Below are 57,518 nucleotides of genomic sequence, written 5' to 3'. Positions count from 1 at the left end.
ACGAGGAGGGGATCCGCTCCTGAGATCAACTGAATGGACCTGGAGGTACACTCCTGCCCAAGGTCAAAAGCCTTTGCCAGAGGATTTAGGCGTTGGGCAGAAGCGGAGCCTTCGATCAATTGCAGGCAGCGGGGATCAGCTCCTGCGATCGATCTCAGGGAGCTGGGGGTCTGCTCCTGCAATTGATCGCAGGGAGCTGGTAGTCCGCTCCTGCCAAAGGCTGAAAGCTTCCCCCAGCGGCTTTCGGCCTTGGGCAGGAGCGAAGCCTGCCATTGATTGCAGGGAGCTGAGGATCGACTCTTGCCCAAGGCCGAAACCTCCCCCGTAGGCTTTCCGCCTTTGGCAGGAGCAGAGCCTGTGATTGATCGCAGACAGCAGGGGTCCGCTCCTGCGATCAAACACAGAGAGCTGGGGGTCCGCTCCTGAACAAAGCCTAATGCCTCCTCAGAGAGGCTTTTACAATTTTGCAAGTCTAGTTGAATAAGGCTGTCTCCTGGCATAGACACAGCTGATCCTCACAGCCAATTGGACTGGAGGTCAAATCCTCCCAGTGTACCAACAGCAATAAAGGCAAAACAACACCAAGACTTTGCACTCAGCCCACAAAGGGGGGTATCAAGAGAGACCACCTAGGGAGATTGGGGAAGCTGAGCTATAGGGAGGCAGCCAAAAGGTGAAGACACCGAAGCAGGTCACGAATAGAAGGGATGAAGGAAAGTAAACTTATGGACAACACAGTGTTCAGAACCACATTTATAGGGTTATTTGGGAGTCTTCTGGAGGACCGGGATGGCGGCATGGGGCAGACGCCTGATTGTTGCCTGCCACAACAATTTTGAAGCTGTAGCTGGAAAGCAGAGCACATGCCGTCCAGAACAATGGCCGGAAGAATGGCTGAGAGGAAGTTGACCGATGGGAGTTGGGATCGGGAGGGCGAGGCCCCGCTGGGTCCCGGATCTGGGTCTGCTCGCCCTGCGACTGGTTGCCGCTGCAGACCCGGGTGCCGCCGCCGCAGCGACCTCGGACCGGCCCACCACCGCACACTGGGCGCAGTGGAGCTTCGCCGAGCCCGCCACCCGGCGAGTTCTGCAGTGGCCGCCCCGGAGCTTTGGGAAGGTGGCCAAGGGAATTGTTGAGAGGGAGTTGATCGATGGGAGTTGGGATCAAGAGGATGAAACCCTGCTGGGTACCGGGTCCAGGTGAGGCCACGCACCCCTGGGTTTGGGTGAGGCTACGCGCCCCTGGGTCCGGGTGAGGCTGGGTCCTGGGTTCGGGGGAGGCCGCGCGCCCCCTGAGTCCGGGTGAGGCCACGCGCCCCTGGATCTCTGTGTAGCTGGATCCCGGGTCCGGGTGAGGCCGTGTGCCCCTGGGTCCAGGTGAGGCTGGGTCCCGGGTCTGGGTGAGGCCACGTGCCCCTGGGTCCAGGTGAGGCCACGCACCCCTGAGTCCGGGTAAAGCCGTGCCCCTGGGTCCCGATGAGACCAAACCAGAGGGAGTCGGACCTGCATTACCACCATTTGTCCACCATCCAGAGCTGAAAAGTCAGTGCCGACAAGTGCACATAAGAAACTGGTGGACATTGAAATTGGGTCTCAAAAGAACTGTTGTCCAGAAGGAAGCTCACTACAGACTGATTCATTTTCCTGTCAGCATAAATATTATTGCTCGTCTCACATTCGGTTCTTATAAGTATATTTCTAGTAACACATGATCTCACTCATCTAGGGGAAATGATGAACAACATAGACTGATGAACAAGAACAGACCCAGAAACAAGGAGGCATCGATTGGACTGTCGGGCCCCAGAGGAAGGGTAGGGGAGGGTGGGAGTAGGGGGGAGAGATCAACCAAAGGACTTGTGTGCATGCCTACAAGCCTAACCAATGGTTAAGGACAACAGAGGGGTGGGGGCACCCATGGGGAGGGGTGGGGTATAGGAATGGGGGGATGAGGACAAATATGTGACACCTTAATCAATAAAGAAATTAGAATAAATAAATTAAAAAAAATGCCTCCGCCAGAGGCTTTCGGCCTTTGGCAGGAACGGAGCCTGCGATTGATGGCAGGGAGTTTGGGGTCCGTTTCTGCCCATGGCAGAAAATTCTCCTGGAAGCTGTTGGCCTTTGGCAGGAGCAGAGCCTGCGATCTACCTCAGGGAGCTGGGGTTCCGCTCCTGCAATCATTCGCAGGGAGCTGGAGGTCCACTATTGCCCAAGCCTGAAAGCTTCCCCCAGGGGCATTCGGCCTTGGGCACAAGCGAAGCCTGCAATTTATCGCAGCGAACTGGGGGTGCACTCTTGCCCAAGGCCGAAACTACCCCCATAGGCTTTCCAACTTTGGCAGGAGCAGAGCCTGTGCTCCATCACAGAGAGTGGGGTCTGCTTCTATGATTGATCGCAGGGAGCTGGGGGTCCGCTCCTGCCCAAGGCAGAAAGATTCCCCCATGGGCTTTCGGCCTTGGGCAGGAGCGAATCCTGCGATTGATTGCAGGGAGCTGGGGGTCAACTCTTGCCCAAGGCTGAAAAGTCCCACGTAGGCTTTCAACTTTTGGCAGGATCAGAGCTGTGATCGATCGCAGGGAGCTGAGGGTCCATACCTGCGATCAATTGCAGGGAGCTGGAGGTCCCATCCTGCAGAAGGCCGAAACCTTCCACTGGAGGCAGGAGCGCAACCTGCGATCGATTGCAGGGAACAGGGGTCTGATCCTGCGATTGATTGCAGGGAGCTGGGGATCGGCTCCTGCACAAGAGCAAAAGCCTCCGCCACAGGCTTTCGGCATAGGGCAGGAGTGGAGCCTGAGATCCATTGCAGGGTGCAGGGGTCTGCTCCTGCACAAGGCTGAATGCTTCCCCCAAATGCTTTTGACTTTGGACAGGAGCTTACCCTGCGACTGATGGCAGGAGCAGGGTCTGCTACAGCGATCGATCGCAGGGATCTGGGGGTCTGCTCCTGTGATCAATCGAAGGGAGCTGGTAGTCCGCTCCTGCCTAAGGCTGAAAGTCTCTGCCAGAGGCTTTCAGCCTTTGGCAAGAGAGGAGCATGCGATTGGTGGCATGGGGTTTGGGGTCAACTCTTGCCCATGGCCGAAAATTCGCGAAGAAGCTTTCGGCCATGGGCAAGAGCGGAGCATGTGATCGATCGCAGGGAGCAAGGTGTCCTCTCCGGCCCATGGCTGAATGCTTCCCCAAAGGCTTTTGGCCTTGGGCAGGAGTGGAGCCTGAAATTGATTGAGGAGCGGGGTTCTGCTCCTGCGATCGATCATAGGGAGCTGGGGGTCCACTCTTGCCTAAGGCCGAAACTTCCCCCGTAGGCTTTCCGCCTATGCAGGAGCAGAGCCTATGAGCAAATGCAGAGCGCATGGTCCACTCCTATGATCGATCGCAGGGATTTGGAGATCCGATCTTGCCTATGGCCAAATGTTTACCCAGGAGACTTTAGGCCTTTGGGAGGAACTGACCCCCATCTCCCTGGGATCGATCACAGGAGTGGACCCCCAGATCTCTGAAATCGATCGCTGGCTCCACTCCTGCCTCCCTCGGAGGCTTTTGGCCTTGGGAAGGAGTGGACACCCAGCTCCCTGGGAACGATCAGAGGAGCAGACCCCCAGCTCCCTGCGATCCTCAGCAGGTGGCTTTTAGTCTTGGGCAGGAGCGAACCCCTACCTCCCTGCAATCGATCACAGGAGCAGACCCCCAGATCCCTGGGAGCATTCCCAGGTGGCTTTTAGCCTGGGTAAGAGTGGACCCCAATATATCTGCCATCAATCACAGGAGAGAACACCTGCTCTCTTCCATCAAGTACAGGAGTGGAGTCTGAGATCGATCGCAGGGAGCGCAGTTCCATTCCTGTGATTGATAACAGGCAGCTGGGGGTCCGCTCCTACCCAAGCATGAAATCTTCCCCCGGGGGCTTTTGGCCTTGGGCAGGAGCAAAGACTGCGATTGATCGCTGGGTGCTGGGGGGTCCACTCTTGCCCAAGGACAAATCTTTCCCTTAAGCTTTGCGCCTTTGGGAGGACCAGAGACTGTGGTCAATCGCAGAGAGTGGGGGTCCGCTCCTATGATCGATCGCAGGGAGTTGGGGGTCCGATCTTGCGCATGGCCAAATATTTACCCAGGAGGCTTTCGGCCATGGGCAGGAGCAGACCTCCATCTCCCTGCGATTAATTATAGGAGCAGACCCTCAGCTCCCTGTGATCGATCGCAGGAGTAAACCCCCAGCTCCCTGCGATTGTGTCCAGGTGGCTTTCTGCCTTGGGAGGAGAGGACTCCATTCTGCCTGCGATCGATTGCAGGAGAAAACACCTGCTCTATTCGATCAATCGCATGAGCGGAGCCTGAAACGATCGCAGGGAGCGCAGGTCCATTCCTGTGACTGATCACAGGGAGTTGGGGGTCCACAACTGCCCACGGCTGAAAGCCTCCGGCGAACGCTTTAGGCCTTGAGGAGGAGCGGAGCCTGCCTTCGATTGTACGGAGTGGGGGGTCTACTCCTGTGATCGATTGCAGAGCGCTGGGGTCCTCTCCTGCAATCGATCGTAGGGAGATGGGAGTCCGCTCCTGCCCAAGGCCGCAAGCCTCTGTGAGAGCAGAGCCTGCAATCGATCACAGGAAGTGGGTGTCTGCTACTGCTATTGATCACTGGTAACTTGGGTTCCATTCCAGTCCAAGGCTGAAAGCCGCCTATGATCGATGGCAGGGAGGTTGGGATCCGCTCCTGCGATCCATAACATGGAGCTGGAGGTCTGCTCCAGCCCATGGTCGAAAGCCTTCGCCAGAGGATTTAGGCGTTGGACAGAAGCGGAGCCTTCAATGAATTGCAGGAAGCGGGGGTCTGCTCTTGCGATTAATCTCAGGGAGCTGGGGGACCGCTCCTGCCTAAGGGTTAAAGTCTCTGCCATAGGCTTGCAGCCTTTGGCACGAGCGGCGCCTGCGACTGATGGCAGGGAGTTTGGGGTCCGCTCCTGCCCATGGCCGAAAATTCCCCCAGAAGCTTTCGGCCTTTGGCTAAAGCGGAGCCTGTGATCAATCACAGGGAGCTCGGTGGCAGGGAGTTTGGGGTCCACTCCGGCCCATGGCTGAATGCTTCCCCAAAGGCTTTCGGCCTTTGGCAGGTGCGGAGCCTGCGACTGATGGCAGGGAGTTTGGGTACGCTCCTGGCCATGGCCAAAAATTCCCCCAGAAGCTTTCGGTCTTTGGCAAGAGCGGAGCCTGTGATCGATCGCGGGAGCTGGGTGTCTACTCTGGCCCATGGCTGATTGCTTCCCCAAAGGCTTTTGGCCTTGGGCAGGAGCGGAGCCTGCTTTTGATTGAGGAGCAGGAGTTCGCTCCTATGATCGATCGTAGGGAGCTGGGGGTCCACTCCTGTGATTGATCGCAGGGTGCTGGGGGTCTGCTCCTTCTCAGGCCACAAAGCTTCCCACAGGGCTTTCGGCCTTGGGTAGGAGTGAAGCCTGTTATTGACTGCAGGGAGCTGAGATCCACTCTTGCCCAAGACCCTAACTTCCACTGTAGGCTTTCCGCCTTTGCAGGAGCAGAGCCTGTGATCAAATGCAGAGAGCGGTGTTCCGCTCCTGTGATCGATCGCAGGGATTTGGGGATCCGATCTTGCCCATGGCCAAATGTTTCACCCAGTAGGCTTTCGGCCTTCGTCAGAAACTGACCCCCAGCTCCCTGGGATCGATCACAGGAGCAGACCCCGAGATCTCTAAAATCGATCGCTGGCTCCACTCCTGCCTCTCTCGGAGCCTTTTGGCCTTAGGAAGGAGTGGACCACCAGCTCCCTGGGATCAATCAGAGGAGCAGACCCCCAGCTCCCTGCGATCCTTAGCAGGTGGCTTTTAGTCTTGGGCAGGAGCGGACCCCAATCTATCTGCGATCGATCACAGGAGAGGACACCTGCTCTCTTCCATCAATTACAGGAGTGGAGTCTGAGATCGATCGCAGGGAGCGCAGTTCCATTCCTGTGATTGATAACAGGCAGCTGGGGGTCCGCTCCTGTCCAAGCATGAAATCTTCCCCCGGGGGCTATTGGCCTTGGGCAGCAGTGAAGACTGCCATTGATTACTGGGTGCTGGGGGTCCACTCTTGCCCAAGGACAAATTTTCCCCCATAGGCTCTCCGTATTTGGCAGGATCAGAGCCTGTGATCGATTGCACAGAGTGGGGGTCCGCTCCTATGATCGATCGCAGGGAGTTGGGGGTCCGATCTTGCTCATGGCCAAATGTTTACCCAGGAGGCTTTCGGCCTTGGGCAGGAGCGGACCACCAGCTCCCTGCGATTAATTATAGGAGCAGACCCTCAGCTCCCTGCGATCGATCATAGGAACAGACACCCAGCTCTCTGCGTTCTATCTTAGGAGCGGATAACTGCTCCCTGCAATCAATGGCATGCTCTGCTTTTGCCCAAGGTCGAATGCCTCTGGCGGAGGCTTTCAACCTTGGGCAGGAGCGGAACGCCGGCTCTCTGCAATCGATCGCAGGAGTAATCTCCCAGCTCACTGCGATCATGTCCAGGTGGCTTTCTGCCTTGGGAGGAGTGAACTTCATTCTCCCTGCGATCGATCGCAGGAGAAAACACCCGATCTCTGCGATTAATCCCATGAGCGGAGCCTGACATCGATCGCAGGGAGCGCAGGTCCATTCCTGTGATTGATCACAGGGAGTTGGGAGTCCACTCCTGCCCACAGCTGAAAGCCTCCGGCAAATGCTTTAGGCCTTGAGGAGGAGCAGAGCCTGCCTTTGATTGCAGGGAGGTGGGGTCTGCTGCTAAGATCGATCACAGAGCGCTGGGGGTACTCTCCTGCAATAGATCATATGGAGCTTGGAGTCCGTTCCTGCCCAAGGCCAAAAGCCTCCGCCGGAGGCAGGAGCGGAGCCTGTAATCTATTGCAGGGAGCGGGTGTCCCCTCCTGCTATTGATCACAGGTAGCTTGGGGTCCATTCCAGCCCAAGGATGAAAGCCGCCTGTGATCGATGGCAGGGAGGTTGGGATCCGGTCTTGCGATCGATAACATTGAGCTGGAGGTCTGCTCCTGCCCATGGTTGAAAGTCTTCGCCAGAGGATTTAGGCGTTGGGCAGAAGCGGAGCCTGCCATCAATTGCAGGCAGCGGGGGTCCGCTCCTGGGATCGATCCCAGGTAGCTGGGAGTATGCTCCTGCTTAAGGCTGAAAGGCTCTGCCAGAGGTTTTCGGCCTTTGGCAGGATCGGAGCCTGCGACTGATGGCAGGGAGTTTGGGGTCCGCTCCTGCCCATGGCCGAAAATTCCCCCAGAAGCTTTCAGCCTTTGGCAAGAGCGGATCCTGTGATCAATCACAGGGAGCTGGGTGTCCACTCTGGCCCATGCCTGAATGTTTCCCCAAAGGCTTTTGTCCTTGGGCAGGAGCAGGAGTACGCTCCTGCGATCGATTGTAGGGAGCTGGGGGTCCGCTCCTATGATGGATCGCAGGGTGCTGGGGGTCTGCTCCTGCTCACGGCACAAAGCTTCCCCGGGGGCTTTCGTCCTTGGGTAAGAGTGAAGTCTGAGATTGATCGCAGGGAGTTGGGGGTCCACTCTTACCCAAGGCCCAAACTTCCCCTGTAGGCTTTCCGCCTTTGCAGGAGCAGAGCCTGTGATCAAATGCAGAGAGCGGTGGTCCACTCCTATGATTGATCACAGAAATTTGGGGATTCGATTTTGCCCATGGCCAAATGTTTACCCAGGAGGCTTTCGGTCTTTGGCAGCAACTGACCCCCATCTCCCTGGGATCGAACACAGGAGCAGACCCCCAGATCTCTGAAATCGATCGCTGGCTCCACTCCTGCCTCTCTCGGAGCCTTTTGGCCTTAGGAAGGAGTGGACCCCCAGCTCCCTGGGATCGATCAGAGGAGCAGATCCCCAGCTCCCTGCCATGTATAGCAGGCAGCGGCAGGAGCGGACCCCTAAATCCCTGCAATCAATCGCAGGAGCAGACCCCCAGCTCCCTGCGATCATTCCCAGGTGGCTTTTGGCCTTGGGTAGGAGCGGACCCCAATCTATATGCGATCGATCACAGGCGAGGATACCTGCTCTCTTCCATCAATTACAGGAGTGGAGTCTGAGATCGATCGCAGGGAGCGCAGTTCCATTCCTGTGATTGACAACAGGAAGCTGGGGGTCCGCTCATGCCCAAGCTTGAAAACTTCCCCGGGGGGCTTTCGGCCTTGGGCAGGAGGGAAGACTGTGATTGATCGCTGGGTGCTGGGGGTCCACTCTTGCCCAAGGACAAATCTTCCCCCATAGGCTCTCCGTATTTGGCAGGATCAGAGCCTGTGATCGATTGCACAGAGTGGGGGTCCGCTCCTATGATCGATCGCAGGGAGTTGGGGGTCCGATCTTGCTCATGGCCAAATACTTACCCAGGAGGCTTTCGGCCTTGGGCAGGAGCGGACCACCAGCTCCCTGCGATTAATTATAGGAGCAGACCCTCAGCTCCCTGCGATCAATCACAGGAACAGACACCCAGCTCTCTGCGTTCTATCTTAGGAGCGGATAACTGCTCCCTGTAATCAATGGCATGCTCTGCTTTTGCCCAAGGTCGAATGCCTCTGGCGGAGGCTTTCAACCTTGGGCAGGAGCGGACCCCAGCTCTCTGCAATCGATCGCAAGTGTCAACCCCCAGCCTCTTGCGATCATGTCCCGGTAGCTTTTTGCCTTGGGAGGAGCGGACTCCATTCTCCCTGCGATCGATCGCAGGAGAAAACACCCGATCTCTGCGATCAATCCCAAGAGTGGAGCTTGAGATCAATCGCAAGGAGCGCAGGTCCATTCCTGTGACTGATCAGAGGGAGTTGGGGGTCCACAACTGCCCATAGCTGAAAGCCTCCGGCGAACGCTTTAGGCCTTGAGGAGGAGCGGAGCCTGCCTTCGATTGCACGGAGTGGGAGTCTACTCCTGCGATTGATCACAGAGCGCATGGGGTCCTCTCCTGCGACTGATCGTAGGGAGCTGGGAGTCCGTTCCTGCTCAAGGTCGAAAGCTTCCGACTGAGGCATGAGGTCAGCCTGCAATCGATCACAGGGAGTGTGTGTCCGCTCCTGCTATTGATCAATGGTAACTTGGGGTCCATTCCAGCCCAAGGCTAAAAGCCGCCTGTGATCGATGGCAGGGAGGTTGGATCCACTCCTGCGATCCGTAACATGGAGCTAGAGGTCTGCTCCTTCCCATGGTCGAAAGCCTTCGCCAGAGGATTTAGGCGTTGGACAGAAGCAGAACCTTCAATCAATTTATGGCAGCGGGGGTCTGCTCTTGCGATTGATCTCAGGGAGCTGGGGGTCTGCTCCTGCGATTGATCTCAGGTAGCTGGTAATCCGCTCCTGCTTAAGGGTTAAAGTCTCTGCCAAAAGCTTTCGGCCTTTGGCAGGAGCGGAACCTGCGATTGATGGCAGGGAGTTTGGGGTCCGCTCCTGCCCATGGCCAAAAATTCCCCCAGAAGCTTTTGGCCTTTGGCAAGAGTGGAGCCTGTGATGGATCACAGGGAGCTGGGTGTCCGCTCTGGCCAATGGTTGAATGCTTCCCCAAAGGCTTTTGGCGTTGGGCAGGCACGGAGCCAGCTATTGATTGAGGAGCTGGGGTCCACTCCTGCGATTGATTGTAGGGAGCTGGGGGTCCGCTCCTGCGATCGATCACAGGGAGCTGGGGGTCCGCTCTTGCCCAAGGCCGAAACTTCCCCCGTAGGCTTTCCGCCTTTGCAGGAGCAGAGCCTGTGATCAAATGCAGAGAGTGGTGGTCCACTCCTATGATCGATCACAGGATTTTGGGGTTCGGGTCTTGTCCATGGCCAAATGTTACTCAGGAGGCTTTCGGCCTTGGGCAGGAGCGGACCCCCAGCTCTCTGCAAACGATCACAGGAGTCAACCCCCAGCTCCCTACGATCGTGTCCAGGTGGCTTTCTGCCTTGAGAGGAGCGGACTCCATTCTCCCTTAGATCGATCGCAGGAGAAAACACCCGATCTCTGCGAACAATCGCATGAGCGGACCTGAGATTGATAGCAGGGAGCGCAGGCCCATTCCTGTGACTGATCACAGGGAGTTGGGGTCTACTCTGGCCCATGCCTGAATGCTTCCCCAAAGGCTTTTGGCCTTGGGAAGGAGCGGAGCCCGTGATTGATTGAAGGAGCAGGGATCTGCTCCTGTGATCGATCGCAGGGAGCTGGGGGTCTGCTCCTGCCTAAGGCTGAAAACTTCCCCTGGTGCTCTTGGCTTTGGGAGGAGCAAAGCCTGCAATTGATCACATGGAGCTGAGGGTCCACTCTTGCCCAAGGCCAAAACTTCCCCTGTAGGCTTTCCGCCTTTGCAAGAGCAATGCCTGTGATCAATCGCAGAGAGCTGCGGTCCACTCCTATGGTCGAATGCAGTTATTTGGGGGTCCGATCTTGCCCATAGCCAAATGTTTACCCAGGAGGCTATCAGCCTTGGGCAGGAGCGGACCCCCAGCTCCCTGCGATCAATTTTAGGAGCAGACCCCCAGGAAGCTACGATTGTTCCCAGTTGGATTTTGGTCTTGGGTAGGAGCGGACCCCAATCTCCCTGCGATCGATCACAGGAGAAGACACCTGCTCTCTGCCATCAATTTCAGGAGCGGAGTCAGTGATCGATCACACGGAGCGCAGGTAAATTCCTGTGATTAATAACAGGGAGCTGGGGGTCCGCTACTGCCCATGGATGAAAGCCTCTGGCTAATGCTTTAGGCCTTGGGTAGGAGCGGAGCCTGCCTTCAATTGCAGGGACTGGGGGTCCGCTCCTGCAATCGATCAGAGAGCACTGGGGGTCCTCTCCTGCGATTAATCATAGGGAAGTGGGCGTCCGCTACTGCCCAAGGCTGAAAGCCTCCGCCGGAGGCAGCAGCGGAGCCTGCAATCGATCGCAGGGAGCGGGTGTCTGCTCCTGCTATTGATTACAGGGAACTTGGGGTCCACTCCTGCCTAACGCTAAAAGCCGCCTGTGATCGATGGCAGGGAGGTGGGGATCCACTCTTGTGATCGATTGCATAGAGCTGGAGGTCCGCTCCTGCCCTAGTTCAAAAGTCTTTGCCAAAGGCTTTTGGCGTTGGGCAGAAGCGGAGCCTTCGATCAATTGCAGGCAGTGGCAGTCCGGTCCTGCGATCGATCTCAGGGAGCTTGGGGTCCGCTCCTATGATTGATCGCAGGGAGCTGGGGTTCTGCTCATGCCCAAGGTTGAAAGCTTCCCAAGGAGGCTTTCGGCCTTGGGTTACAGCAGAGCCTGCAATCCATCACAGGGAGCTGGTGGTCTGCTCCTACCCAAGGCCGTATCCTCCAGCAGACGCAAAAGTGTAGCCTGCAATCGATCGCAGGGAGCTTGGGATCTGCTTCTGTGATGGATCACTCCTGCCCAAGGCAGAAAGCTTCCCCTGGAGGATTTCAGCCTTGGGCAGGAGAGGATCCTGTGATGGATCGCAGAGAGCTGGGGTCCGCTCATGCGATTGATCGCAGGGAGCTGGCATCCGCTCCTGCACAAACCCAAAAGCTTCCCCAGAAGGCTTTCGGCCCTGGGCAGGAGCGGAGCCTGGGATAGATCGCAGAGAGTGGGGGTTCGCTCCTGGTATTGATTGCAAGGAGCTGGGGGTCCGCAAAATTAATGTATTATTAAGCCATTTAACCTATCACTGTGGAACTTAGAGCACTGTCCACAGTAAGTATGCAGTATATACTAAGATACTAAAAATTTACAATAAAATATCTTACTATTTCCTTACTTTTTAATATAGAGACTTGCTTTAAGCATCTAAACTTTACAAAAATTTTAATTACTTCAACTATTCCTGCCAACATTTTGATAACTAATGAAATATTAAATATGCTTACTTGCAACCCAGTAAAACCTGGAAAATATTTGAATCCAATCTTACTGACACTTTTAACTGTCATCCTAATGAATATTTTCTACTCACTTCCTTCAACTGTATTATCAACTCTAAACATGTTAAATTGAAAGGTTATGCTTGAAAAGCCTCAAGAAGAAACATCATGGAACTGGTCAAATTTTAAAAATTCTTCCTTGCTAATGTGCTATTAGAATTGGCCATTGTAACTGCAGAGGAAGGAGAGAAAATGCTGACATCACAGACTCATTTTAACTCAAAAAGGCAATCGTGAATCACATTCAGTCCTATAGGGAAAGCAAGATATAGATCACAAACAATGAAAATTTACTTTCTAGAAATTGTTTGTCTAATTTCTTTAAAAACAATTTCTAGACATGATAGCTAACGGCATGCGTTATAGGTAGAGTAAGTCACTTATTCAATATAAGCCCTTGGAACTATCTGCTAGCAAAGAGGTCCTGGAAAGTAATACAGAACAGCCACCCTTTGAATCCAACTTCTGTACCACCAGAAATCTCCACGTTACTAGTTCATTGTGGCAGTTTTAAGGCCAGTTACACAAGAATTTTCAAAGGCTAAAGAGCACAGAATATATGATTTTTATAATGAGAATAGTTGTTATTTAGTTTCTTTGAAAGAGAAACCTTCACCCTGGCCAGATGGCTCAGTGGATTGGAGTGTCTTCCCCGGCACCAAAGGGTCCAGGATTCGGTGACCAGTCAGGGCACGTACCCAGGTGCCAGGTTTGATCCCCAGTCTCAGACACTGGATGGGAGGCAACTGATAGATATTTCTCTCATATCCACATTTCTCTCCATTTCTTTCCTTCTCCCTTCCTTTCCCTCTAACATCAATTAAAAAGAAAGAGAAATCTACAAAGTAAGAAAAACTGAAATGAAAACTCATAATTAAAATTACTTTAAAGTAATTCATATAAAGTAACAATGTCCAAAAGGTTCAGGAGGAAAGGAAACAGCACATAATGAGAAAAAAAGTACCCATTTTGCTCTAGGAAGCAATAAAAATATTTAAGGAATTTTCTATTGTAAAAAAATCAATGTCCCACATTATTAAAGTAAACATTAAAGCATTTGAAACTATACTAGTAGTATACAGAAATAGGTACTTTAAACTTTTAAATGAGAGTACCAAAGCTCAAAAGAAAATGTCAAGGGGAAGGTTAACTAGAACTTTTTTAAAAGTTTAACAGACATTTCCTTTTTATCCAAAAATGAAAACAAAATTAAACAAATGTAATATCCTCTGATAATTAAAATAATTAAAAGGGAAATAAAAAATATTAAGGCTCATAAATTAAGTACAGGCTAAAAATGATCCTCATAAGGTTTGAAACCCTTCATTTTTTTTAAAAAAGAGGAAATACTAAACTTGCTGGAACAAGAAAAATTATATTTCAACAGTCGTTGTTTTGGTCAGTGAGAAACTCATTATGTCAATACCCTTAAATCCCCCTTAAAAGGAAATAACTTAGCTGGGATTGGAGCAGGAGCGGTAATTCTTCTCTAGTCCTTTCAGATGAGGGGCTCATCATGTCACAGCCCTCATTCCTCCTTAAGATAAGATGGCATTGGCATATTGCACATTAGTAAGGTTATCACAGCTGCCAGATTTTTTTATGGCCACCTTGCACAGGTTTTTGTTCTCACAATATTTGGAAATGGCCTAGGAGGAGAAATGAGATAGAGCACAGGGACATTCAAAATAAAAGAGTTGCAGCCTTCACAGAGAAAGCCACACATTCCTACTTCTTTACATGGATTATAGTTACTGCTTCTCCGGAGAGCTGTGGTCTACACTTCTATTTTATGTTCATTCACAAAGTTAAGTAGTTTAGGGACTCTGATTAGATTGACAGAGCAAAGGGGAACTTAGAATTTTTTAAATTTTGGGTTTTTTCCAAGATGTCAAAGGTGTGACAGTGTCCTAACAATAATACCATCTGTTGTCTGTACACTTGGTTCCTTAAATATAATAAACACTAGTGGCCCGGTGCACTAAATTTGTGCACGCGGGGGGGGGGGGGGGTTGTCCCTCATCCCAGCCTATAACTTCTCCAATCTGGGACTCCTTGGGGGAATGTCGGACTCTAAACCAGCAGTCAGACATCCCTCTCGCAATCTGGGACCACTGGCTCCTAACCACTCACCTGCCTGCCTGCCTGTTGCCCCTAACCACTCTGCCTGCCAGCCTGATCACCCCTAACTGTCCCCTGCTGGCCTGATAGCCCCCAATTGCCCCCCTGCTAGCCAGCTCACCCCAACTGCCCCCCCACCAGCCTTCTTGCCCCCAAATGTTCCCCCTGCCAGCCTGCTCACCCCCAACTGCCCCCAATGCTGGCCTGATAGCTCCCAACTTCCCCACTCTCCCCTCCCCCTGCCAGCCTGATTGCCCCTAACCGCCTCTGCCTCAGCCCCACCACCATAGCTTTGTCCGGAAGGTCTCCCGGGCTAATTAGCTAATTAGCATATTTTTTATTAGTATAGATACAGTTGGGAAAAGTCATTGTTTACTTAGCTATTTACATTCTATCCAATCTTTATTAGTTAGAATTTACTCTAAGCAAATTTTAATGAAGCAGGCAAGTTCTGAATTTTACTGAAATATAGGAAAGGTCTAGTGATTGAAGCACCATAAAGGTTCTATTTCAGTTGCACATTATGGTAGAAGTACATCTTATTCTAAAGGACCATTAAAGTACCATAGAAACTGTCCATTTCAGTTGTAATTTTGTGGTATACTCCCCAGAATTCATAATCCATAAATATTACTTTGTTGCACATACTTTACAATTGCCATTGAAAACCCATATACTTTCTACACCCAGTGTTTGAAGTATATATTCTATGATCTAAGTGTCACTCTCTGAGGTTAGTTTTGTCTAACAAACTAAAGGTACTGAACTGTGATCTATACAGAAAAGACATGAATTTGCAAACTGAGTTAGGAGTGATAAGTAGAATATGGTTGTAGATATGATTAGCGACACAATTTAAAGAAATTATTCATATATGGCTAGAAAATAGAATACAGATTCAAAAAAAATCATCAAAGTTTAAAATGGATTTAAATTATTCTGAATCATGGTCACAGAAAAGATAATTTTTATAATATGGGATTCTTATACACACCATAAAAAATACCGCTAATATGATGTGAAAGAGTTAATAAGTCTTATTCAATGTTCTAGTTAAAACAGCTTTTCATTTTCCTAATACTACATAATATGATTTACCCACAGATATTGGCTTTTGTGTCTGGCAGCAAACCCCACTTTGTGAATCCACAGCCTTACCTCTAGGTTCAGTGCTCTTTCTTTTTGAAGAGGAGCAAGTGCAATAGGCAGTCCATGGTCACTTGCTAAAGACCGAAGGTCAAAATAGTATTGGGCATAGACACTGGCAGAAACATAAAGATGAAACCGCAGTAGACATATGTACTGCCTTTCCAACTCATTTCTGGGGGAAAAGGAAAACACAAAACCACCAGAGGGCAATTTTAGTCAACTTGGTTCTCTTCAAAATTGTCATTCTAAGCTACTAGGTTGGCTCTGAGTTTAGTTTTGAAACAAATAAAGGCTACCCAGCTGGGCTAATACACTAATGTTCAAACAGGCAAACAAGGTTCAACAATTCGCGGTCCCTTTTGCCTCCCAGGACTTTGAGTTTGGGGCACAGGGAAGGAGGTTATGTCTCTTGTGCACAACTGCTGTTGGGTAGGGGCTCGATTATCAGAGTCCCGTTAGTGTAGCTATAGGTTGATTCTCCTTGCTCACTCACAGGGCCCCACTCTAGTGTTCAGATGGAAGGAATGATGTATGCTGTTTCTTAGCCCTGAAGAACTTGCAGACATTTCCATCAGGCTGATAACAGGAAAGGGATTAGTAAAGTAGAGATGTGACAACAAAAGGATTGGGCACATCACCGCAGCAACAAATGGGTCCATTCAGAGCCACTACTATTATCTCTGAGGGGAAAACTCTTGGAAAATTATCAGACACCAAAAAAGAAGTTGAGGAAGAGACAAATAAATGGAAACATATACAAAGCTCATGGTCAGGAAGCATTAACACCTTTAAAATGTCCATATTACCTCAAATAATCTATTTCAATGAAACTCCTATCAAGATGCCAATGCATCTTTTACAGAAGTAGAACAAATAATCCAAAGTTTTATACAGACCCACAAAAGACTCTAAACAGTCACAGCAGTTGAGAGAAAAACTAAACAGGTTGGAGGTATCACACTACCTGCTATCAAACTCTACTACAAGGCTATAGTAATCAAAAGAGCATGGTACTAACATAAAAACAAACATAGATCAATGGAACAAAATAGAAAATCCAGAAATAACCCCATACCTGTATGGTTAATTACTATTTGACAAGAGAGGAGACTTGATTCAATGGTATAAAGACAGTCTATTAAATAAATGATGTTGGGTAAATTGGACAGATACATTCAAAAAATGAAGTTAGACCACTTCTTACACCACATACAAAAATAGACTCAAAATGGATTATTAACTTAAATGTAAGAGTCAAAACCATAAAACTCATAGAAAAAAACATAGGCACTAAAATCTGGAATATTTCTTAGTGTTTTGCTGATAGATTACCCTGTGCAAGTGAAATAAAATAAAAAATAAAGAAATGGGACTACATCAAACTAATAATTTTAGTATAGCAAAAGAAAACATCAACAAAATAAAAAGACAATCCACTGACAGGAAAATGTATTTGACAATGATATATCTAATAAGGGGTTTAATATTCAAAATTTATAAAAAACATATATAACTCAATACCTTATAAAAATCATATACAGCCCAAAACCAAAAATACAAACAATTTAATTAAAAAATGGACAGAGGGCCTGAACAGACACTTCTCCAAAGAGAGCATACAGATGGCTGATATACATGAAAAGAAGCTTAACATCACTGATCATCAGTGAGATGCAAATTAAAACCACAATGAGATATACTCACACCTGTCAAAATGGCTATCATTAATAAATCAACAAACAGCAAGTGTTGATAAGGATGTGGAGAAAAGGGAAACCACTTTTGGTGGCAATGTATACTGGTACAGACACTGTGGAAAACAGTATGGAAGTTCCTCAAAAATTAAAAATGGAACTGCCTTATGACTCAGTGATTCTACCCTGAGTATATATCCGAAGAAAACCAAGACACTAATTTGAAAGAATATATGCACCCTATGTTCAGTGCAGTATTATTTACAATCCTCAAGCTGTAGAAGCAACTCAAATGCCCATTAACTGATGAGTGGATAAAATAGCAGTGGAATAGCATTACTCATCCATAAAAAAGAATAAAATCCTTCCATTTGCGAGAGAACAGATGGACCTAGAGGGTATTATGTTAGTGAAATAAGTCAGTCAGAGAAATATAAATAACATGTGATTTCACTAAAAAGCAATATAAATGAACAAAAACAGAAGCAGACTCATAGGTAAAGGGAACATTTTGATGGTTGTCAGAGGAGAAGAGGTTTGGGGGGCTGGGTGAAGAAGGTGAAGAAATTGAGAAGTACAGATTGGCAATTGCAATGCAGTTATGGGGATATAAATTATGCCATAGTAAGGAGAGTCAATAATACTGCAATAATTATGCATGGTGTCAGGTCAGTACTAAAAATATTGTGGAAAACACTTTGCAAAGCACCTGGTTTTTTAACCATTATGCTGTACACCTGAGATTAATATAAAATAACTATAGGCCTAGTGCACAGATTTGTGTTCTTTCGCAATCTGGGACCCCTCAGGTATGTTAGAGAGCCAGTTTTGACCCGATCCCCGCAGGCCAGGTGGAGGGACCCCACTGGTGCACGAATCTGTTCACTGGGCCTCTAGTATGAATATAAGAACTTTGGTTAATCTCTTCCCGTCCTCCCCTTGTTTCTGAGATTCATGAGTCTGTTCCATGTTTCCATGCCTATGGTTTTCGCTCCTGCATTAAGGGTCTTCCCCCTGGTGACGTGGTCAGTGCATGTCATAACTACTGGCTGGCAGCCGGTCCCTTAGGCTTTTACATATAGATATTGAATGTAAAGTCTTATTGAAAATAAATGAAATTTTAAAAGGGGTAAATAAAAGACCTAAACTGGTAGACAGCATTAAGGAAGCCATGAAAATATTTACATTACTGTTGTTTTTGGATGTGAGCTTCTACAAAGTTTGCTACCAGAGAAATATACCAAATTATCACACAGATTATTACAATAATAACACATGAAGGCATACTAATTAATGAGGAGGAGTATGAAATGTTTATAGCAAATGTGGATAGAAAAATATATGTAATTTTATGCCTAGTTCAGTCCTCTGCACAATGTAACCTTTCAAAATATTTATTTTGTAAATTTTATGGGGGCAAATAAGGTATTCGAAAATGGTTAGAAACTTCATCAAAACCTTGCAAACTCACAAGTCCTTGATTGTAATGCCCCTTAGCAATCGGGTGAAGTGAGTATTCCATATAGCCAGATCGTGCAGATACTTGTAGGCCTGAATAATCGCTTCCAAAACAATGCGTTTCCAGTTAAATGGGCAAAGGTCGATTTCAGCATAAATTAAAAGTCTTTCTATGTAAACCTGCAAAGTAGAACACTGGTCTTTGATTCTAGTTCAGTTTAAGTGCTGTGATAAGAACTTTCAGGAATGACAGATTTCATCAGTTTTTGACATGCCTTTTATTCTTAGGTTCTAGAGAGACTGCTTGGTCAGCAAAAGCCAGAGGCCAAGAAACAGTTGCAAATCAGATACTTTTATTGCCTACTTTCCAGGTGAATTTACAGCCTGCTCACCAAAGAGTCTCTGGTCCAACTCTTGGCCCCAGTCAGGACTCATGCGGGAGGCAATCAACAGATGTCTCTCTCTCATACTGATGATTCATTCTCTCTCTCTCTCTCTTTTTTTCCTCTCCTCCCATCTCTTTTCTACTTTCTCTGAAAATCAATGGAAAACATATCCTCTGGTAAGGATTAACCCTTTGCACTCGCTTGCTTTTTTCTCAGTTCCTTTTTTCTACTCGGGATTTAATTTTTTAAATACCCCAGATTTTACAAAGCGCGACAGTAGAATAAAAAACTGGAGTTTCTTTTCATACAAACTTATTTATTGGGATTTTTTTATATTTCAAATTATTGATACATTCAAAGAGTAATTTTAACCTTGACATCCGAGTGCAAAAGGTTAAAAAAAATTTTAAAGACAGCACCCCCAGTGGCTGCTGTGTGGTGCAGCAGGACAGGCAGTGCAAACAGGTGTGTCTGAGGCAGGTCTCTACAACTGTCAAGTATTCCTGGATTTAGTGCCTTTGTAAGAAACACACATGCACACCAAGGGTAGTCCTTTTATGTCTCCTAAGCCTCACATATCCATCATGATTCTGTGAAATCCATCTCTGTCTTACACAACCTGAAGCTTAGTCAGTTCTGTTGGTTTCAGGTGGTAGCAGAGCTGCCAGTCTCTGTCTCCCTGGTTCTCTTCTAAATCTGCCAGGTAGCTGATGAGGTCTCATGATTTCCTCACATGTATTACATGTCTATTCTACAAAGAACTGGGTGAAGGTAACAGCTAAGCAAAGATTATAGAGGCAAGCTGTGATTTGTTGTTACGTCAAAGGGTTCTTTGAAGAAGAGTATGTTGACTGTCTGAGGTTATCAGATAATCTCAAATGGACAACTCACATTAGTCAAAGGTCTTCAAACCCAGCTGTATTTTAGAAAGCAAACGGTTATTGAACATAATGTGTTATTAGTGAAAGTTTGCACCAATCTCCCAAAGCTAAATGCTCTCAGATATCCTATGAATGACCCTCCTTACAAGATTCAACGGTCAACTTTCTGGGAATAATTAGATACATATACAACATTGGAAATCACTCAACTTCCTGCAATCTTTACTGTAGACTTGGTATGTGCCATTAATCATTCATTTATACCACTTGCCCTCTGGTGTCATTGGAACTGAGATTTCTCTTCTCACTGAAACTCTTCTAGCAGTGAAATCAATCCCATCCCACTTCTGAAGAACACCTCCCACAATTACCTCCTTTTGAACACTTCCCTGTGGCCCAGACACTCCCCACAATATGAATGTCTTTATATGGTATCCATCCCACCCGCCACAACCCCTAGGATGCTTCTTCTCTGTTTGCTCACAGTGAATGCCCTTGATGCTGCTTCTCATCTCCCACTCTCACCTTCACCCTCTGTAGTCTGCCCCCAACACTGTCACTAGACTGAAACTACTATTGCTAAGGTCATCGGTGCGTTTGCACATACAAACCAGAGCTCTTCACCGCAGCTCCTCACTCCTCACACATTCCTTAATGTCATGGGGGCACTGCCATTTGCCTAGGTGCTTGGCCAAAGACTTCCAATTGAGTTAACCTGCTGCAATCTGTGAGCAATTCTTGTTATCTCTGCCTGTCACTGGTAGTCAGATCGCTTTCTAATCTATTTCACTTCCCACCTGTGTCACTGTTATTGCCTCCTGATTTCTCACTCTCCACTCAGACTCCCAGCTACAGTCTTTCTCCCCAAAGCAGCCAGAATAGCCTTTTTAATCAAGAGCACTTCCCCACCCTGCTCAACTCTGCCAAAGGGTTTCCACCAAACAAATAAAAATGTCACTTCCTCCCATGGCCTGCAAGCTGAAAGGCCCAATCAGATGGCACGTGCCCTCCTGGCCCTCATGCCCTACCTTCTTTTCCTCATTTGACACTCTGACCACACTGGCCATACCTCACTCTTACTCAAATACCAAGTATAAGTTCCCGTCTCTGAATCTGGCACTTGTTCCATCTGCACATACACCAGAGCTCCTCATCTTCCTCAGTTCAGTCAGGTCAGTGTTCAGATGTCCTCTCTTTACAGAGGCTCTTTCTGATCACCTCTCTAAAGTAGCTGACCTAAGTACTCTTCCCTCACACCAAGCAGGAGACTTTCCCCTTTAGGATTGCCTGAGGCAGGAGTGATACAATCCCCATTCCTTCTCACTAGAATGGACCACTCATTCCAAATGATACTCTTTCCACAGGAATCCTGGATGAATGACACAAAAGTCCTTACACAGCTGTAGCCGAACAGGCAACCAGCAACGTCCTTTCAGGTCCTACTGGCACTAGAATCCTGGCAACATCACAGGAGTCACAAGAGGACAGCAAGGACGGATGAACACCCATCATCCCAGGAACAGCGAAGTTAGGGCTCTAGTTCTCAGTCAGGACACACATTACAACTGCCCGGGGAATGCAGCCTGGGACTCAGCTTAGCCCTACCCTGAACCTGTCTCTCCCTTGGGCCCAGAAGGCTCTGTTATTGCCCCCGTCCTGCCCCATCAGCACACCTTGTAAGTGTGCCTGTGTGCACTGCCTGCGCCTATGTCTCCTGAGGTCCGGAAGGAGAAATTGGAAATCTCGCTCTCCTGCTGCCTTTAATAGCAACCGTTTTGTGGTGAGAAAAGCAAGGACATTTTTAATCATAGTGATTATTAAGCTGAAATGTGTGAATTTTACTTCCTTTTATAGGTTTCCCTTAATAAATTTCTGAAAGAAGAACTATCTTACCAAAGTTGTTATTGCATATCCTGCTGTTACCTTATAGGCAAAGAAAAAAGGTCGAATAAATCTGTAAATTGATTCGGGATCGGGATTATGATGAAAGAATTCCTCGGGAACCTTTTCTTCCTGAAAGGAAGTACCCATTGAAGAAAAATATTAAGTACTTTTGTAACAGCCATGTTCCACTTATGCCCATGTGCTAATTAAAATAATTTTTATTGGGTAACATGTATTTTAGCCTTTTAAATAAAATAATGGGACCTTAAAAAACAATAGTGATTGAATATTGACACTCATTAAAGATACAGGCACAACCTCAGAATATTTATATATTCCTTTCCACCTTCCCCCTCTAACATTCTGTCTAAATGTGAACTATTTTTAGGCTTCAAGGACTTGTTGGTCATCATGTCACAGTTCTCTGCAATCAACTTTGAGAATGTAACCATCGGGCTCTAAGGCTGTGCTGTGTGTACAATGCTCACCAGCCACATATTGTTATAGAGCAAATCTGAAGACATTTGAAAATTTTTGTCATTCTAATTAATTCAATATTTAAATAGCTGTTTAATTTTCTCCTAGAGATCTTGATATATCTATTAGGTTTATGTACAAATATTCATATTGTTTGATGCTATTGAAAATTTTCTTTTAAAAATATAAATTTTTGTTTTTTGGGGTATGTTGACCCACTTTAGTTCACTAATTATACAAAGCTGAAACTCAGTTCTTACTGACATATCCTATATAATAAAAGGGTAATATGCAAATTTATGCAAATTTACTGAATGGTGGAACGACCACTCGCTATGATGTGCACTGACCACCAAGGAGCAGAGCCTCAACACAGGAGCTGCCCTTGGTGGTCAGTGTGCTCCCACAGGGGGGAGGGGCGGATGCTGCTCAGCCAGAAGCCAGGATGATGGCTGGCGAGCTCAGCGGCTGTGGTAGGAGCCTCCCCTGCCTCCACAGCAGCACTAAGGATGTAAGCCATCAGTCAGACATCCCCCGAGGGCTCCCAGACTGCAAAAGGGCAGGGGCCCAGCTTAGGGGCCTCCCCACCCCCAGTACATGAATGTCGCCAACCGGGGCCTCTAGTTTCTTATGTAACACTAGAGGCCCTGTGCACAAAATTCGAATTTGTTCACTGGGGCGGGGGGTGGCCCTCAGTCAAGCCTGTGCCCTCTTGTAATCTGGGACCCCTCGGGTAGGGTCCCTAGGCTTGGCTGATGATCAGAGCATATCAGGGCTTTCCTTCCCCCGGCTGCAGGCAGCTGGTTGTGCCCCGCCGCTGCCACTGCTTGCCATCAGTACAGCACTGCCACCCCCTACCCCACCACCAGACACCTCACTCTGTGGGTGACAGGTGTGGGGTGGGATCATTGGCTGGCTTGGAATTTCCCTCTGCGGGGCGATAACTGGCTGGCCCTGCACACCCATCACCACATCGCTAGTCAGTGGGCTGGGCCTCCCTCTGTGGGTTGATCAATTGTGGGACCCCAGATTGATCACCCCGCAGAGGGAGGCCCTGCTCACCCACCGCAGTGCTGTCTGTGGGGATAGCCTGGGCCTTCCTCTTTAGGGCGATTGGGCGTGGGGCTCTGCCCACCCACTTGGGGCTCTGCAAATGGTCTGTGCCTCCGCCATTGGGGCGATTGTGGAGCCAACCCACCGGATTGATCGCCCCGCCAGCCAGCATGGGTCTCCCTCTTTGGGGCAATTGATCACCTCGCAGCGGGTGGCCTGGGCCTCCCTCTGCAGGGCGATCCTGGAGTGATTGCGGGGCCCCCTGACCAATTGCATTGCACCCACCTTGGCTGGCCTGGCGCCAGTGCATGTCATAGTGTGGTCATTCAGAAGGTCGTCTGGGAGGTCATTCGGCTGTTCAGTTGTTTGGTTTATTTGCATATTACCCTTTTATTATTATAGACTAAAGGCCTGATGCACGGATTTGTGCACAGGTGGGATCCCTCGGCCTTGCCTATGGGGATCAGGCCAAAACCAGCTCTCCAATATCCCTCAAGGGCTCCTGGAGTGCAAAAGGGCCAGGTCAGGCTGAGAGACCACTCATCCCTAGTATACAAGTGTTGTGCATTGGGCCTCTAGATTATTGTATAATACTAAAGGCCTGGTGCACAGATTTGTGCACAGGTGGGGTCCCTCGGGCTGAAACCAGCTCCCTGACATCCCCCAAAGGGTCCCAGATTGCAGGAGGGAAGTTCTCAGGTTACGCACCCTGGAATCGGGCTCCCTCCTCTCTGGTTCTGGATGCATCACCTGAGGACCACAGCTGCCAAGTCACAGCAGCTCCCCAGCTCCTGTGTTGAGCATCTGCCCCCTGATGGTCAGTGCGCATCATAGTTACCGGTTGGATGGTCGCTTATGCTTTTATATATATTGATTCCTTTTGCACAATAATTAGATACAACATGGGGTGGGGAAGAAAACTTAAAGGAAGGTAATGTTAACTCCAAGCTGGAGAGAGTAATTTTCTACTAGTGATTAATTTCAAAGCAAATCAGCATGGAATAAACACAAGTGTCTGAGAGAAAGAGACAACCTTAATACAACTGGCACTTACTGTGACAGGATGGAGTCTCTCATCAAAAATGTCCTTGGATCTATTTGAATCTCTAGAAAATAAGAACGTGATTTTAAAAAGTAATCCAGAAATTGTTGTATTAGCAACACATCTGTTGGGAGTAGAGAGAATTTTGGTGGGAGCTTAACCTTCAACAAAGAAAGTCCTTCTACAAATTCTTCTCTTATATCCTGTAGGAATTTTATGACCTCTTTTTACTCAACACATCGAATTCTGTGAAACCTTTTCTATAATGACCTGCCAGAGCTGCCTTTATAAGCACTGACCCTCCCTAATAGGCAATGCTAGTCAACCAAATCAATTGCCACTCCTCTAACCTTTCATTGAAAGACCCAGGAATATTTTATAAAGCAGTAGAGGTGGGCAATCCTTCATGTGAAAATGAGATCCCTGTTTTTTCACTGTTTTTTTTTCCTCTAACTAGTTTCCTATACTATATTCTTATTATATATTTCTTCTTGATTCTTTACAATAGTCTGAATTTAAAATTTGCCTTTGTATTTTAAAAGTAACCATTCTATTTATTTGAGAAAAAAATGGATTGGCTGCCTCCTATACATGCTGAACTGTGGATGGAACCAGAAACCTAGCTATGTGGCCTTACAGAATTGAACCTACAGCCTAGGTATGTGCTGCCCTAACTTGGAGTCAAACCTACCACCTTTTGGTGTACAGGACAATGCTCCAACATTTAATGCCAAAATTTAATGGCAAACCATGGCTCGAGAGCCACATGCGGCTCTTTGGCCCCTTGAGTGTGGCTCGGCGTTAGAATCACTTCTTCAAAATAGACTCGCCCAGGCCAACAACCGACTTCTGTGCGTGGGCCACGAAGTTTCAATTACACCTTACATGCGCGCCCGCACGTGCTATTTTGTGGAAGAGCAACACTCAACGGGCCAAAGAGCCGCATGTGGCTCGCGAGCCGTGGTTTGCTGACCGCTGCTCCAACCAACTGAGTGAAGGAAACCAGTCTTCTGGGTTTTTTTAGGTTTAATTTTCCACAGAGTGGTTCTCCAAGAGTGTTTTGCAGGCTTCTCTGGTTCCACTAGCCCCGTGGACGGCAAACTCATTAGTCAACAGAGCCAAATATCAACAGTACAACAACTGAAATTTCTTTAGAGAGCCAAACTTTTTAAACTTAAACTTCTTCTAACGCTACTTCTTCAAAATAGACTCGCCCAGGCCGTGGTATTTTGTGGAAGAGCCACACTCAAGGGGCCAAAGAGTCACATTTGGTTCGCGAGCTGCAGTTTGCTGACCACGGCACTAGACCATTTTCAGGAGACCCATAAGGCCAAAACTGTTTGTATAGAAATAATAAGGCATTGTCTGCATTTACACTGACATTTGCAATGACTGCATAAAAGCAAAAGTCAGTAAAACTGGTTTCTGAGCAAGAATCAAGGCAGAGGTCCCACCCTGTACTAGTAGTCATTCTACTCTTCACTGCCACTTGTAGACAAGAAATCTGCTTTACTTAAGCACATCTTTGATAAAGCAATGACAATGAATACTGTTATTAAAAATTGAATCTTCTTTTTATACTCTAGAATAAGGGGAAGTATGCATTAAGCACTCCTGCATACTGAAATGTGGTTGTGTTAAGGAAAAGCACTTGGAATTAGTTGTGAGCTGAATGCCCTACTGTTTTCAGAGAATAATATTTTTATTTGATAATACAAGTGTCATTCTCTCAAGACTGAAAAGTGAGCCTGTCACTTCCAGAAAAATAACTTATACATTTCTTGCCAATTGCACAGTTCCAGCTATCAAGCTAAAAATCAAGATTGGGGAAAACTTGTACCCTTTATGTGACCTAACAGCTTTTCAATACCTAAAGGTTTTTCTGAGAAGACTGCTGGTTATGTGATGCTAACTAACAAAAGTGAGTTTTGATACTGTATCAAGAAATGTGAACTGATACTTTCCAAATGACCAATGCATAATGTTATTATGAAATTACTTACAATGTAAGAGATTCATTTAGCATAGAATATGTATGCATGGGTACTAATTTAACAGAGACCTTAGTACAAGTTCAAGGACAGGATTTAAAACCATTGTAACTAATTTAAGGAGACAGCTTCTGTGGACTTCCGGTATAGTATCAAAGAATATCCAAAATTATCTGAAGGCTTAAAAAATACAAACTTTTCTAGCCATAAAGATACATGAGGCTGGGTCTTCATATTTTTTATTCAAAACAAATTATTGAGATGACTGAGGTAATCACAAAGGATTGAAGACAGGGTGTACATGAGAATCAGCTGTCTTCTGTTGAAGCAGACATAAAGAGATTTGCCAAATGTAAATAAGTGACACAATTTCCATTCGACCAATTTATTGTAGAAAGTGATTCTCTTTTGCAAAGAATTATGTTAATGCTATAGCTCGCTATCAGGGGTGTTTCTGTCTTCCAGGAAACATTCAGCCATGGCAGAGACATTTTTTGTTGTCACAATGGGGCCTGGGGAGAGGGTGCTACTGGCATCTAGTGAGGAGAGGCCAGGAATGCTGCTGAACATCCTGTAAAGCACAAGGCAATCCCCCACAACAAAGAAGTATCCTGCTCAAAATGTCAACAGTGCTTTAAAAACTATGTTTTAGCATACAAGGGACTTATTTTTAAATTCTCAATTTTAATTTCTAATCCAGTAAATATTAATATAGCCCACATCAACAAATGTTCTTTAGAATCCTCAATAACTTAAACATTAGGAGTCCTAAGACAAAAAAAAAAAAAAAAGGTTCGCTTCAAAAATGTAATAAAAGGACTATAGCCTACTCCAATAATATCTATAGTTAAAACCTAACACTAACGTTATATCTTGTAAGTTTATTAGCTAGAATAACAGCACTGATTTTAAAACTCACCTGTTCTTTATGTGGTAATATATTGCTAGTGCCAGGCTGTGGAGAAAAGGAAAAGTAACAATTGACTTTATATCAGGTCTAAAGACAAGTTTTAAAAGGGTTGTGGCGGGGGAAGACCATCCCATCTGCCTAGTAGCCATGAGACCTCATTCAAAACAGTATCTCCTAAGCACTTTTTGCCTTGTTGCAGTTCTTTGTCGGTTAGTAAAATTAGGAAAACCAAAATGCGAAGGAATATGCTGTTAGAAGACATGTTTTGGGTGATTATTACAACATATAAGTTATTACACTCTTGCCCTATCATTTGCCTTTCTACTCATATATCCTTTCATCCTGTACAAGTAATACCTACTTGTACACATGCTTAAATTTAAGCCATATAGTAGTTTTTCCACTTGCCCACCTATTTTCCTTCATTCCCCTAAAGATAAATAAAATGCTCTATACCAAACTGAATCATTTAAGGTCACTTTTACATAATTGTTAAGAAAATTTAATGGCAAATATAAGAATACAATGGAGTAAAATTATACACAGTGTAGTAATAAAAACATTTATTTCCAAATTAGTTTAAATACAATTTTAATGAGCAGGTGTAAGTGCTCAGATACTGTGTAAGTTACATTATCCCTATGTTATTCCCAGATGCTGTGTAACATGAAACAAAGGGGTGCTGTAGATTAAGTTATATGCTTTTTCTTCTTTGCCCCAAATGTCAAAAATTAAGCTCCAAATAATTGAGGAAAAGCAAATCTGAATTTTATAACTAGGTTATAGAATATTAGCAGTTGTAGAAAGGCCTGTAGCATTGTTAGCATCAAAGATGGGCACTTCTATAGTGCTTCAAACAGTTTCATCTTCAAAATGATTTTAAAATCATAGAATTTGAAGCATATAAGGTGAAAGAAACTAATGAACTTGTGATGATATTTAATTCAACAACCCATTTTACAGAGAAGATAATCAAGGCTTAAAACTGACTTCCTCAAGGTCCCACCAAGAGTGAGAAGCAGTTCTCCTTCTCCCACCCTCTAACCAGGCAATGTGGTTCCCAAGCTTGGCTGTGCATTCGGATCATCACAGGAGTTTTACAAACTGCCTTCTACCACCTTGAGTTGATCTGATTCATCTGGCATTGGGTATGACCTGGGGTTGTTCAGAAAGCTTCTCAGGTGATGGCAAAGTGCAGCAAAGTTTGAGGACACATGAATTAGGATTAAAATAAAAATAATCCCAGATGCTTTTCTCTATATAAAGATTCCTTCTATCCTTCCTCAGCTTATCAGAAGGCTTGTGAGAGGAGAGAGTGTGTTGGGAAAGAAGTAGTGGAATGCGTGTTCAGAGACACATTTAGATAAATGTTGCGTTAAGTGATTATAATAAGGCTCACCCATCCCATTGAGAACAATGCACTACTACCCCACAATAAACATTTTTTCAAAACCATTCCTAAAAGCCAATGAGCTCTATTAAAATTCTCACTAAACTTTTATTTTATCAATAGTAAATGTACTGAATGATCATTTTCAAAACTCGATAAGAGCAAATGAAAACTTACTGTACTTCCAAAAATTAGACAATTTTGGAGGAAAAAAGTATATATTCAAAACGACTCTTGAATTATATACTGTAACATCAGAATCATCTAACTCAAAAGAAGCTATGGAACACAGCTAGAGTGGACTGGTTTTCTACTCCCAGATTTAGTGGTCAGACTGAAGAAAAAGACTCAGTGATTGTGAGACAGGTGTCAAAACTCAGGACTTTAGAGAGAGATGGGCTCAATTTTTGCAGAAAATCAATTTGATCTCAACTGTTGTTATGAGAGAAGAAACTTCCATTATGATTGTAAACTGGCTGTTTTTAAATAACGTAGAAGTTACTGATAATTTAATTAGCAAAAAAGGTGGTACAATATAGACAAAATTAAGTTTATAAATAAATTATGTTTTAGGACTGAAAAATAAAATTAGAAATGAGGATTTTATTATTTTCAGGTAGCATTTCCCAAACTGTGTTCTGGAAAGTCAACCCTCACATCCCAGGGAGACTCTGATAATGATCCTTGGACCACCCCAATGGAATTCAGGAAGCTCTACATCCAAGTTTGGTTTTATTTTTCTCTTAAATAAGCTTGAAGGTTTCAGATTAGGGTGTTTTTTTTTTTTAAAGTTTCCAATTGTGGACTATGAACTCACAGAATTTAATGAATAGTTTTTATTTATTTATTTATTTATTTTTAAATGAATCTTTATTGTTCAGATTACAATTGTTTCTCCTTTTTCCCCACATATCTCCCCACCACCCAGTTCCCACCCCCCCTCTGCCCTTACCTCCCCCCCCCCCGCCGCTGTCCTTATCCATAGGTGTATGATTTTTGTCCAGTCTCTTCCCATACTCCCCACACAGACACCCCTTTCCCCCTGAGAATTATTAATCCACTCCCATTCTATGCCTCTGATTCTAATAAGTTTATCAGTTTATTCTGTTCCTCAGATTTTTAATTCACTTGACTTTTAGATTCACTTGTTGATAGATATGTATTTGTTGTTCATAATTTTTATCTTTCTTCTTTTTCCTCTTTTTAAGGAATACCTTTCAGCATTTCATATAATGCTGGGTTGGTGGTGATGAACTCCTTTAGCTTTTTCTTATCTGTGAAGGTCTTTATCTGCCCTTCAATTCTGAATGATAACTTTGCTGGGTAGAGTAGTCTTGGTTGTAGGTTCCTGCTATTCATCACTTTGAATATTTCTTGCCACTCCCGTCTGGCCTGCATAGGTTTCTGTTGAGAAATTAGCTGATAATCGTATGGGAGCTCCCTTGTAGGTAACTAACTGTTTTTCTCTTGCTGCTTGTAAGATTCTCTCTTTGTCTTTTGCTCTTGGCATTTTAATTATGATGTGTCTTGGTGTGGTCCTCTTGGGATTCCTTTTGTTTGGGGTTCTGTGTGCTTCCTGGACTTGTAAGTCTATTTCTTTCATCAGGTGGGGGAAGTTTTCGTTCATTATTTCTTCAAGTAGGTTTTCAGCATCTTGCTCTCTCTCTTCTTCTGGTACCCCCATAATTCTGATGTTGGTTCGCTTGAAGTTGTCCCAGAGGCTTCTTACACTATCTTCAACTTTCTGAATTCTCTTCTCTTCATGCTTCTCTGGAGGAGTGTCCTTGGCCTCTTTGTATTCCAAATCTTTGAGTTGATTCTTGCAATCCTCTAGTCTGCTTTTGGGTCTCTGTATAATATTTTTTATCTCAGTCAGTGTATGTTTAATTTCTAGTTGGTCCTCATGGAATTTATAGGCCTTTTCCATGAAATTCTTGAAAAATCTTATAACCGTGGTTTTGAACTCTATGTCCAATCGCTTGTTTTCCTCCATTTCTTTGGTTTGTGATCTGTTTCCCTGCCTTCTCATATTCTCTGCTTCCCTGAGTTGGTAGGGTAGTTTTGTGTACTAGGTGTCCTATTGGTTCAACGGGTCAGCCTCCCAGTTACTTGAGGTGGACACTCTTGGTGTACCCTTGTGTACTGTGTGTCCCCCAGCAGGAGCTACAGCAAGGGCTAGTTTTCTCCTCCTTTGCTTGGGCGGTTTTGGAGCAGTCTGACTGGAGCTGCAGTTGGTTAAGCTGCCACAGAACAGGCCATTTATATGTAAAAGCCGCTGTGTGGAGCCTGGGCGGGTTTGTAGAATGTGCGGGGCGGGGCCTCAGGGCGGGGCCTCAGGGCTGGGCGGGGTCTCAGGGCGTCACTAGGCTGGGGCGTGGCCAACAGCGATGGCTGCCTTCAGCCGTCTCTGCCTTTCCCGTTTCCAAGTCCCTGCGCCCCATGGTCCAGCGCAGTAAACAATGATTGCTGGGCGCACCACCGCAAAAAAGTCACTCTCACTTTCCGACCCAATGGCCGAGAGTCCAGCTTCTCCCCGTAGGTGTCTGGGTCCCCCGAGTGTCCCCAGAAACTGGATTTCAGAGTGATCGGGAGCTTGTCTCCCTGCGGGTTGAAGAAAAGCCGTGCACCCAGCCGCCCGCTGCCGGCCCGATTCGCGTGCCTCCGTACCTCAGCTTTTCAGCGATTGTGCTCCTTTCTGTTCTTAGTTGTCAGTCTTCCACTAGCCAGCTTTCCCGTGGTTCTGGGTGGTAGACGTTTTTGTCTTTTAGTTGTGTTTTTGAAATTGTTGTGTGAGGCAGCAGATTAGTTGTTTAACTATGCCGCCATCTTGGTTCCTCCCTCATCCATGAATAGTTTTTATAATCATGACACTGTTATGTTTGCTTAAACGTAAACCTGGCTGTGACTAGGTTTTCAAAACTTTACCTCTCTCATGATTTTCTGCTTTGATTTTGTTATATATGGATCGATATAGTGTCTTGAATATGCATTTATATATCTATACCTTTTATATAACTACATTTAATACATCTATGAAATTAAAACCTCAGCTGAACAAGTTTAAGCCACAAAGAAATTATCTTGAAAAGTTGTTCCTTAAGACTGGTTTGATGCATTTTTCCTGGAAGGAGAGTGCATTTCAATACAGATATGGTGCAGGAATAAAGAAAGCACAATGGGGGAAATCTGACACAATCCAATGAGCTGTAAATGCAGATGCACTCTGGTGCCAGTAGGGGACAAGCTGCCCCTCCTTCCTAAAGCAGCTTCCAGGGCAGTCAGTACACATGGTTCCAGGCCCATTTCTCATGAAGAAATACTTTATTCCAGAAACATTCAGTAAAACGCGCCTCTCCTCTCATTGTGTTCAACAATGTCTTAGAAGCAGTAATGCCTCAAGTAAAGATAAATACTTTTGGGGGGATATTTTAATTGTTAAGTGGGTTTCCCTTCTTCCTTCCACTCTGAGATTAAAATGGAAGTGGAAATCAATATATAATTGACACCAGTTTTTTAACCTGAGCACTGAAAAGGACAATCAAATGAAAGTACCTATGGGCAGGATAAGGGGTCTGTCCCCTATTTGTACTCACCACTGCACAGCGATTCTCAGATCAGGCTGAGAAATCGAGTAGTCAACATATACAGTAGCACATGAGCTGTACTTTTCCCTAAGGTGACCAGGAGATACCTGAAGGGGAACGGGAATAGAAGAAAATATCTCAGTAAGTTAAACCTATAAAAGTATGTTTTTCCTTGGGTAAAATGTCAAACAATTAAGCATTACAATTGTTCTCATACTCTATGAACTACTTTAGTGAAATACCATGTGCAACTCTATGGTAAACCCATTACATGCTCTAACTTCCAACAATGAGAATTGAGGAGGGGATCATAAAATGCTGCCCTTGACAGACTACCTATAATCCAACTTGGCATACACATATGATAAATTCCCTTTATAATAATGTAAAACATTTAAAATAAGATTTCAGTGTTTTTCCTTAAAAAATAAAAACTGCTGAGATTTCTATTTCTGCTAGTTATTTTCTACATTAAGACATACTGCCATCCTACATAATAAAAAGGGTAATATGCAAATTGCATCACTCCGCTACTCCCACGATTGGGCCTGCCGGAGGCGTGGGGGGCAGGACTCAGGATGGCCGATTGGCTCCGACCCCCAGCTCCTCCCACCGGCCTAAACGGCCGGCGCTGCGGAAGGACCCATGGGGCCAGCGGAAGACGCTGGTGGCGGAACTCGGGGTGGCCGATTGCATGGCTGCCGGCACCAGTTTTCCGCCAGCAGCAGTTTTCCTCTGGCCACCTGCTGATGGGAGCGCCTCCCGATTGGAGTTCCTCTCGGGGTGGCTGATCGTGCTGGCTGGAGGCGCTCTGATCGGCGGGTGGCCAGAGGAAAACTGCTGCTGGCGGAAAACGGGTGCCGGCAGCCAGGTGAAGGAAAAGTCTACTGCACGAAACTTCGTGCAACGGGCTTCTAGTTTATAACATTGAAGCAAGAGCACCTTATTGACGTCCACGAAAGCCAATAATAAATGTTGGTTCAGGAGGCAGCGTGACAAAACACATGTGTCTGAGGCAGAGGTGTGTGTGCAGGGCTGGCCTGTAGCTCATAAGTTAAGGGACAAGAGGTCTCTCTGGGCCTCAGTTTCCTTACCTTGAGAATTAAAAAGTATTGTTTTAAGATTCTCTCACATCCAAAAACACATCAAACAACTCTGAGAATTTAACTCTCTCTTCATGTTGAAATAAGACTATTATTACATTACTCAAAAGAGAACCTCAGATAATATGGAACTTTATATGATATTACAAATTCTACTAGAGGCCTGGTACACAAATTCATGCACAGGTGGGAGTCCCTTGGCCTGGTCACCGATCGGTGCCGATTGGGGCCGTCTTACCCAGTCCTGATCCAGGCTGATCAGGGCCAGCCAGCCAGGGGAGGACTATCGGAGGTTCGCTGTGGGAGTGCAATGACCACGAGGGGGCAGCTCCTTCATTGAGTGTCTGCCCTCTGGTGGTCAGTACGCACCATAGCAACTGGTTGTTGGGTAGTTCGGCCGCTTAGGCTTTTATATCTATAGATTCCCTAAGCTACAGGATACTTATCAGGACTCTGCCTCACTCAGCTGCTCTCTCTGACTACAAGGCCTTTTTCTTCCACCTTTTCTCAGCAAGGTTAACCCCACTTCCCATCTACTTCCAGGGTACCTCTTCCAGCAGCCATACTACAGAACTTCTCCATTTCTCTACTTTTACACACCTGAGTTACTACTTGTTACATGTTATCAACTGCTTCCAGGGCATCCCCCTCATAAAAAGTGAGCTTCTCTAGGGAAGGCAGGACTTTCCCTCCTCTTTTACCTCCAAATGCTGAGCACAGAATCTGGGGCAAATTAGGAGTTCAACAAGTGTTTGACCAATTATCTAAAATCAATTGCAACTGGAAGGTAAATCCTACTACAGATACAAATTAGAATTTACCTGCAGTAGTGTCAGAGATATGACAATGACTTTTTCAGACCCGCTAGAGAATAAATTATCTTTAAAACATGAGAAATACTTATGTCTTTTAGAAGTATTCATTGATTTGTTAAGAGCCCGACAATACAGCAATAATCAAATACGGAAATAGCCAAAACTGTATCAGGAAAATCCTCTTAGAGTAAAACCAAAACCCAATTCTAGTCACTGTAAGTAGTTGAAAGTAATGGTAGTATTCTTTAATATCATAGAATACCAACAATTTTAATATGCTTCATTTTGTTAGTGGCAAAATGGCACATTTTATTAGTGGAAAAATGAATATAATAGAATCAGGGACATAGAAAGGGTTTGGACTGACAATTCTCAGGGGAAAGGGGGTGTGAGGGGTGTGGGAAGAGATTGGACAAAAATCTTATACCTATGGATGAAGACAGTGGCAGGGGGGTAAGAGCATGGGGTGGGGTGAGGAATCAGGTGGAGAGGAGCTATGTGGGGAAAAGAGAGGAACACCTGTAATAATCTGAACAATAAAGATTTATTTTTAAAAAACCAGAATTATAAAATGTTGTTGGCCCTAGCCAGTTTTGCTCAGTGGATAGAGCACCGGCCTGCAGACTGAAGGGTCCCGGGCTCAATACTGGTTAAGGGCACATGCCCAGGTTGCAGGCTCGATCCCCAGTAGATGTCGTGCAGGAAGCAGCCGATCAATGATTATCTCTTATCACTGATGTTTCTATCTCTCTCTGAAATCAATAAAAATTAAAAATAAAAAGAATAAAAAGTCTTGGTGAACAAACTCAAGGAAATCCCCAAGGAAGCAGAAAAGGACAAAATGGGAAATAAGAGGGGAAATATTTAGAGATTTGTCCAGGAATACTAGTCTAAGAGTTCCAACTTCTGAGTAATGGGAATATTAGAAAAAAGAAGGAATAAAGAATGTATAAAAGAAACAAAAATATCCCCTGAAAGTAGATAAGACCTGGAGTCTTGATGTCCACAATAAAATGAAAAGGTTCATACCAAAACATAACATGAAACTTCAGAATCCCAGGAATAGGTAAGCTTCTAAACATTTCCAGAGAAGAAAGGGTTACTAAAGTTGCAAATATATAATGTATCATACATTACCAATATATTTAAGAGTAACAATGTAATGAGAAAATAGTAGAAATGTCTTTAGAACTGCAAAAATTTATTTCAACCTATAATTCTCTGCTTTATTAATAAGTAGGAGGCATTTCAGAAAGGCTAGATCTCTAAACAATTTCTGCCCATGTATCCTTTCCCAGGAAAAAGTTCTTGGGTGAAACAAAAGAGAATAACAATACAGAGGAAAACATAAACACATGACAAAGATTTTCAACCAGTATACACCCAGCACACTGGTGTGTGGCAAGAATATTTACAAAATGCAATACCTAATTAAGTTTAAAAAAAAAAAAAAAGAAAGAAAAATGCAATACCTGATGATTTGGGCAGGGGCACTGACCGGATTGTCAAATAACAAAATGACACCAGCCAATACCACAATAGACGTAAAAAGTGAATGAATGACAATTATACTTTTTTTTTTTAGATTGATAAAAAATATTTTTTTTTGGTGTGTCACAGAATTTTAGTCATTAGTTTATGCATGCCATGAGATGAAAAAGGTTGAAAATTGCTGACCTAAGAAATCGGGGATCCAACACAAGAGTGTGTGAGATCCCAGTTGACTTTAAAGAAATATGCTTAAAAGCAGGCACAGAACAGGCCTTCGGAGTACAGGGTATAGCAGAGGAGGATAACAAAAGGCTAGGGAGATGGCTTCCAATAAGAAATGGAACAAATATGTTTAGTACATGGAAAATATTTTTGACAGGCCTGTGACAAATGTCACAGCATGTTCAGAAAAAAAGAAAAGAAGTGATTACACTAAAAAAATTAATTACACACACATAAAAATGAAATCTTACTAGGTACTATGTTAATGTAGCATAAATGTAGTGATTTGTCTAACAGTCATCTTTCTCTGCCAAGTTACTAGGTTGTTAGATATAAAGCAGTTATTTCTGAAATGAGAAAGACCAGCCTACTTGCTGCATTTGGCTAAGTGAGACATGTTGATGAGAAAGAGGGGTTTGGATTGTCCTGGAGAAGTGTAGCAGTGCTCAAATTTCAGTAATATAGGGGGTCCCAAAAATGAATACACATTTTAACAGCTGATAACTCAATTTTCTTTTTTCTTTCTTTCTTTCCAAACCCTTGTTTTGAAGGCTGACTTTCCATAGATTGTAGCTAGGGAGCTGCTCTGCAAAGTATGAATACCCGACCCAGAAGCAGGTCGTCTACGGATGGTTTAGCGCCAGGTTCCCCAGGAACGTGCATTGCGTGAAGGGTGTGGGTGGTCCCCTTTCCAGCCCCTCCCCATTTCCCAGGACTAAGGGCTCTCTGCACCAGACCCAGTCCCGAAGCTTGGCGCCCAACCACCTCGCTGAGCGTGCTCAGCGAGGTGGTTGGGCGCGATGGCCCACTGGCAGGGACTGCGGGGAACCCGCTATCTGAGGCCAACCGAGGCTCCGAGGTGCTGCCATATTGTTCCGCCTGGGCGGGATTCTGACTTAGAGGCGCTCAGTCATAATACCACAGATGGTAGCTTTGCCCCATCGGCTCCTCAGCCAAGCACATACACCAAATGTCTGAACCTGCGGTGATAACTCAATTTTTACTCCTTTTCAGGTTTAACTGATTCAAAATAATAGGTAAAGCCAGCCTATGCATTGAACAAAGAAAACTTATTTTAAACTCTGACTAGACATTTTTTAATGGGGAGATATAAAACTGGCAATAGGTGACAAATTGAGGGCACACAATTATTGACTAAAATAATTAATTCTTGACATTTGCAATTCCATTGCTTTGTTTTGTCAGCTGTGCCTGGACCAGAATGGTCATCAGTTTGAAAACAGGTACTGACAAAAATTATTCACTTCTGTAGATTCTTTCAAATTTTGAAAATGAACTATCCTACCTAATAAAAGATTAATATGCAAAATGAACAAATGGTGGAATGAATGGCCGGTTACTATGATGTGCACTGACCACAAGGGGGCAGATTCTCAATGCAGGAGCTGCCCCCTGGTGGTCAGTGCATGCCCACAATGGGAGCTCTGCTTGGCTGCTCCAGCAGTGGGCCTATGCCCACAGGCCACAGCCCCACCAGTGCATGAATCTTGTGCACAGGGCCTCTAGTAAGCTAATAAACACCAACATAATCATGTAGAGTGCATATACATTTTTTGATCAAAAGAATGAAGGGTATACAAGAAAAAGGCACCTCCAGAGAACTGGATGGCTCAACAGTAACAAATATTTGCATAGTCATGATAACAGAAACACTGATTCTGATTTACTAAAAACCATGATACATGTTGGGAGAACAGAACAAAGGAAGTAAGACCACACTGGAGAGAGAAAGCTAAGCTTTCAGCTGCTACAATAAGTCAATAGATAACAACAAAAATTGCCTTAGCTATTATATTGTTGTTAATTTTGTTAAAAAACAAAATTAAAAGTTAAGGAAAAAAATTAAGGCAGATTCTTATACCACAACCATGTTACTGACATTTAACTTAAAGGTCAGAACCCCTTAAAAAAATGACCATTACTAAGCCCAAAATTTCCTGAATATGTAAACTTGTTAATTAAGATAATAGAAGTGATTAAGAAAATCTTCCAAAAAAGGTTCCTGCTAATGATTCTGGGTTCATAATAGATTTTTAACAATAATGGCAGACAATTTTTAATTCAAATTACTAATTTCTTACATAACTTTTCAACTATTTACTTACATGGTAGAAATAGTTGTTCTTTCTCTTTCCTCCCACTAAGAATAAAAAGAATTAACTGATCAATACTGATACAAATGCCATAGAAAAAACAGAAGTTACTGATTACCTGAAAGATTACTAATATACAAAACTGGAGGCACACACTCCTTAGGACTGCAGAGAGGGGCACAGGATAGCATTTTCTTTACTGTCTCACCCTCTCTCTACCGGTGAGCAGCCCATGGCTCTGGAAGAAACTGAGACATACAGCAATCCTAACCAAAATGATCAGCTCCAGACAGTCATGCACACATGCCATGAAAATGCATGTTAAAACTCTCACTTTTTATTGAGCTGCATGGATTCAAATAAAATGGATCCTTCCCTGCCTATACTTCTGCTGTCACAATCAACTGAAAGACTCGATCCGTGTGCCTTTTAAAGCAAGTAAACGTGACTGAACATAACGTTAAGGAAAATAAGCAGGCAAGCAGAAGCGTTAAAATCCTACAGTTCTGAGTTTTTATCCTAAAACAAACAGGACACAGGAAATGGACATAGTTGCACATGCTCGTGCTAAGCTTCTGGGGAACCCCAGAGGGCTCTGTTCCTCTGATGTACCCTGGTAGCATTACGTAGGGTGAGAGAGTTTGAATAGCTTCAAATTCTAATGTGAGATAGCATCCTTTGCTTGAGCACTATGTAAGATCACATATTCAATCCTCATACATAAACAACTGAAATGTTTTTTATTTGTTCAAACAAAAACCTGTGACCTAAATCCTATCTTGACTTACCAATCATTTGACATTTCTTCAGGAAAATTGTGCCAGCCCTTGAATGATCAGAAGGGATTAAACCTGAAGCCCAGAAAAAGGCATACAATTTTGTTGAGTAGAAAAATTCATAATTTAAAAAATAGCTATACATCAATTTATATCACTTACTGTTGGGAAGTCTTTTTAAGTAATAGTAATAAGCCAATTTTAATTTTAGTAAAGGCAATGATATAAAAATTCTACTAGGAAAATTCAAAATTGCAGAATTTTGCTATACATGTGCAGTAAAACCAGGCTATGTCTTAGGCTTTATTTTTTAACTTGGACCTAAATAATCTATGAATTATGTATGTGTTTCCCCACGTCTACTTATCAATTAGAAATGGTCACTCTCTTTCATGCTAATATTACCAGCACATTTCAGAAAGTGTCAAGAAACAAGTTAAACTGTGGCCAATTATTGTCAACTACCTGCTCATATATCAAATATGCCCAAATCACATGAGCTGTATTTGGCAAATGTTCTTTACTATTAGGCTAATTCTCACTCCATTCACAAAATGAACTTATTTAGTTAGCTGTGGCTTACTTGGGGCTATTCATCGTGGCACACTTAAAAGAATAGTATAAAAGGTCAATGCTTTAATCTATAGGGAACCTTTCATGACAGTGACTTTTTATACTTTCATCAAAGTGATTTTTTTCAATCTTTATTGTTCAAAGTATTACAGATGTCCCCTATTTTCCACAATTGTACCCTTCTAGCCCACCCCTAGGCCTTCACCACCCTATTGTCTGTGTCCATGGGTTATGCATATATGCACACAAGTTTTTTGCTTGATATATTCCCACCCACCCACTCCAGCCTTCCCTCTGAGATTCATCAGCTGTTTCATATTTCTATGTCTCTGGATCAATTTTGTTCATCAGTTTGTTGTTGTTGTTTTAGACATAGATGGAATGGTAGTTGTTGCTTCTGAGTTGTATACAATAATTTCAAATGGAAATAATCAAGACTGGAGCAAGTTAAATAGACTCACTTTGTGGAGAGTTTATAATATATAGGCTGCATTCTAAAGAGCTTTGTATGCATCACCAAATCGAATTGGGCACATCTATCATCTGCATGTCAGCCTCTCCTGTTCAGCAGCTGGTTTCACAGTTGGTTCACATCTCTAAGTCTCGGTTTTTTCATCAGCAATAGGAGAATATACACAGGACTTGTTTGCAGTTAGAAGGACCAAACGGGCTATACATGGGAGTGAGTTGTCAATCTTGAAAGAACCATATAAAGGTCCTATTTTGGTCTCTCATCCAATACTACCCATCTACTAACTGGTTTCTAAAATCACTCAGACAGAGGCATACTTTACAGCACCAAACAGAGTGAACAGAAATTTCACAGGTTCTCATTTGTTTTGTGTTTAAAGGTACAATTAATTAATTCACATAATTTATTCACTTTTTCACACTGTTTTAATATTCTGAACAGGGAGTACTTTTCAGTTATAAAGACATATCCATCATCCAGGTGAATCCCTGGGCTTAATTATTCTAATTTTTAAAGAAATTAAAAGCTCATCTAGAGTTTAAATAGAATACGAGCTATGATGTTTTTTCTCTATGAAATAATTAAATAATCGCTGCCATTTAAATGGAAAAAAATGGGCCAAAGAGGCTTTAACATCTTTGTAAATGTATGTTTTCTACTTCACAAATCACACTCTTCATTAGCTACATTGTTACCCAGAATTATTTTAAACCAAGTACCATATCTTCTCTCTTCTCCCTCTCTCCTCCCACTTCTCCACTCCCCAAGCTCCTCTTCAGGCGTCTGGTCTTTAGAACTTTTATCTCAACGTTCTTACAGTTAAACAGGAATCTACTGGCAGTAGGAGAGACGATGAAGACAAACATTCTTGGGCATAATTTTACATCTTAACTGCCAAGACTTTGTTACAAATTAAAGTCTACATGTATGTGTTTTCTTTGGAAACTTTTGACCAACATTCTTGTGAACAACCCATCCCTCCTTGAGAACAAGCGATATGACGGGAAGTCTGTTAGGTTACTGAAGTAAGACAGAGGGAAATTTGTGTCAACATGGACATATGAATCAGAACTCCCTGGGTCCTCCTATATGTAAAAACCAAACAAACAACTATTCTGTGTAGGTCTGGCAGTAATGTTTCACATCATTTGAGAAATTTTGAGTTCCCTCTCCCACCATTTCCTTCTGTGTTCAAATTATAGTTGGAAGGAGTAAACAGCTTCTATCCAGGCAAATGAAAACAGCCTACGCAAGAACACATATAGGTTCTATGTCAGTTATTGATTTTGAGTTTACATAACAAACCCTAAAATCTTTGCAGCTGAACTGTCCAGAGTATCAACTATCTTAACAGGTGGGAGCAAGGGTATCACTGGGCCCTACCTCATTCCTACACTACGTACCATAAAGCTCGATAAGGATAGGGAGATGGGATGGAAACTCTGCAGTTGGGATGTTCAAGTTTTCATTGAAAAAAGGAGAACATATACCCAGAATTCTTCCTGGAGTCCCAGGAGACATTAAACAGAGCCATGAACAGGAAGGGACAACAGGCGGGTCTCAGGCTGAGCTGGGTATAGAAGAAAGAACTGGACATCTGGGTAGTGCACAGGGAAAGGAAGTGGCCAGACACGACAGGGAGAAATAAAGGTTCGGGATACCAGAAAGAAGGCAAGACGGCGTCTGAGGTGGTGCTCATCTAGAGCATCCTGGGGTCAGCAGGGGCCAGAGGTGGAACTGACAGCACTGAGCACCTGCCACCTCCTTACCTTTGGGCATTTGCAGGTCACTGAGGCGCAGCACAGGGTGGCATTTGCAGAACACCAAACCCACGTCCTTATGTTCCCGGGCAGCTCGAGTCACCTCACAGACATAAGACTCAGGGTATGGATTCACCCACTCCAAGCTCCGGCCCACTTTGGGGCTGGCATTGGGCTTCAGGCAGCGGCAGGTGAGTTTGTTCCCCATGAGGAACCTCTACTCCTCGCTGCTGTCACTGCCTTCGCTCAACAGTCCCCCCAACCCACCCTCTCCCCCCAAAATGGCCAACCCCGCCCCTGCTGCCCCCCGCCCCCCACACAGCTGTCAGCCGCTGCCGCGTCCACTGAGGTGACTGGTCGGTGAGGACAGCCGGCAGTCTCACTCAGTTCAAAGGCGTGCTGATCAGGCAACTGCTGAGAATCACAACCACTGCAAGAAGAGAGCACAGCCGAAGCTCCACCGCCTGCCACAGCGCTTCTCAACTGAAGGCAGGGCTCCTGGCCGGCCCCAGCCAACCAGAGCACATTCTGTGGTCACCTGGTTACGAGGGACCAATCACGGCAGAGTTCCCTCCGCGTGCCCGCCTGGCAGAGAAGGCAGCGGGTCAGAATGGGGCCCTCCCTGCCCTGCAGCCCTCCACCCCTTTCCCAGCGCACACGTGTGGCCCAGTCTCGGGTTCCTTACAGAATTTCCTCAGCACAGTCAAATGCTGTCAGGAGGGCAGGAAACCTACAAATGCCCATGGCGATGGCAACTGGGTGAAGAAGTGAATACATTTTTCAATTACTGTACACGTTTTGGAGAAGAATAGAAAAAAAATCAAGAAGAAAAAGACATATACAATAATTACAAAATGTACAAACGTTTACAAACCCTTCAATCAAATAGATTCCCCCTCCCACAAACACACACACACAGAAAGGATCAGAGGGAATGTTCTCCTTTATTAAAAGGATAGCAGGAGAGAAAATGAAAGGGCAGAGCAGGGCAGTACAAAATGTACTGCATCCTCCATCCTGTGTAACTATGTCCCTGATATGACTCCTTTTTCTGAGAAAAAGCACAGAATGTGTCAGTTACCCAGCCCGCCCTTAAATCAGCCAATAAGAATACAAAGGAAAGTAACCAAAGGCCAAAAGAATGCTAACCGCCCCCTGTCTTTGTGTAACTGGACCCTAGTCCTCACCCAACCAATCGGAATCAGCCAACTCGATGGTCCGAGCATCACCCCACCACCCGACCCCAAGCCCTGTCAAACTGCTGTACTTCTGGAGCTCTGGGCTCTTTTGCATCCCGCTGATGCATCAGTAGGTGCGGAGAGACCCGGCCTGAGCTTGAATAAAGGCTCTTTGTTTTTGCATCAGACTTGGCTCCCTGGTGGTCTCTGGGGATCTTGAAATCTGGGCATAACAAAAGGCCACCTCAAAAAATCAGGGAAGCAGAAATTATTAATATTCAACAGTATAAGAGACATAAGTATGTTTTGGTGACAAGAATGAGTAATATATTAAAATGTGGAGACCACAGTGGAATGGGAAATGATCTGATGAACTTCAGTGTTTTTTTAAATAGCATCCAGTTAAATCCTTAAAGCCTGGATGTAACTAGTTGCTATTAATAATAATGTTGTCTAAAGTCCTAGGAATGTCATTAGACAGCAGTTTGGATGACTCTTGCAAGCTTGAGACAACACTGAAGATGATGTGGTAAAACAGTGCCCGCACCTAACAAGAGACACACCCCACAAAAACCAGACTTCCTCTACCAGACATTTAAGGTTTTCCCTCGGGGCCCAGTCACCCAGGAAAACGTGCTCCTTCTGCGGACTCTGCTCCTCCTCCCGCCCTCCCCTCCGCGGAGGGACAAGAAGAAAGCCCGTTAGAGCGGGTGTATGCCTGTCCCAGGGCACCAGGCAGCCCACTCTCCGGACCCCCTTCCATTTTTTCAGCAGGGCCCCTCACACTGCCGCCAGACCTCAGGGAGCCAGGGCCCTGCCTCACTGTCAGACATCCTGTCCCCGCGGGTGTCTGCTGGCTTCTCCCCGCAGGGCAGGCTCCACGGATGCCTGCGGACACAGACACAGACACGGAAGGAAGGAGCCGCCTCCCGCCTTCCATCTCCGCACCTCCATCCAGGAGGGGGACCTATGGAATCCGCGTGTGGGCTGGAGAAAGGGGCACATCGCTGGCCACATCCGCGTCTGCCAGACTCCTCCCTCCTGCACAGGACCCCGCAGAGCCCCGCAGGAACCGCCCAGCCACAGCCACGGGGGCGACAGCGGGGCCCCTGCCCCCGCCCCGCGACCACGCCCGCCCGGAGCCCCCGCCTGAAGCCTTCGCTGAATTCCGAACCCGCACCCACCAGAGGCCCTGAGCCAGGACCCACTTCCTCACTGTGGACTCGGTCAACCCGCTCTGGTCTCCCCGCAGCACCAGGCCGACCGGGCAGGGTCCCCGTGACACCCGTCAGGGCCCCCCGAAGTCCCAGCACCCCACGAAGCCGGCGAGTGAGGCTGGGGGACCAGGCCGCCTCGGGGAGCCTGGCGGGCAGGCGGGGACTCTGCTGTGCTGAGCTGGAGGGCAGGTGAGCCCCACCTGGTGGGCGAGCCCCGCCCTGTGTCCTCAGGGCTGAGCTGGGGGTCCCCTCTCCTGGGGAAGAGCCCGCTCCGGTGTCCTGAGGACGGAGACCCGGGCGGCCTGGTCCTCTGTCCCTGTGGGTTGGACCAGCTTTCCCTCTGAGGTTGGCAGATGTGTGAGGTCCTGGGCACCCAGAGCGGGTCTACTTAGCCCTCCAAATACCGCTTTCCAGGCGCGAATTCTCAGCCATGAACACCTGCCGCACGCTGCATGGCCCTTGCCTGCGGCTTCTCTGCCCTCCCCGCTGACCTGTCCGCCAGATTGGCTCCAGCCCGCCACACCACACACGCCATTTCCCCCTCCCCACAGCGGCCCAGGCAGGGCCCGGTCCCGAGAGCCCCCGCTGACCAGCTCTCTCTGCGGTCTCCCTGGTCTGTGCCCGGAAAGTGTCCTGTAGACGCGCCCTCCGTGGCTCTCCAGCTGCCGGGGGTGTGGGGAGGCCGCGTGCAGCTGGGCATGCGCTCTGGACGTCCAGGGCACACGCTCTCCACGCTGGGGGCACGCGCTCTGACGCACGGGACGTGCACTCTGATACACGGGGCACACGCTCTGACGTATGGGGCACGTATTCTGACGCATGGGGCACGCACTCTGACGCACGGGGCACGTGAGCTGACGCCCTGGGCACGTGCTCTTGCCTTCCTGGCCAGTGGCTGCGGGAGTGGAGCTCTGTGGTCAGGAGGCTGGTGCACGTGGTGACGCCCTGTTGGCCCTGTACGCCCTTTGCTCCGGGCTGAAGGCTCCTGGGTGTGGCCGTGACCCCCTGCCCTGCGGGGACCTGCAGGTAAGCAGAGCCCCAGGGGAGCTCCCCCCACCAGTGCTGGGGGAGGGACAAAGATGTCACCTCAGGCGCCCCTGTGAGTTTCTTTCTCCCGTTTGTCAGAAGCCATGGCTCGGTGGCCCCTCGGGAGGGAGGCTGTCTGTCCACAGGAGTGATGTCTGTGCAGGTCGGGTGTGCTGGGAGGGGAGGGGAGGCTGGTCCTGCACTACTTATCTTGAGGCACCAGGTGGTGGACCTGCTACGGGGCCCGGGGAGACCATGGGACCTGCATCTGCGGGTGCACCGACTTGGAGAACCTGGGCACATGGGGCACCTGGGCAGGGGTGTGCCCTGATCTCACAGAGGCCACCTTTCCTTTCCAGCCCCCAGTGTGCAGGCCTGTTCCCTGGAGGAAACTGGATTCCTGCTGTGGGGGCTGGGGGGGTGAGGGTGGGAGGGTGTGTGTGGTGGCTCAGGACTCCCTCTTGACCCAGCTTCTCCCTCCTGCCCACAGACCCACCTCTCGACCTTTTCCCACCTTCACAGTGCCTCCATAGGCACACACAGATACACAGTAGATCTGTAACTGGGTTAGACCTGCCACCCAGAACAGTCAGGACGGGTTAGCATTAGGACATCCTCACTGTTGGGATAGGCACTGCCCACGACCTGTGTATGGCTATTTGCCCCACCTCTTTATCCTGCTGCACCAGGAACTGCAGTGTCAAACCCACCCGGGTCCTGGCAGGGCCCAGGATATCACTGCTCACTGAGCATGCCTTCAGCACACCTGGCCTGGGCCCAGACAGGGTCCTTACCTGGATGGCAGTATCCCTTCTTCCCATCCGGTGTCTGTTTTGAGAAGGTGATTATTTCACTCAAGAGGTTCATTGAAATAATCAGAGCTGCTTAGTCATTCCCACGGAAGAGCCGCCCCCGTGTCGGGCTCTGCAGAGCATCTGGCACACCTCACAGTCCTTGGTGGGTCAAAGACGGGATAAATCACGGAGCCTTAAGTACAGCTGCCAGTGCCGCAAATGATTGCCTTGCTGGTGCATTCGGAGAGCAGGGTCTACAGCAACAATCCTCTGAATCTCATACTTGTTAAAAAGGGTAAAGATTCAGATGACACAGTTCAGAAACCATGAATGACCCGGATGAAACCTCCACTGCATGCTGTATCTTGGTCGCTTCTTTGGGGAAAATTCTACCTTTACCAGCTGCCCAGTTTCTCTTCCTGACCTGGAAAGTCACATGTTCACCTGCCAGAAATGGGAAACTCTTGGGAGCCATCAAACGTATTGAAAGCATTGTAGTTCCTGCTTGACCCTGCTGGCTGTGTGACCACCAGGGAGTGCCCAACATCTCTGAGACGGTTTCTTTCTGCTTACATCAAGTGATTAAACAAAACTTTGTCCTGCCAGTGTAGCTCAGTGGTTTAGCATCATCCCAGGAATGAGGAGTTCGTCTGTTTGATTCCAGTTGAGGCACATGCCTGGGTTGTGGACACAGTCCCCAGTGTGGGGCATGTAGGAGGCAGCTGATCAGTGATGTTCCTCTCTCATCAATGTTTCTATCTATCCCTCTCCCCTCCTCTCTCTCTAAAAAATCAATAAAAATAAAACAAAAACTTATCCCTGGAATCCTGCACATCCCTTTGCTGTTGCTGATTGTGAACAACCAGCATGCCTCTGGCACTCAGGTTTCAAATCTCAAAGATATACACACAGAGGATGCTCCGAGGTCAGGGGTCAAAAGGATTCATATAAAACAGCCTATGGTGAAGGAGCCATCTTCCTGTCATGTTTCTGGAAATTTACTGGGATAGACTTGGGAAATTATAATCTAGATAGAATCTTTTGCAAATCTTGCTTCTGAGATGTTGCCGCCAACTTTCATAATTTTGTCTCCTCTATCCTCCGTACACTCACTCCAACATACATCTCAGAGAATATATATGTATGTATATATATATATATATATATATATATATATATATACACACACACACACACACACACACACATTGCACATACATATCTTACATTTTCCCACAATATGCAGCTCACATGTGGGAAATCACCAGGCTTTAGTGCACAGGTTCCAATTTCCTATTAAATGAAATTGGGGATGGAATTTATTATATTAACTAAACCAATTTCCATGTGATGGCAGTGAAAATTCTGTCTGGCAGCCTGGCTGTCTTTGTGGCGGCAGCATTCCTTCACCAGGCACATCCTGGCTGCCCCTGTGAGAGCACTCCCAATCAAGAAGGTGCGGTTGCATGGCAGTGTCACCGTGCTCTGTGCTGCCAGCTGTGGAATGGGAGCTCCAAGCTGGGGAACAGCTTTGGACCTCCTCACGCCTGTTAATGACCTGCATCAGAATGGGATGCTTTCTTTGTCATTTCATTTAGTTTTCTGTAGAGCCAGATTCAAGTTTTGTTCATAAAATCATGACGGTGATAAATGAAGGGGGCACTATAAACCCTCCAAAGCATATAGGTTGTAGGCTAGGAACACAACAGCAGGTTTTGCTTATGGAAGGAAATATGTCAACTCTCTAGGTTACAGATTTTTAAACATGTATTTGCTTAATGAAAAGGTGGTACAAGTGTGTGTGTAAAACTCACAAGGTACAAATGGTATAAGGGTACAGTGGAAACCTAAAACTGGTCTCCAGCTGACAAACCTCTGTCAATCGGCAACTAAGGTTATCGATCCTTGTGTGTCCCATGACTTATTTTACAGTGAAGGAAAATAGCACTCAGACCAGCAAAGCGATTAATCAAGCCACACCACTGGTTACTTGCTGTAGCTAAACCACTGGCCCAGGACCTGGCCTCCCCCAACCTAACACATTCTCCCCCATCGTCCATGGCTGTCCACAGGCTCCAGGTGAACTAGAGACATTCTTTTCTTAAAATACAAACTACAACTTTAATAAAACAGAAGGCCGAGGAGAACCTTCAGACACAGTGCTTTCACTTGGATGGATGTTCAGTACAGGACACTGGAGATTAGTTCTGAAAGAGATATATAGGAAATCCATTTCAATGTCCTCAGCTTATAGATGAGGAAACTGAGGTTCCAACAAGGAAATAATTTTCCAGCACATTAACGCTGACGGGACCCGTTTGTGTGAACTCCAAGCAGTGCTTCTGACTTTGCAGAGGCGGTCTGGGTTCTTTGGTCATCTCTTGGTCTGCCTGGCTATGTCTGGGCATTATGGCTAAGTTAGAATGGAAAATGCAGGAGCTCACTGATTTCCAAAATGGTTTTACCTATAGGAAGTTGTGAGGACATTTCTGGCTAGAAGATTTGGCATTGATTGTCTGGAAACCTTGAACTGAGACTGAGGTTCGAAAGCAGTAACTCCCACTTGGCTCCTGGAGAAAAGCCTTTCCCGCACCAGCTGACAGTGAGTTCTTAACCGGTCATTACTAAAATGTGCACCAACTTAGTAATCCACACGTTAAACCTATATGTTTGTGTTAACTAATGTCACCCCAATAGAATTTAATTGAAAAAAAAAAGAAATAAATGAAAAACTACCAATAAAAAATAAATAAATAAAAGTTGTACCTTTTATTTTTAAAATAAAGGTGGGAAACGGGTTGCTAGGTATTTGGACATCTTTTGCCTTGTTAGTAGAGCAAGTTATGGGCTTTTTAAAAATAAAGCAATCATGAATCAAGCTTTGAAGAAAAGCTATGTAGTAACAAGTTTCCTCATATCGTTCTAATTTGGGTTGTATTAGACAATGTGATTATAGAGAACAAGAGGAAGATTGACAGTAAGGTGAAAGTTTGAGTAGTGACCCTCCTCCCCTGGTCGGGAAAGATGCTAAGCTTCAAAATGTCCCTGCCTGTGCTACCTCTACAGCCCTTTCTATTTTAAAACTGACAACCAACTTGGGAGGCAGGAATTCTTACCACTTTCATTCTAAAGATTATTATAATGAAACTAGAGGCTCGGTGCACAAAATTTGTGCACTGTGTGTGTGTGTGTTTGGCGGGGGTGGGAGGGTGAGGGGATGTCCCTCAGCCCAGCCTGCACCCTCTCCAATCTGGGATCCCTTGGAGGATGTTCGACTGCCGGTTTAGGCCCGATCCCAAACCAGCAGTTAGATATCCCTCTCACAATTCGGGACTGCTGGCTCCCAACCGCTCGCCTGCCTGCTAGCCTGATCACCCCCTAACCACTCCTCTGCCAGCCTGATCAATGCCTAACAGCTTCTCTGCCTGCCTGATTGCCCCCAACTGCTCTCCCCTACAGGCCTGATTGTCACCAACTCCCCTCCCCTGCTGGCCTGGTAGCCCCTAACTGCCCTCCCTCCCCTGCAGGCCTGGTCACCCCCAACTGCCCTCCCCTGCTGGCCCTCTTGTGGCGGCCATCTTGTGACCACATGGGGGCAGCCATCTTTGACCACATGAGGGTGGCCATCTTATGCGAGGGCGTGAGGGTCAATTTGCATATTACCTCTTAATTATATTGGATGGTAACATTGTAACGTATTGTATCATTCCCTCTCTCATTTTCCTGTGTCTTGGGTATGTTTAATAATGAACATTGAGGCAATAATTACAATGAGGTATTCTAAGCAGTTCTCCACCCTGGATATTATTTTTGCATTGTCTAATTAATCAAGAAATAATTATCAAATGCTTATTATGTGCCAGGGTATGTTCTAAGTATAGGTGACTTGAAGGTGAATAAGATAGTCCATATACCTGCCTTCATGGTGCCTACAGTGTTTTAGGGGAGATGGGCAAGAAACAGTTAAACACAGTAACAGGTGACATGATTACAGATTGTCAAAGGAGCCCAGAGGAAAATCTGCAGGTTTATGATAAAGAATAACAGAGTGACTCACCTGAATGAGGGAGGACCTCTTTGTGGAAGTGATGAATCTGAGCCCTGAAGGATTAGAAGGAACCAGTGCTGTGAGAAGGAGGGGCAGAATGCTCCAGGAAAGGTGAAGGTCGGGTGAAAAGGCCCTGGGGCTGAGTATGGCATGCCAGACAGAAGCAGGGAGGCTCCTATGGCTGCAACATAGTGAGAAGAGCCAGAGAGATAGGAAGAGCTAGGGAGTGCCTAGAGGCTGGGTCAGCTGATTGGAGTCTACCCTGGTGTAATGAAGCCATTGGTGTTGGAGCAGGAATGGGGAGCAGTTTCTGTGTGATGCACTCTGTAACCACCCTAGTTGCTATTGAGGTTATTGGCTGAAGATGGAGCTGAAGATGAGGAGGAGGCCCTGTCCCCCAGGGACTGCAGCATGCACCAGCCTCACTGTCTTGGACCACACTCTCTGATAAGAGCAGGCTGCTGTGTGGCACTTCTCACAGGTGCAGTTTGAGCCTTCCCAGAGCCCATTCAAATGGTCAACATTTGAGTAATGAATACCAGGATTGCTGTGTCCAGTATAGCAAGGCATGTCAGAGACCTTTCTGAAATGCAAATCAGCTTGTCTCTCTCCCCTGGTTAAACCCTTCATTGCTGCTGGATAAAGCACACGCTGCCTAGCATGGATGCAAAGCCTTCTACACGTGGCTTTGTGACCATTTTCGCTCTTAGCTGAACCACTCTTGACCCTCATCGTAATCTCCTATCTCCTGAGCACATTGTGTGGGTTCTGTGCCTCGATGTTTCTTTCTGCCTCTTCCTTGCAAAATAACAGACATATGTTGTAGCAATATCTTTACCGATATAGCTCCTAGGGCAATGGAAACGAAGGAGAAAATAAACAAATGGGACTAAATCAAAATAAAAAGCTCCTGCACAACAAAATAAACCATCAACAAGACAACAAGAAAGCCCACTGCATGAGAGAACATATTTGCTAATGTTATCTCTGATAAGTGTTTAATCTCCAACATTTACAGGGAACTCATACAACTTAACAAAAGGAATATAAACAATCCAACCAAAAAATGGGCAAAGGACATACATAGGCACTTTTCACAAGAGGACATACAGAAGTCAAAGAGACATATGAAAACATGCTCAAAGTTACTAATAATCCAAAAGATGCAAATCAAAATGACAATGAGGTACCATCTCACACCTGTCAGAATGGCTATCTTCAACAAACGATAAGTGCTGGAGAGGATTTGGAGAAAAAGGAACCATCATGCACTGCTGGTGGGAATGCAGACTGGTGCAGCCACTATGGAAAACAGTATGGAGTTTCCTCAAAAAGTTAAAAATGGAACTCCCATTGACCCAGTAATCTCACTTCTAGGAATATATCCCAAGAAAACAGAAACACAAATCAGAAAGTTTATATGCACCCCTATGTTTATAGCAACACAATTTACAATAACTAAGATTTGGAAACAGCCTAAGTGCCCGTCAATAGATGAGTGGCTTAAAAAGCCGTGGTACACCTATACAATGGAATAATACACTGCTGTAAAAAAAAGAAGGAATTATTACCATTTGCAACAGCATGGCTGGAACTGGAGAACATTATGCTAAGTGAAATAAGCCAGAGAAAGGTAAATATCACATGATCTCACTCATTTGTGGAATATAATGAACAATATATTTCTATGTACAATATCATGTCATCTGAGAATAATGATAGTTTTATTTCTTCCTTTCCAATTTGGATGCCTTTTATTTTTTCTTCTTTTCTAATTGCTATGGCTAGTACTTCCAGTACTATATCAACAGGAATGGTGAGAGTGGGCATCCCTGACTTATTCCTGTTCTTAAGGTAAATGGTTTTAGTTTTTGCCCATTGAGTTGAATATTTTTGGCATAGTCTGAGGAAGATTGGTTAATTTTTTCTTTGAATGTTTGGTAAAACTCCCCTGTGAAGCCATCCTGACTAGGGCTTTTATTTGCTGGAAGTTTTTTTTAAATTACTGCTTCAATTTCATCAGTAGTTATCAGTCTATTCAGAGATTTTTATTCTTCTTGATACAGTTTTGGAAGATGGTATTTTTCTAGGAATATGTCCGTTTTGTTCAGGTTGTCCATTTTGTTGGAACATTTATTGGCCATCTTTTATGCAAATAGTACCTTTCATGTTGTCCTACAGCTCCTTTAAGCTGTCTTCTGGCTTTTAAATTATGTGTTGGTGTGTTTGTTTGTTTTTAGGTTCTCTGAGTGATTTTTTCTACCTTATCTTCTAATTCACTGATCTGATTCTTGGCTTCCCCTAATCTGATGGGTATTTCTTCCACTCTGCTCTATATTAGTGCTATGTCATTCTTCACAGTTACTATATCTTGTCTCATGCTGTTGAGCATCTTTGCCATCATTGTTCTAAACTCTTGTGTCTGATAAATTTCTTCTCTTCATTTAATTTAGCTCTTCTTCTGGAGAATTCTCTCGTTCTTTCATTTGGGGGTTGCTTCTTTGTCTCCCATTTATCTGCCTGTTTGGGTTTGTGTCTGTGTATTAAGTAGATTTGCTATGCCTCCCAATCTGTAGCACAGGACAGTGTCAAATGTTGTTTCTAACTTATTAGATCAGGCCAAGACTCAAAGCCTCCAGAGACCTTCATCTGCCTGGGGACTGATTGGACTAAGTCTGAGGAGGCTCAAAGAATCATCACAGGTGATGTGAGAGGTTTTCCCACAAGGTGGGGCAATTACGTCTGCCTGGAGGCTAATTGTTATTCTCAGTCTCTTAATGGACCTCAGAAACTCTATAGCTGGACTCAAGGGATTTTCCAATAGGGAGGGGCTATCCTTTGCCCCCAAGGAAAAAACCACCTGGAAAGCAAAGGTCTGCCTGAGAAACATGTCCTTTGATATAGGAGTGAGGTAAGACTCAGCATAGGAAACCAGGGTGCCTGCCTTCCAAGCTCTAACCACAGAGCCCCCAACTGTGGCTTCTGCTCACACAGCTCCAGTCCACTCTGCCCTCCCTCTGCTGGAGCCCAAGGTGACTAGCTCCCTAGAAATTTTGTGCGTTGGCCCTTTTCAAGGGTGCTTGCATTTCCAGCCATCTCCCCCTGGCAGATCGCAACCCTGCTGCCTATCACAGCCAGATGATTTGTGGGCACCTTTTTCAATTCTGGTGCTCTCTGCTAGGGGGCCCAGCTTGGGGTTTAGACCGAGTTCTCGGTGACAACCCACCCATAACAGAGATATCTCTCTGGAACTTCAGCTGCTATCTGGGGGAGCCAGTTCAGCACTTTCATGCCTCTGCCCTTCATACCAGTGTCTATGTGGTCTCCTCTTTCCATCTTTCATTATCAGGGTTGTCTGCACCTAGTCCTCAGTTGGTTATTCAGGATGGGTTTTTTAATTTATTATTTTAGCTGTAATTCCAGTTTGGTCCTAGGAGCATGTCAGTGTAGCAAGCCCTTATTCCACCACTCGAAGTGAGTGAATCTTTAAACAATACTCTTGAATCCTCTGGGTAAGGAAACTGAGGCCCAGAGAGACCGCTGGTCCCCTAACTTGTTAGCCATAGGCCAGCCCCAGCACACACACACACCTCTGCCTCAGATACAGGTGTTTTGTCATACTGCCTCCTGAATTAATATTTCTTATTGGCTTTCATGGACTTTAATAAAATGCACCTGCTTTCATATGATAGAAGGCATTATGTTTTAATGCAGAAAATAAAGAATAGAAATAGAAATCTTAGCTGTTTTCATTTATTAAGGAAAAACATTGAAATCTTCTTTTAAATGTTTTATATTAATATAAAGGGAATTTATCTTAGGTGTTTGCAGAGTTGGATTATAGGTATTATATCCAGGGCAGCATTTTGTAATCCATTTTTCAAATCTCATGGTTGGAAGTTAGGGCATCTAATGGGTTTACCATACAACTGCACGATATCACAATAAGCAGTTCATAGAGTATGAGCACAATTGTAATGCTTCATTGTTTGACACTGTAACCAAGGAAAAACAAACTGTTATAAGTTTAACTTACTGTGATTGTACTGTTGATATTTGGCTCCGTTGACTAATGAGTTTGCTGACCTCTGGTCTAGGGCAACATGATGGGGTTTAGGAAAGGAAGGTCGCAGCAGCCCACCCATCCCATTTCTTGCTAGTTAGCAGGGCAGTCAAAACTTGGGACAGTCCAGGGACCAGGAGAAAGTAGAGAGAGTGAGACACGTATGGGAGCGAGGGTCACGTGTTCAAACCTGCTCAATGACGTGGCAGCTGAGGGGCACATAAGCGCCACTGAAGACATACGCCATGTCGCATGGCACCTTCAGATCGTACTCTCCATCCACACGCGGGATCTAGAGGGCAAAGCAAGTGACAGCTCAGCTCTCCAGTCATTTACAGGGTCAGAGAAGTGGCAGGTCCCCAAGAATGGTTCTTCCTTCAATTAAAGGGAGAAGCAGCCATGGCCTGAAAAGAAGAGTCCAAACAAGATTCCGGATGCTGGTCAGCGCCCGCCGATTTTTAAAAATATATATTTTATTGATTTTTTACAGAGAGGAAGGGAGAGGGACAGAGTTAGAAACATCGATGAGAGAGAAACATTGATCAGCTGCCTCTTGCACACCTCCCACTGGGGATGTGCCCACAACCAAGGTACATGCGCTTAAGCAGAATCAAACCTGGGACCTTTCAGTCCTCAGGCCGACGCTCTATCCACTGAGCCAAACCGGTCAGGGCTCACAGATTTTCTTGACTGAGTTCCCAGGCTCCCTGAGAAGTGCTGGGGAAAGGGGCCCTCTAGCCGACACCTCGGTGACCAGGGACATGTCTGTCACTGAAGCAGCACTCAGCCCATCTCTGGCCTTGTCAGGCACTTGTTACACAGTTCTTATCAGAATGAATCTGTGTGCCTTAATCTCGTCAGTACGTGCAGCCCATGCTATCACACCGTGAAAGATAGAATCTTGTTTTTGAATCCTCACCCGAGGATATTTTGCAATTGATTTTTAGAGAGAGTGGCATGGAGGGGAAGAGAGAGAAGCATCCATGTGAGAGACACATTGATTGGTTGCCTCTCACCCAATGCCTGACACTGGCCGGGGAGAAGCCTGCAACCAAGGTATGTGCCCTTAACCGGGAATAGAACCCAGTACCCTTCGGTCCGCAGGCTGACACTCTCACCACTGGACCAAACCAGCTAAGGTGGTAGGATCTTGATAGAAACAAAAGGTGCAAAGGTTTTTGTGGACTCAAAGTACTCCACCAAGGACCGAACAGCATCCCCTACTCCCACTCATCCCTGTTCCACATACCAAATTCAGCATCTTGCACGTGCCCTGATCAGGAATCGAACCGTGACCTCCCAGTTCATAGGTCCAAGCTCAATCATGAGTCACACTAGCTGGGCAATTGGTTGCTTCTTCCCCTCCACCCCATTGGTTGATTCTTGTATGTGCCCTGGCCAGGGATCAAACCTGCTAACCTTGGCGTTTGGGGATGATCCTCTAACCAACTGAGCTACCCGGCCAGGGAAGTCTCAACTTTTTACTCCCACATGTTTGTGTAGTTCCTGACGCCTGGCCACAGGCTGGCCTGAGAGCTTACACCGCTCATAAGGGACACGTGACATCCGGGACCTAGGACACATGGGACCGAGTCCCTTAAAGGAGGGAGCACAGCGAGGTCTATGCCCACACCCCGTGCACTGCAGCACTTCCTGGGGGTGAGGGCTGGGGCACCAGCTTCGCAAGCTGCTGCTTTAGACTCAGGAAGTGCTTTAGACTCGAGACTGTCCTTGCTCTCCATTCTTGAAGCCCCTGCACTAAAGGAAGACGGTTCTGGGGTGATGGGACCAGCGGGGCCTGAGGATGCAGCCGCAGCCCCCTTCATCGCGGTGCAGCCCTTCCCAGCCTTACTGGATCTGCCCCTGGGTTCCGACGTGGTCACGGCCAGCTGGGGGTCCTGACACACCGCTGTGGTGAGGAGTGAGCGCGCCAGGTGGGCAGGTTCAGGTTGGAGCAGATGCCAGTCTGCCCGCTCTCTAGCTGGTGGCTGCAGGCGGGGTGTCCCCTAAAACACGACCTTCGTACACGTTCCTAGGTGCAGAGTAGCTGCCGCAGCACGTAGAGCCCCGACCTCCCTGAAGGCCCCGTGGGTCTCTCTGGAGGCTGGTGCTGGGGGCCTCTGCGCAGGCGCAGACTGTCCCGGCCTCCTGTCAACTGACAGCAGCGCCCGCCCAGTCCAGCTGTGGAGACGCCTGTGCTCAGTAGCTGTGAGGTGCAGTCGGTGGGTGTGGGGAAGGCGACCGTTCTCGGGGCGGGTCCTTGACCAGCCGAGTGGGATTGGCTGGTTAGAAAGAGCCGAGCCCGTGCCAAGGGGTGCTCTGTCCGTCCCTCGATGGACATTGTGTGGCTCAGGCTGCTGCCGGCCGACGGCCGCCGAGTCAGGCAGCACAGTGACCGCCCACTGTCCTTTGGGGTGCAGGGACCGGGGAGCTCTGCACCTCGGGCTGGGGTAAGTCAGGCTCTGCCTTGGGATGCTTAAACCGAGGGGAGGGGAGGCCGGGAGTGGAGGGCAGGGCCGAGCCCCTGGCACGGGGGGCCCGACGGAGGAGCTGGAATTCTCTAGAACAGGGCTAGGCACTAGGCTCAGAAGCTATCTACTTCCCATCTCCCATATATATAGGCATGCATCCCCTAAACTCGAGGGTTCCCAGGAGACTCAAAGTCAGGGGAGCAGTGGGCACTCGTCATTTGTGTGTCTTCTTTGGGGAAATGTCACTCAGCCCTTTGCCCCTTGTTGAATCGGGCTGGTTGGTTGTTGAGTTTTAGGAGTTGTGTACATATTGTCTGGCTATAGACCCCTCATCAGATATGTGATTTATTAGATGTATTAGAGGCCCAGTGCATGAAATTAGTGCTTTTTTGGGGTGGGGAGGTCCCCGCAGCCTGGCCTGTGTCCTCTTGCAGTCCAGGGCCCCTCACTCCTCACTGTCCTCCTGCTGCGGAGGCAGGAGAGGCTCCGGCCACCACTGCTGCTCTTGCCAGCCATGAGCCTGGATTCTGGTTGAGTGGTGCTCCCACACTGACCACCAGGGGGCAGCTCCTGCATTGAGCGTCTGCCCCCTGGTGGTCAGTGCACGTCATAGCGACCAGTCGTTCCACCATTTATTCTATTTGCATATTAGGTTTTTATTATATAGGATATAGACATTTTACCATTGATTTTTGGAGAGAATGGGAGAGAGAGGGAAAGACAGAGAAACATCGATGTGAAAGAAACATATCGATTGGTTGCCTCCTGCACAAGCCCCGACCAGGGTCTGGGCCAGTGAGAAGCCTACAACCAAGGTACATGCCCTTGACCGGAATCAAACCCAGGACGCTTCAGTTTGCAGGCCAATGCTCTACCCACTGAGTGACACCTGTCAGGGCCCCATCTGCCTTTCTGGAGAACTGTTTGTCTTAGGGCAGTGGTCGGCAAACTTATTATTCAAACCGCGGGTGGCTCGCAAGCCGCAGTTTGCCAACCACTGTCGTAGGGGATTTAGCATCATGCCCTCAAGGTTCGTGTATGTTGTGCCATGTGTCAGAATGTTCTTCTATTTTAGACCCGTGTAATATTCCATTGTATGTAGAGACCACATTTTGCTCATCTGCTCATAGTCAATGGACACTTGGGTTGCTTCCATGTTGTAGCTAATGTGAAAAATTCTGCTGTGTATGTGAGTGTACAGATAGCTCTTTAAGACCCTGTTTTCAATTCCTTTGGCTGTATACCAGAAGTGGAATTGCTGGGCCATATGGTAATTTTTTAAATATATACTTTTTATTGATTTTAGAGAGGAACGGAGAGGGAGAGAGAGACAAATATCAATGATAAGAGAGAATCATGGATTAGCTGCCTCCTATACACCCCACACTGGGAATCGAGCCCGTAACCTGGGCACGTGCCCCGACAGGGAATTGATCTGTGACCTCCTGGTTCACAGGTTGAACACTCAATCACTGAGCCAC

At 46.3% G+C, this 57,518-nt stretch overlaps 1 protein-coding gene across 1 annotated transcript; it reads right to left on the bottom strand.

Annotated features, from left to right (window-relative positions):
• Positions 1-13,432: 13,432 nt before the first annotated feature.
• LOC129148499 (cyclin-Y-like protein 1) lies at positions 13,433-41,448 on the bottom strand. The gene is made up of 9 exons (XM_054713481.1): positions 41,250-41,448; positions 37,672-37,706; positions 31,924-32,021; positions 26,950-26,985; positions 24,052-24,103; positions 21,477-21,596; positions 18,330-18,496; positions 15,174-15,336; positions 13,433-13,543 (listed from the first exon to the last, which is right to left on the bottom strand). The coding sequence occupies exons 1-9, from the start codon at positions 41,446-41,448 to the stop codon at positions 13,433-13,435; spliced, it is 981 nt and encodes a 326-aa protein (XP_054569456.1).
• Between the last annotated feature and the right edge of the window lie 16,070 nt (positions 41,449-57,518).

This window comes from Eptesicus fuscus, unplaced genomic scaffold, assembly GCF_027574615.1.
Source record: "Eptesicus fuscus isolate TK198812 unplaced genomic scaffold, DD_ASM_mEF_20220401 scaffold_64, whole genome shotgun sequence".
Lineage (NCBI taxonomy): Eukaryota > Metazoa > Chordata > Mammalia > Chiroptera > Vespertilionidae > Eptesicus > Eptesicus fuscus.
Note: the sequence above shows the minus strand (reverse complement) of the source record. Positions and strands in the feature narration are given on the sequence as shown.

Excerpts from the sequence above, each read along its gene's own strand:
- LOC129148499 (XM_054713481.1), bottom strand. The coding sequence starts at position 41,448 with ATGGGGAACAAACTCACCTGCCGCTGCCTGAAGCCCAATGCCAGCCCC. Across the intron at positions 24,104-26,949 it reads TATTACCACATAAAGAACAG|AGATTCAAATAGATCCAAGG; the intron begins GTGAGTTTTAAA and ends CTTATTTTCTAG. Across the intron at positions 21,597-24,051 it reads AGAGACTCCATCCTGTCACA|GAAGAAAAGGTTCCCGAGGA; the intron begins GTAAGTGCCAGT and ends ACTTCCTTTCAG.